This window comes from Balaenoptera ricei, chromosome 14, assembly GCF_028023285.1.
Source record: "Balaenoptera ricei isolate mBalRic1 chromosome 14, mBalRic1.hap2, whole genome shotgun sequence".
Taxonomy (NCBI): domain Eukaryota; kingdom Metazoa; phylum Chordata; class Mammalia; order Artiodactyla; family Balaenopteridae; genus Balaenoptera; species Balaenoptera ricei.
In genome coordinates this window covers 90,041,029-90,111,122 of record NC_082652.1, presented here as the reverse complement: position 1 = coordinate 90,111,122, position 70,094 = coordinate 90,041,029, and the positions used below count along the sequence as shown (strand labels likewise).

The 70,094-nt window shown below is 49.3% G+C and overlaps 3 protein-coding genes and 1 long non-coding RNA gene across 10 annotated transcripts in view; 1 reads left to right on the top strand and 3 right to left on the bottom strand.

The window, feature by feature from the left end:
* The window catches only part of ZNF407 (zinc finger protein 407), a 417,005-nt gene extending 406,999 nt beyond the window's left edge, over window positions 1-10,006 (bottom strand). For both annotated transcript variants that reach the window (XR_009497175.1, XM_059893843.1), the window contains exon 1: window positions 9,923-10,006. The gene's annotated coding sequence lies outside the window, so the exon portion shown is untranslated. The remainder of the gene's footprint in view (window positions 1-9,922) is intronic.
* On the top strand, window positions 9,656-12,057 carry LOC132347405 (uncharacterized). Its single transcript, XR_009497176.1, has 2 exons — window positions 9,656-9,713; window positions 10,195-12,057. It is a non-coding gene; the product is annotated as an uncharacterized LOC132347405 (long non-coding RNA).
* Window positions 12,058-15,784: 3,727 nt separating this feature from the next.
* CNDP1 (carnosine dipeptidase 1) lies at window positions 15,785-43,718 on the bottom strand. 2 transcript variants are annotated; one of them, XM_059893903.1, is made up of 12 exons: window positions 43,594-43,718; window positions 38,277-38,406; window positions 35,557-35,706; window positions 34,828-34,990; window positions 34,051-34,139; window positions 30,421-30,621; window positions 27,959-28,043; window positions 23,612-23,772; window positions 22,042-22,206; window positions 20,453-20,594; window positions 17,207-17,354; window positions 15,785-17,019 (listed from the first exon to the last, which is right to left on the bottom strand). In XM_059893903.1, the coding sequence occupies exons 1-12, from the start codon at window positions 43,653-43,655 to the stop codon at window positions 16,953-16,955; spliced, it is 1,563 nt and encodes a 520-aa protein (XP_059749886.1). In that variant the 5' UTR covers window positions 43,656-43,718; the 3' UTR covers window positions 15,785-16,952. The 2 variants fall into 2 exon arrangements, with proteins under 2 accessions (XP_059749886.1, XP_059749887.1); XM_059893904.1 differs by lacking the exon at window positions 43,594-43,718 and adding an exon at window positions 42,224-42,433.
* A 10,445-nt stretch (window positions 43,719-54,163) lies between these two features.
* Window positions 54,164-70,094, bottom strand: part of CNDP2 (carnosine dipeptidase 2) — a 17,274-nt gene continuing 1,343 nt past the window's right edge. For 4 of the 5 annotated variants that reach the window (XM_059894131.1, XM_059894127.1, XM_059894128.1 and 1 more), the window contains exons 2-12: window positions 68,565-68,655; window positions 67,347-67,490; window positions 63,785-63,947; window positions 61,585-61,673; window positions 59,900-60,100; window positions 59,561-59,645; window positions 58,669-58,829; window positions 56,661-56,825; window positions 55,549-55,690; window positions 55,189-55,336; window positions 54,164-54,799 (exon numbers count right to left, since the gene is read on the bottom strand). In XM_059894131.1, the coding sequence (XP_059750114.1) occupies window positions 54,730-54,799; window positions 55,189-55,336; window positions 55,549-55,690; window positions 56,661-56,825; window positions 58,669-58,829; window positions 59,561-59,645; window positions 59,900-60,100; window positions 61,585-61,673; window positions 63,785-63,947; window positions 67,347-67,490; window positions 68,565-68,624 (1,428 nt within the window). In that variant the 5' untranslated portion in view covers window positions 68,625-68,655 and the 3' untranslated portion in view covers window positions 54,164-54,729. Of the gene's footprint in view, window positions 54,800-55,188; window positions 55,337-55,548; window positions 55,691-56,660; window positions 56,826-58,668; window positions 58,830-59,560; window positions 59,646-59,899; window positions 60,101-61,584; window positions 61,674-63,784; window positions 63,948-67,346; window positions 67,491-68,564; window positions 68,656-69,895 lie in introns of all 5 variants that reach the window. The other variant, XM_059894130.1, reaches the window with a different exon arrangement.

Genomic DNA, 70,094 nt, shown 5'->3' with positions numbered 1-70,094 from the left:
GGAATCCCGGCTCTTTCCAACCTGATGCTCTGACTCAGAGCTTCCTCATTCTCTGCAACCAGCTGACAGAACACGGCAGCAAGCATGAAAGAGGCAGGGCATTTGCTTCTTTAAAAGCCTTGGCTCAAAAGTGGCACCTACCACTTCCACTCATTCCTGCTTCGCTGCAAGGAAATCTGAAAAATGTCACCTAGAGTTGTGCAACCGTCCCTTGTGGAAGGGAAGAACTGATTTAGGTGGACAGCTAGCCATCTCTGCCACACACCAATCCAAAAATTATCACACTACTTGTCAGTCTACCATTAATGAAGGCTTTTAATCTTTATAAGACTTACCAAGACCTGTTTTGAGAAATGCAACTGCCCCTGGAAGAGCATACTAAGAGCTACCACTTCCACATTTGTAAAACAAGGGAATTATAGACAATATCAGTCATTTGACAAATTTAGCTAATCATCAAAACATGAATCCCTTGGACCTACACGTGGACAGATTCCGATTAAGAAAGTCTGGGGTGGGGACAAAAGCCTGTAGTTCTAAAGAGCTCCCTGTTTGATTCTGATGAGCCAGATTTGGGACGCACTGGATAAAAGTCCCTCCTAACCTCAAAAAGAACCAATATATACTTAACATACATTTACCAGACAGAGGTGAGGTGCAGAGGAGGAGAGGGAAAAAAGGGGGAGGAAGAAAGGTGAATCAGGAAGGAGAAAAATGTACTGCACTAAACAGGGCCATCACACCAGATTCCGAACTCATTTGCCTATATAACAACTGGCCACACAACAGTATTCTGAGTGTGACTTTCAGCAAACACTGTCTCAATCTACCACCCTGAAACTCTAGGGTTTTAAACACTACCCCTACAGGAAACCAGATTATGGACCCTGAAGATTCTTAATGAAAATCGTTTGATCTCATTTTCTGAAAGACTATAATTTCTACTACCACTTTGTGAATGATCTAAATTTTCTAGGCTATTTTTAAACATACATTACACCTTAGTTTAAATTCTAACAGTTTTATAATTTTATGCACTCGTATAACTGTGATTCCCCATTCTATAATAATTGATCCAATAATTATATATCAAATTTTGATCCCTAATTCACAATAATTCACAAATGAATTGTACCCTTGGAAAGAAGTGGTTTGTTGCTTGTTCTAGGTTTAAAACACAAAGTTTCCATTACATTTAGTAACTGACAAGCAAGCTAGGCTTTGGTTACATTGGATGATGTAACCTGGTACTACTCCAACTGTGTTAAGCAATATCTTTTCCCAAGGAGGCTTCTTATTACCTTACTTGTTTTTATTTAAAACTATTTTATTTTTTAATAAAAAGTTAAAAGTACAGCATATAAGAGAAAACAAAAGTATGAACATCAAACACATTGAAAAACACTGAGAACTAAGACTGAGATTATCTAGCTTTAGCAAAATACAGCTGAAACTAGAAGAGCTGAAGTACCTAAAACCCATTTGAAGAAGCCTACTTTCTACATTTGCCCATCAGGGATCTGCGACAAGCACTATATGTGTCTGAAATGCAGACATCCTGCTATGGAAGGACTCTCACAGGCTGTCAGCCTCTTAGTGAGGGGCTGGCTCTGTTAGAAAGTATGACATTACATAATTACAAGTGCTTGACAGTTCTGCTTTAGACAAATTTAGCACTCCGAATATCAAACAAAAATAGTACAACTATTTGGTTCCATAGGACGTGTAACTTGACTTAGGGCTTCTATAACCATCTTTTTATTTTTCCTATACTTGCTCATTTCAAAGAGCGACTGTCATACCACGATGGCTTAAAAAGGTTTACGGCATAAGTAATGTTTATTTAAAAATAGTCCTCGTAATATGGGATACATATGATACTCCAAAAAATTTTATCAAAGGCTAGGAAAAAAAAAAATAGGCAAAATAGGCAAAGGTAGATTTCCCAAAAGTGACTTTTTTAGCAGCCTAAGCAAAGAAGTATGATTTCCTAAATCCTATGGCACGATATTACCACTTCCTAATGAACTGGAAGATGCAATCCTCAGAACTAACAACAAAATACAATTACTTTTTCTGCTTTCTAGACTTGCCATTTACTAGAATAATAAAGTCATGTACACTGGTTTAAAAACAAACCTAGCAAAATCAAGTAACTTGGAAAATGGGGGTGAATACACCCTTCACCAGTCCTGCTCTCTACTCCCATTCCTACTTGGACTTTGCCTTTTTTTCTGTAACTCACAACACTCTGGGACACAACTCTGCTTTGTCTACGACTGTCTGCCTCTGACCTTCTCTGACAGAGTCAGAGACTTCCTCCACCTCTTCCCCCTGTGTGCCCACAGGACCTCCCCACCTCTGTGACACGGGGCGGTAGTGACCTGACCCCCCCACCCCGGGTTCACTGGGTGGCTCCATCCTCAGCTAATGAGTGTGCGTGCAGAGTGAGCGCCCAGCAAGCGTTCACACTCCTCGCCCTCGAAACCAGTCTCCTCCCTGGTACCTCTACTCCGGAGAGCACTGTCACACCACAGTCCAACAAGAATGTATCTTGACCACCGTCACCCCCAACATTATTTTTTTCATACAAACTGAATAGTCCCTGTGTAGATGGACACTGCAAAAAAGAAAGTTTGTTTTTAAAATATTTGGTAGATATAAAAATAATTTTAATGTGTACAAAGATATTAAGCATAATATAACAAAAACCTGAGTACAGATCACAGTTTAAGAAAATTAAATTCTTGTCTTTGAAGTCCCTCTTGGTGTGCCTATCACCTTCCCTCTTGTTACACAGCTACCCACTAACTTGTATTTTCTGTTTATAATTTACCTATTTTCTTTACTACTTTGCCATACCTGTATTCCTAACAATACGCAATTGTTTTGCATGTTTCTAAACTTAAAAAAGAAAAAGCGAAAAATACTAGATGCATTCTTCTGCAAGTAGCTTTTTTTCCCTCAAGTTAATGTTCCTGATACTTATCCTTGGTGATGCATGTGCCTGAAGTCCATTGGGTTTCACAATTGCACAGTACTTCACTACAGGAATATAGTACAATTTATTCATTCTCCTGTGATGGGCGTGGCTTCCAAGGTTTGTCTTTTACAAACAGTGCAAGGGTGAGCATTCCTGTACATGTCTCCAGTCATTCATGGACCCGAGTTTCTCTGGGGCAGTGGTGTGCCCATTTTAGCATGCATCAAATCACCTGGAGGGCTTGCTAAAACAGAAAGCTGGCCCATCCCCAAGGTTTCTGATTCAGTAGGTCTAGGGTGGGGCCCCAAAATGTGCGTTTCTAACAACTTCCCAGGAGATGATGGGAACACAACGCAGAAGCAACACTCTAGGATAAAGACATAGGAGTAGAATTACTGGGTCAAAGGGTACACGCCTCTTTAACTTTACTAGTTAATTCCAAAGTTATTGTACCAATGTACACTCCCTCTTAGCATTCACTAGAATGCTTCCTACCCTCCTGAACAGCAGATATTGTCAGATTTTTACACTGTTGCCAAATTAGCATGTATGAAACTATATACCATGTTGGTCCTAATTTGCAGTTCTCTAATTACTGATGAAGTTGAGAATCTCTGCATTCAGGTTTCCTCTTCTGTGAAATGCCTATTCAGGTCCTTTGCCCATTTGCCTATTGTTCTTATAGATTTGCAGCTGTTCACCTTTCTGGACACTAAACTTTTATCAGTAATATGTACTAAAAGATCTATTCTCACTTGTGACTTGTCTGTTCACTTTCTTGATGGTTTCTTTTAATAAACAAAAGTTGTCAATATCAAGGTTGTCAAACACATCAATCCTTTCTTTTATGGTTTGCACCTTCTATAATTTAAGAACCTTTTCCCTCTAACAGAGTAATACAACTATTGCCCTACATTGTCTTCTAAAAGTTTCATAGTTTTGCCTTCTACATATAAGCCTTTAATTGACCTGTAGTTGATTTTGGTGAATGATGTGAATTAGAAACATATCCCACTGCTAAGAAGTTTCCTGTTTGGTAAGGGCCACAGATACAGCCAACAATAACTATACACAATAAGTGCCCCAAGTGAGATATTGGTTAGATGTTAATCACTGTTTTGTTGAGGTTTATTCTGCTCTCTCATTGAGGAAAACAAAAAACTGGAAATTTTCAACATGAAAACTTGGAAAGTTTTAGCAAATTAGTCAGAATATGATCCCCACTCACCACACTCCAAGAAGCATCTTTAAAAAATACCAAAAAAATGTTGGATTATTCTTAAAAAAAAAAAAAAAAGCATTGGGGAAAGTGTGGGAAAATGTGCATTCTCAATAGTACTGGTTAGGATATAAATCTATACAACCTTTCAAGAGGGTAATTTTACAATTTATATATCAGAAACCTTAAAATGTGTATCTTCTTTGAGCTATCAGTGACTCTTTACAGAATTTACCTTAAAGAAATAACCAGACAAAATATGTGTTTAAGGATATGCACCAAGGAACTCTTTACACGAGAAAAAACTGGGAACAACCTAATATCCAGCAATGAGGTACCAGTTAAAGATGAAGCCGCCATGGCACATCCATAGACTGGCATACTGTGCAGATTACAGAGCTGTACTGACAGGGGGAAATGGTCACAGTATTCCAGTAGCTTATAAAAACACTTAACAAGATGCACATACAACATTCATTTACTCATAAATATTTATTGAGTGCCTCTATGTGCTAGGTACCAAGCAAGTTCCTGAGTAAACAGAAAGAGGGATCTGTTCCCTGCCTCCAGGGAGCTTACAGGCACTGAGAGGAGACAAACCAGGTATGTATCCTCCAACTGACTCAGGTTACGATATTAAAGGCACACGCATTTCGGAAATAGAGATAATTTATATGTGTAATATAGCCAGCAATTCCATTAGCAAGGAAAGCACATGCCCCAGCTCCATGGGCTGGCAAGTGGGTAAGCAGTGGGATACCAGGAGCAACTGCCTCGTGATGAACTGAAGTGCATCCATCTTCTAAATGCTCCAGGGAGAATTCTTAAGAAATGCAGCACAATTATGGAAAGTCGTGCACTGGAAGACACATGTGAGACAGGTCACAGAACCAAAGCAAAACAATCGGACAAACAGCTTCCACTGTTGCCAATTCAAGACGAATACTGCCCGAGATCAAGTACAAGTTCTTGAGCAAATAACTGTTCTTCCAGCAGTGAAACCTCTACCCTTTCCAGCTATGTTTGAGTCCAACAAATAGTACTGAAGCCTCCCAAGATAAGAAGTATTCCACAGTTAGGGTCAGGTTCAAAGGATTCTGATATTAGATATTCACTTATTTTAAACTTTTGCACCAAAATCAGGCAAATTAGGAGGGTCATTAATTACAAAGAGAAAATGTTTAATCTTAGAGCACAGAAAGATGTCAGACACCACCTCAACCAAGAGGTCAAAGTTAATATTCACCACTGATAAAATATATCTACATCACGTGCATTCCAATACGATGCACTGAGGGCAAACTTCACCGCTGTGGTATTCTTGCCAAAAATGCCTAACCCTCAATTTAATCCTGAAAGAACACGACGCAAATTCAAACCCACTAACGTTCTACAACATAACTGACAAGTACTCCTCAGAAGTATCAAGGTCATGGAATATAAACCTAAAAGGAACTGTCACAGATTGGAAGAGACTACAGAGGCATGATAACTAAATGCAATGTGGGATACTGGGTTGGATGCTGAACCAGAAAAAGGACATCAGTGCTGAAACTCAAATCAAGTCTTTAGATTAATTGTATCAACTGCCCGGTTTTGGTAACTGCACTACAGTTACATAACGTGTTAACAAAGAGACCTGGTTAGAAGATATATAGAACTCTCTGGACTATTTTTGAAATTTTTTTGTAATTCCACAATTATTTCAAAGTAAAAAGTTTTTAAAAATCATTTAAGATGCAAGATAAAAAGGTATGGGGATCGCTCATTAACTCTAACATAAAAATATGCTAGCTACCTCCTCCAATAACTATGCTTTAAAAAAATCCCAATAATTGCAACTAAGGCGTAAACTGGAATAAATGGCAATTATTCAAGAAAAGCCCATGACTGGGATCATCTAGAGAGCAGAGTAACTTTCCAGGTAAACGACCTACCTTACTTTCCCCCTTACTCTTTTTTAATTTAATTCAGCTTACATTTCTTCAACATCTATTACAGGCATGTAATCTGTGCTTGGGCCCGACAAGATTTTGATATGTAAGAAAAGAACATTTTAGTACACAAAACAACACAGAAAAGCATAGAAAAACAAAGCTGGAAGTAACTTTTACTCCCATACAACCTAGCAATCAACCTGGACACCCTTTTCAGTGTGAATGTTGGTAAGACTGGGGGCTCTCACAGCTCATGTGTAGCCCCTTCAGTAGTAAGTGGCTCTGACCACTAGAATTGTCTCCAAAAATTACCCTTGAATATGCCAAAATGACTCTGAGAAATACTCCATTTCCAGTCCTTATTTTTCATCTAATCATATGTTGTTTATGCGTTACTGTTTGTGATACAAAACTTAAAAACTTGATTCTCTGAGTACCAGGGAGAAGGTGAGGCGGGTAAAACCTGCGGAGGTTTACTTACTCTCCTCTTATGAGAGATCAAAGGCAACATCACGTGAGGCCAGGGCTCCCGAAGTGTGGCCTCAGATGCCGCAGCTTCAACATCACCCAGGCACCTGTCAGAAGTGCAACTTCCCAGGCCCAGCACAGACCTGCTGAATCGGAGCCCCTGGGTGATGCCCGCATCTGTGTTTTCACAAGCCCCCCAGTGACTCTGATGCACCTTAAATTTGAGAACTACTGATGCTTCCAAGAGCAGAAAGACTAGCCTATAAATCAGGGTCCTGATTCTAATCCTTGTTCTGCCACTAATTTCTGAGACATGTTTGTCACTTAGCTTCTGGGGGGCTCAGCCTCCTCATCAGACAATGAGAGAATGAAAATAGATCACTGCCACGGTCCTTATGCCCTCTAAAATGGGACAACTCTATGAGGCCTAAAAGTGAAAAGAGAACCACAGCATTTCACATATTTCTCTTTCATCCAAATGAAACAATTAAAATTTCTCCCTTTCATCAACTGGTCTCTGAATCATATTTCTTATTATTTTAAATAAAACTGCGTTAACTTTGCTTTAGTGAAAGCCATATAAACTCTAATTTTACAGTTTCCTATTTAGTTCTGTATCAAGTCTATTTTGGAGGAATTCCACATAATAACAAAACTTCCAAGAAACCTACGCTACAGACTGAATTATAATTCCCGCCCCCAGCCCCCAGCCCAAATTCGTATGTTGAAGCCCTACTCCCCAATGTGCCAGTATTTAGAGACGGGGCCTCTGGAAGGTAGGTTTACCTGAGATCATGAGGGTGAGGCCCCCAAGATGGGATCAGTGTCCTCACAAGAGGAAGAGAGACCAGAGTTCTCTCGCTCTCTGCCATGTGACAACAGAGCAAGAAGGTGGCTATCCGCAAGCCAGGAAGATTCCCTCAGCAGGAATCGGCACCTCGATCTGGGACTTCTCAACCTCCAGAACTGTGATAAATAAATGTTTGTTGTTTCAGCTACCCAGGCTATGGTATTTTGTTATAGCAGCAAGAGCTGACTAAGACACTCACGTGTCCCCTCTGGTGTGGGGATCTAACACGCCAAGTTACAGTGCAGAACTGTGCTCCGTGACCTCTCATAACGACTGTGATCGAACCACAGGAAGTATTCACAAGCAAGAAAATCAAAGAATTTTAAAATGTATAGATCTAGATATTTCCATTACTACACAGTTTTCATTTATCCTCCTGTTCATGGATTTATAAACTGGGATGCTTCTCGCAACCTGTGATACCTGTGAAACAAATCTCTTCTTAGAGGGGCTGTGAGAGAGGGAGGTGAATCAAACAGAAGAGTGTTTTATAAAAGAGAGTTCTCCTCTAATAAAACAAACCTAATTAGAATGAATGTTGGGGAAAATGTTCCATCAATCAAGTGAATACCCATTAACCCTTAAGATCTCCACTCAAATATATCCTGCAAGCTCTCACCACTCCTACCCCAGCAGTGATCATTTCCTCCGTGCTCCCGTATCTCCATTTCAGCACTTGGCAAAAGGCTTTACATTTGTTTATGTATCTGTCTCCGCCAACGGACCCTGAAATCATCTAGGGCAATATGTTACTCTCTCCTGCACTAAAATGGTGTCTGGCATGAAGCAGGAACCAGTGATTATTAAGTGGAGCCACTTTGCTTTGTTAAACACCAGTGGAACTCTGTCCTATCTTGCAGCTTTTGTGTAAATCTGAAATTATTCCAAAATCACAGGTTTTTTTTTTTTAAAGGCACCAATAGCAACTGCGCTATCAGCAATCATCACAACTGTCTTACACATCATTTAAGAAGACATTAGCTACTACAGAGCCTTGCCTTGGCAGGTTTTGTTTGTTTGTTTATTTGTTTATTTGGCTGCGCCGGGTCTTCGTTGCGGCACTAGGGATCATTCGTTGCGGCATGCCGCCTTCTTAGTTGCGGCTTGCCAGCTTCTTAGTTGCAGCATGCATGCGGGATCTAGTTCCCGGACCACGGATCGAACCCGGGGTCCCCTGCATTGGGAGCGCAGAGTCTTACCCACTGGACCACCAGGGAAGTCCCCGCCTTAGTGTTTTCCAGACTTGACACTAGGAGTTAGTAATTTCACATGTAGCAAACTTGAAGAAGAATGAATAACAAACATTTGAGATTTGAATCCGAACGTTAACTTTGGTCAAGTTATTTAATCTGGGTCTCAGTTGGTGGAAAGGGGTTAATTCCTGCTCTACAAGACTGCTGTGCTAAATAAAGTATACAGAGTATATATCAAATGAGCTCTCCTAATGATGTTCTAGTCAACAGATAATCAGCGCCCTTCCCTGTACGGTGTTCCAGCTGGACTAACACCTCACCGCAGAACAGGTGCACACTGTAATTAGTTCCACGGGCACGAGCTGTAACGTTATATACCTCAGTCACCATTAGGGCTATGGTTACCTATAAAAAAAGAAATCCTACTCGTGTGTCCCTGGATGCCAGCCCTGCCAAGATATCCCACTCCAGAATTCTCCCTTGAAAATAAGCTATTCCCACCTCGACGCAGCCGACAGGGGTCAGCCGCTCCTGCCACCCGCCTCCACCAGACTGGTCCCCAGAAAGTGGACAAGCACACACAGGACGTGCCCGCTAGCTGGGAAGAGGAGTACCCGCTGCTCCAAAAAGTGGTGTGCGGCAGCCTGGGGTCTCCGTCCAGGGCGGAGCGGCTGAACCCGAGCGGCCAGGACCCACCCTTCCGGTCGTACCGCTCTCGGGCACCAGCGCTCCAGACCGCTGCCCGCCCGCCCGCCCGCCGGCCTGGCGTCCTTAACGGAAGCCGACGCTGGTGGCAGCGGCGCGGCTCCGGGAGACCGGGAGGGGGCGAGGGGGCGCGCGGGCAGGCGGGCAGCCGGAGGAAACCGACACGCGGCAGCTCGGCGTGTGCGTTTCACTCGGGGGAAGCCCGGCGGTAAGAAGCGCCCGACGGGCAGGGGCGCGCGGGATCGCCGCCTCCGCCCTGACAGCCAGGCCCGTGTGAGCCGGGCCGCGGGGCGAGCAGCGGCTGGCGGCGCGGAGTCCGGGCGGCCGCGAGGCCGCGCGGGCGGCGGGCGTGTGTCGGGTGAGTCTGGGCGGCGTCGGGAGGGACCGGCGAGCGGGGAGGGGCGGAGGCGGGGGGAAGGGGGGAGGAGGAAGAGCGAAGGGCCCTGGCGGGGCTCCCGGCGCCCAGCCGCCCGGGCCCGGGCCCTCAAGCCACCGCCCCCAGACCCCGCGCTGACGCTGGACGGTCCCCGCCTCCAAACCCCCCGCCCCGGCCAGAGAATAACTTACCTGTTTGCCGACGGAATCGCTCCTGCTCGCCCCTCTGACTGACTCCTCCGGCTCACCGTCTTCCCTCTGGGAGGAAGGGGAGGGACTTCCTGTCTCTAAGCTGAGCGACTTCCGGCAGTCCTCAGGACGACTCCTTCGTGGACTGCGCGCCGGACACCATGACCAAAAAGCAGGATCCTGGAACTGGATTAGTAAAACCCACATCGAGTTCCCTTGTTCTGTCCCGACTGGCCGGGGCACCTATGTGCCTCTTGTTTTCTTTTGTCTGTCAGCTCTCGCCGGAAGTTGCTAGGAGATGGAACCGGAAGTCCCGCCCCTCTCCAAAGAGAGGAAAACGGAAAGCCGAAGAAGTCAATCTAAAGAAGGGGAGACGCGTCCGGCTGGAAGGCTGGCGGTGTCTGAGGCGGAGGGCCGAGTGGGGTTTGCGGAGAGTCCCCAAGCGGATTCCTCCGGACAGTCCGCCCCTTCCGTGCCCCATGCCTCCTCACCCTACCCCGTCCCCCGCCCGCCCGCCGTAGAGGACCCCGAGGGCGGCGCGGGAGCGCAGAGGGCGGCGCGGGGCGAGCGGCCGCTGCCCTGGGCCTTCCGGGGCCCGAACGGTGCCCGGCGCTTCTAGGCGCCCGTCTACGGGGACCCGCTTTCTCTGCTGGGCCAGGCGCGTGCGCAACCCCAGATGTTGAGGACAGTCTGTCGGTGGACTCCAAGAAAGGATCCTCGGAGTCACGGGCCGCAGGGAGCCACGAGCCGAGTTCCGATACTAAAAGGGAGGCAGAGCAGCCGAGTGTGGTGGTCGGCCAGTTTGGCAATAAAAGCCGAAAACGCCCTGGGTGTTTAAAAAGCCCCCGCCGGACCGTTTTTATAACGGTAGCGACGCAGCGCAAGAATTGTTAGGAAGAAAGTAAGGCACGACCGAGGCGTGGTCGTCCCCGCCGCCGCCTGCCCCTCTTGGCGGGAGCATCCGCGGACCTGAAGCTTACAGCCCTTCTCCGGAAACTCGAGATCCAGGAAGGAAGACCGCGGCTTGCAAAGTGCTCTGACGGACACCTATATAGAGATGAGCGGCGACATCCCACTTGCGATCAGCTTGAGACACCGCTTGCTCAGCAGTTTTGACTTTATCTTGTAGGTATAGGGAAAGCTCTTAAACAATTGGATTTGTATAATTTTAGGTAAACGGAGTTTTTAAAGGATGGTCCTTTAATAATGATGGTAGGCTTTCTAAACCAAACCCACCTCTCAAGGCCAGTTCCAGCTCAACGCTATTTAAGTCAATATACAGGTGATAATCACGTTTTATATACTGGTTTACAGAGTACTTTTCGTAGACATTATCTGGTCGAATTTTTACTGTAATCCACATGAATTCTCATGTCCGTCACCCACAACAGGAAGTTGTAACTTAGAAGAGTCAAATAACTGTTCCAAGATCACACAGCTAGTAAAGGTGGAACTCACTTTCCAAACTCCAGAGTCAACCTTTTCCAGTCCACCGGGCATCTTTTAATGAACAGCTAGTTCAAGAGTGTTAGTCTTGGATGAGAAGGTGATGAATTTCTCAACACTTAAGAGTAGCTAGCACCGTATTCCATGTTGAAGAGGCATTCTGTTGATTTGTAGGAGATTGATCTTGCTACCTTTCTTACCCTGGGAACTGAGTTAACATTTCATCTTCCTTCTTTGAGCAGCGAAATAAAATCTGAGTTTATTTTTCAGTTCCCCATCGTGCAGTATTTTACTGAGACAGGACCTTTGCATCATACAGTGACCTTAAGGAAGTCAACCTGACTTACTCGTGTATAAAATTAGTCATTTAGGGTAAAGTTCCTGCCTTTCGTCATTCTGTTAATATAAATAGAAGCGGTTCTAAATTTTCTGAGCCACAGTAATAGTGTCTAATACTGTTACTCTCATTAAAACATTTAAAAGACTGTGTCCCATTAGATAATACTAACAGCGGTGATAGCTGTGGTTTATTAAGCACCTACTACGTGTCATGCAATGCTCAAGAGAATCCAAGAATATAGGAAAAATTTGTTTTTCTGTGTCTCTAGGAAAATTTATATATAATATGTATATCCTTTATATATATACAGATTTTATATAAAATAAAGCTCCTTTGGAGCTTCTTTAAGACACGTTTGCCAAAGATGATGTCTTTCCATTGCTTCTGGCCTCCATTTTTTCCTGATGAGCAGAGGTCATTCAGATGTTTTTCTCCCTTTTATGTTTCCCTATATGTAATTTGTCACTTCTCTCAGGCTACTTGCAAAATTTTCTCTGATTTTTGGCTTTCAGCAATCTGATTGTGATGTGCCTAGGCATGATTTTCTTCATATTTATTCTATTTGGGGTTTTCTGAACTTTGAACACCTGTAAATTTATGTATTTCACCAAGTTTGGAGAATTTGGGACCATTATTTCTCCAAATACTATTACTTTTCACCATTCTCTCTTTTTCTTTTGAATTTCAATTAAATATATATTACACCTCTTGATATTATACATAACTCACTGAGGCTCTGTCCTTTTTTGTTTTGGTTTCATTCTTTTTTTTCTCTCAGACCTTCAGATTGCATTTTTATTGATCTGTTCTCTGTGTTCCCTGATTCTTTCTTCTGTCATCTCCAATCATCTGTTAAAAGAAGCTAGTGATATTTTTGTTCTTAATTCAGATATTGTATCTTTTAGTTCTAAAATTTCTATTTTGTTCTGTCTTACCATTTCTATTTCTCTGCTGAGATTCCCTATTGGTTCACTTACTAAAGGCATATTTTGCACTGTGTCTTTGAGCAAAGTTATAATAGCTGCTTTGACATATTGTCTGCTAATTCCAGCATATGAATCATCTTGGGGTTAATCTTCATTAATTTGCTCTTTTCTCTTGATTGTGAGTCATGTTTCCCTTTTTCCTAAATGCCCAGTAATTTTGGTTGTATCCTAGATATTTCAGTAATATAATGTAGAGACTCTGAATTCACTTCTGTTCTTCTGAAGAGGTTGGTTGTTGTCGTTATGACAGGCAGTTGTTCTGGCTGTACTCCTACTCCTTAACTTTGTCTCTCCTGTCATGGTAGCAGCTGAAGTCACATTCAGTTCCCTCAGCCTTAGCCGAGAGGCTTTCGTCCGCCTCACACAGGCATGGTTCAGAGGTCATCCAGAGACCTAGGCAGAGCATGCAGAATGTGCTGCTTCCCCTCTGTGGCTGTCCTTTCCTAAACCTCTTCCCCTCACTCTGTACTGATGTAGGAGCCCTGAAGTCTGCCTTCCAGTTTTTCAAGTGGGGTTTTAAATAAAATTTAGATAGCTGCCTTCATTTGACTATAATTATTTAAAATTTGAAAAGGAAGCATTGGTCATTTTTGGTGACTAACCATTCTTAATGACTAATTTACTTTTAACGGTGTCATTTAAAGTTCTTATTTCCTTTAAGTTAACGATTTCTGCCACTACATTCACATGCCTACCTTTGATAACAACAAAAGTATTCTAGGAACCCTTAACCACCCACGCTAGAATTTTAAATCTGAGTTCTCTTTGAATGCTGTTTTGGTGAATTTCAATGTGGGAGGTGAGATGATGTAAAACTTCATATTTTCTATTATAGTCAAAGGCATAATTTTTCTGACATCTTTTTTCATTCTCAATAAGAAATTACACTAGAATAAGTTTTTAAATAAAATTTTTCCACGTAGTGACAATTTTTTTTTCTTCAATCTACCTAGTCGAAGAAAGCTCAGAAGCATTTATTTACTTATCATAACTGTTAAGAAATTATAGTCATTAATCCGTTCTCTTCCACATCATGCTGGAAAGAAAAAACACATTGCTTCAGAAAATCTGTATTTCTGGTTTTGTACTTCATCGACTGATTGAGCCTTTGGACAGCTGAACAAAGAACACCCCCAAGCCAGCCTCGGCCTCCCAGAGCTTGCTTCCCAAAGAGGAAAGTTGTTTTGTTATAGTAAAGAGGGAGATTATCTTTCTTACCAGTTAAGTGGCCTGCAATATAGAATGCAGATGTTACAGAGCTGGTCAGTGGAAGAACAGAATGATATGTGCAGGTATTAGGTCTTGGTTTAAGTTTGCTGCTTGTCATGAACAGCAGTGGTATTACAGATAGATAATATAATTATGCTAGATTTAACCATAGGTACATTACCACTGAAACAAATATTTTATTTCATCTTACATAATCAAGTCCGCAACTCATTATTTAACTGTTTATCTATTGCATGTTCAGTTAGTATTCAAACTTGAATTGAAACATAAAATTTAAAAATAATAGCTAGATGGCATTGAATACATATATAGCAGTAGATATTTAAAATAGTATAGTATTTAAAAATCATTTGGACCCATCATAAAATGGTATTTGTTTGGGGGCTTGTTTTTTAAGTGAGACTAACTTATCAGTAGAAGTGAGAAGCCGAATACAACTGCATTATTCGTGAGCTTCCTTCTTATTCCGCGTCTAAGAAACTTATTGAGCACATATTATGGGCCAGGCGCTATGCCCAGCACCACCTCGCCTCAGCTCAGCTGGCTGTCAACCTGCAGGAGCCGCAGATCGGTGTTACCCAGTCTTCTCGCTGCTCAAGAGAAATCATTTGGGTGAGACCTGCTGATTTTGAGATGCTGGCATCCAGTTGAGAAGTGCTTAGAACAACGTGCAGGCCACGTGACACGCACTGAAGGCAGCCGTATGGGGCTCACGGGCTGCTGGTTTGTGGCCCCTGTGCAGACAGCACGTGCTGCCTGGGAGGATACACAGGCGCTGTTATCAGTCAATGGCACCTCAGTATGACTTGTTTCATGTGCTTTTTCCCAGTACTAGCTGCTCCCAAGACAGTTTCAACTAGGAACGATGTGTGGCAAAGAGCATAAGGATAGAAGTCCTGGCCAGGGAAAGCCCAAAAATGCAGCTGCGGAACCAAGAGGAGGATTTTAGCGTGCAATGTTGAGCACCTACTGTGTGCAGCGCACTTCACTGGACCCCTGAAGTACAGAGATGAGTTGGAAATGGAAGACAGAGATTGGAGATAGAGAAAATTTAAAAATTTTACCTGGCCTCCTGGCCAATAACCGGGTAGATTTCTATCGCGTGTGTGTGTGTGTGTAACTGCCCTGAAAATACTTCCCTTCTGACTCCAGATCACAGCAGAACCCAGGTAAGCACCTGGCTTGGGGCTGGGTAGAAAAGCCTGACGGACCTGGGAGAGCTGGGGACACTCATCGTGACCCCTAGAGGCAGAAAACCATGGCTCTGCACCCAGACATTCCAAGGTTGGGATCTCCTAGACTCAGTGACCTCAGCCTTTGTCCTGCCTTTCTTGCCTGGTGGTAGCTGAATAATTAACCAGACGTTGCAGGTCTCAGAGATTCAGCAGGAACGTATATCAGTGAATGAGTAATCTTATAATTTAGCTGCTTGGTAAAACTGATGTTACATTGCTCAGAAGTGGTTACAATACATTTTAACCAGCCTTGTTAATTGACTAATGTGAACGCCCTTTTAAAAATATAAATGGGGATCATAAACTTACTGTATATTTAGTTCTTGAGAAGTCTGCCAAATACACCAGTTAGGTCCCACAAAATCCAAAATGTCAAAAGATTCTATGTAATCTGGCAAGCACAAACGAAGCTTAATAGCAAAAAAATAACAAATTCCTGCCCATACTCAACAGACAGCATTTAAATGTTCTCCAGCATCAGAGGAAAAGTGGCTAAAGCCTCAGGTGGGTCCCATTTCTGTGACGCGGTTCAGGACAAGCCGAATTACTGGCCCTCTGGTCCAGCCATTTTAGATGAGGTGCAGCAAGTTTTAAAACTGACATTTCAAGAACCCATGAAGCAATGGAATGTGTTATGCTTGTTTTTTATTTAGAATCCTAAGAGAAACATTTTTAACAAACCTTTAAATTCTTCTCCATTAATGTGATTTAAATAATGAATTTATAAAGATTAAATCAGTTTGTTTAAATATACTCAACTGTAGAAAAATTGCATTTTTTTGTTTGTTTACACTGTCAAATCCAATCAAGCCAAACAAGATGTTTAACTAAATTGATTAATGAACGCAGCATTAGCTGATGGCTTTAAATTTAGAATGTGTTACTGATGTCAGGGTTGATTAGCTCTCTATCTAAAACCATGCTATTAAAAGCTTTGAGCAATTTATTAGATGTAGTCACCGAGTACAATTCCAGCAGGGTGAGAGGAGTTCTATCAGGATTAATTCTGCAGTGGCGAACTGACATGTGCACAGATGTTGGAGAGCGAGCAGGCCTTTACTGACGGCGCAGGAAGAAAGAAGAGGCTGCAGGAGGGGCGGTTGGTTGGCATCAATTGCAGCAAAGGTAAAGAGGCTTGGAACTTAAAAAGTACTCATTTTCGCACAAGGAATCCCAGATGGCATAAGGATATGAATAGTGATCATTTCCATTTCAACACTTTTGAAGAAGCAGGAAAAATAAATGAAGGGGAAGCAAGAGGTTAATGCGGTATCATGCTTTAGTAACTCCTCTAAAAATGAGCCCACAGGGAAATTACAGCAGGCAGTGCTGGAGAGCAACACGTTTGTCAATCAGATAAACGGCACAAGTGGTAAAAGCAAGGGTGATGTAGGATGGACAGTCACCGGCTGGGATGACAGTGTGTCAAGCACTTAGAGGCCTAGAACGCAAACTGCAGTGATCACGCCAATCAAATTGCAAGCGGAGACTCTCATCAGAGACTTGTCCTCATCCTGAAGGGTACCGTGAGTCCAGGCCTGGGGCAGCCGCAGCAGGACTCGGGGAAATCAGGTTGTTGAAGATGGCTGTGGCTTTAGAAAGGTGTGCACGGTGACACAAAACCACGTCCGATGTCTGCGCCTTGGAAATATTTTATTACTGGTCCAAATGTCCAAGGGAAAACATTATTTTGGGGACCAAATTCTTCTGGATGGTTAGATTTTGTTCCTGCCCAGGGTTGTGTGAAAGGGGATCTGTCAGTAGGTCAGACCTAGGCTGGAAGGTTTCTACCATGATTAATGCAGCTTAGCCATCTCCAGGAAAAAGGCAGCAAATAATTTGGATCCCTCTATGTAATTCCACCTAACAAAAGAAACAGAGAGAGACACTGTTATTCCCATTCAGATGACAGAGGGTAAGTAGTCTACAGTTTAAACAGGAAGACGTGATGACAGAAATGGCATCTGAAGTGTGCAGCCTGTGTGGAGGTTCCCGGTGTGAGGACCCAGGCCTGTGCAGGGAGGGGTGCGCGCCCACAGGACACACTAACCTGTTCATTTTCTCATTCTGAGAATGCTCTCCATCGTCAACAGCGCCCAGCGGAAGCATCATCACACTCTTCTGGATGGCATCCTGGAATATTTTGGCAATGGGTATGGTTGATCCATCTCGGATCATGTCTGGCTCTGTCCCAAACACTGAAACACAGGAAAAGAAGGCATTTGAATAAAATAATGACAAGACTATCCCCAGTAATCTCCTCAAATGTAGTGTTTGCTTTGTCTTTTTCTTCTTTTTTTTAAATCATTTAATTTGATACTTGGGTTCGGTAAGCTTCTTGATTTCACATAATTTATATTCTAAAATCATCAATAGAGTCAAGAAGAAAACTGTGGTTGCCTTTTTTACAATTATCTACTTTTAAACTTTTTAAATTTATTTTGGTCATGCAGCATGTGGGATCTTAGTTCCCCAACCAGGGATCGAACCTGCGGCCCCTGCAGTGGAAGTACAGAGTCTTAACCACTGGACCGCCAGGGAAGCACAATTATCTACTTTTTAAAAATATTTTTAAATTTGTATTTTGAACTAATTTTATACTTACAGAAAAGTTGCAAAAACAGTACAGAGTTCCCATATATCCTTTACTTTCCCTAATGTTAACATATAACTATTGTACAATTATCAAGAATAGGAAATTAACATTGGAATAATATTAAGTAGACTCAGACCTGATTGGAATTTTACCACTTTTTCCCTTTTTCTATACCAGGATTGAATCCAGAATCCCACACTGCATTTTGTCATTGCTTCTAAGTCTCTTCTAGTCTGTGACAGGTTCTCAGCCTCTCTTTGACTTTCATGAACTTGACCCTCTTGTAGAGTACTGATCAGTTGTTTTGTAAAATGTCTCTCAGTTTCGGTTTGTCTGATGCTTTCTCATGATTGGAAGAAGTCATGCATTTTTGGCAGGAGCACCACAGGATGGTATACCCACTTGTACGGTTGCTTCATGAATTAAATATTGCGAAGGTGGGACAATTTGGTTTTTTTGTTTGTAACCAATATACAAATGAATAGCTGTACTCAACTGTCACCTGAATGTCTCAGCGTTTGTGCTCAACTTTCAAGGTATCCCAAGAAATAGTTTTAACGGATATCCTAGGGTCTGGAAAGAGATGAGTTCAAACCTTCTAGGCTAGAGGACAAGTTGCTGGTGACGGAGCAGGAATGAAAAATGAAACAGTCGCAAGAGAGAGCGTGCCCGACCTTCTTTATCCACAGAGCAAGGCGTGAATGAGAATAAAGATGATGGACTTTGTTAGTAGAACTGGTCCAGCACACAAACAGGCCCAAAGGTGCCCATGCTTTCCTGCAAGAGTACGTCAGGCCTTGACATTTCAACCACACGCCTCTCTTCAGTGGCATTACATTTATCTTCCTAACCCTTCTTCCTCTTTTCATCACTCCAAAATTGGCAAAATGCTGTTACAGTTGGGACAGTGGGAATGATTATGCAGAGAAGCACGCCTCTAAGTCTTGGACTTGTCCTGCGATTATTAATGTCTGTGTCCCTGTAGTGATAATCCGGACAGGGAGTGAGGGCTCCAAGGAGGTCTGCACCCCCAGTTCCAGCTCCAGCATCTCTGGGGGTGTGGCCCAGGGCCCAGCTGTAACAGAGTGCATAGTCTATCTAAACACTTGCCAGTGTCTGCCCGCCTAACGTTTGGAGAGACCCCAAAACTCCCCCTGCTTTTAGGAGAGCTCCCCACTTTTCAACTGTTGGCAGTGTCCCATTCCTGCTGCAAAAAAGACTGGCTGTTCCTTCTCCCCAGGCAGCCAGAAGCCCAGGCCTGTGTCCCTGCTCCCCAGCCAGGTATCCTGTCCAGGACTTTGAAATACGTGAAGTCAAAACAGGCACCGCTGAGGAAATTACAAATAAAGCTATTCCCTGCCTCTGGAGAAGCAGAGTGTGAAAAGACCGCTGGTTTTAGAGTCAGATAGGCTGGAATTGAGTTTCTCGTGTGTTCTGTAATTTTATACAAGGAGCTCATATCCAGGAAGCTTCTTCAGCGGAAAGCTCACATGGCCTGCCGTGGGGCTGTCTGCACCAGCCACGCAGTCCAGCATGGGCTTGGGAAGAACAGGACCACACACAGTAATTAAAGACCCAAACCCATGCCAAGATAGGTCCATGGTTAAAAACTCTCAGGGGAGACTCTGTGTTCACCGAAAACCCAAGCAAGGACGGTCAAGCTTACACACACACACCCCGTCCAGGGTGAGCGTGGCTCTTGGAGCGAGGCCTTTATGTAGTGGGTCTCGTTTTCTGCTTCACGCTGACCCGAGACCATTAAAACCCACGCCCCCTTGTGACCAGGAAGAACAAGTTCCCACAGGGCGGCCCCGTGTCAGCTTGCTCAGTCCACTAAATTTTAGCTCCTTCTTCATTTTTAATCCCAGAAGATTTCCTTTACTTTCATGCAAGTTCAGCTGTGCTTTTAAAAGCATGTTTTCAAATGTTGGTCATCATTTCCAGGAGTACTGGAGGTTTTCAAGTCCATCATTTTGCTCCAAATTCAAATCTCCTGGTGTAAGCTTAAACCCTGGCTTTGCCACTAATAGCTGGGTGCCCTTCAGCAAATTACTTAATCTCCTCAAGCCTTAACCCGTAAACTGGGGAAATGCTGCTGGGAAGAGTCATGAGTGAGAGCGCTGTGCACGTAATGCAGCCCGTATAAAAAGGAGAGTCGGTACTGAAGTTTCAAACTCATCTGCCGTATCCACTGCTCCACCAGGCACCACCCCCTCTGTAATCTGGAGACTGTCGCACAGAGTGGAGGAAGTCAGAAAGAGAGAAACACACACCGCGTGCTAACACATATACATGGAATCTGAAAAAAAAAATGGTTCTGAAGAACCTAGGGGCAGGACAGGAATAAAGACGCAGACATAGAGAATGGACTTGAGGACATGGGGAGGGGGAAGGGTAAGCTGGGACGAAGTGAGAGAGTGGCATGGACATATATACACTACCAAATGTAAAATAGATAGCTAGTGGGAAGCAGGCGCATAGCACAGGGAGATCAGCTCCGTGCTTTGTGACCACCTAGAGGGGTGGGATAGGGAGGGTGGGAAGGAGGCGCAAGAGGGAGGGGATATGGGGATATATGTATATGTATAGCTGATTCACTTTGTTATACGGCAGCAACTAACACACCATTGTAAAGCAATTATACTCCAATAAAGATGTTAAAAAAAATTTTTTAAATAAAAAAAATATCTGAAGTCCAACCTGTTTTGATGGCTCTTTTTGCCGCAAGATACTGATTATCTGTAGTATTTGCAATCCACGGGTGTAGTCCTAGCGTCATAGATACAGTCATCTGGTTGGAGCTATTTCTTTTGGAGAATATATAGTCAAGATGCTGCTTCACCTAAAAGGAACATTTTCAGGTGGAAGAGAAAATTTCAAGTTATTCTCTCATACCATGAACATACAGTCGTCTTTCATCAAGAAACTGATGAAATCTCAACCCAACAAATTCAAGTATTTTGGTTTTACCTTAGTTCTTCTGGAGGGGTGGCGTGGAGTGAGCAGGGTCTCCAGGACTGGGAGCTTCGCCAGTGGGAGGAACACTAGCTCTCACGCGCCTTCCGTCCCCAGACCCTCCAATCCCAGCTCTGACCTCCCCCCCCCATCCTCACCAGGGTGTCTGACTGTTAACGTTTGGTTATTATGAATTTTGGTAATTATGAAACACAATACAAGTACAACTTCTCCATCTGACGATTGATCACTCTTTTTGGAGTTACCAGTACCTTAATGACTCTTATGAGGAATACCATGCATTTGGAACTTTCTGAGAAGTGGGAGCCAGTTCCAAGCTAAGCTGTGAAGGACCCTTGTCATCAGCGCCCTTCTCTTCCTTGGCTCTGTTCCATCCGCTACTAGGGAAATCCTCCGAGAACAACTCCATACTCTAAAATAGTCCTTCCAGGGAATTCCCTGGCAGTCCAGCGGTTGGGACTCCTCCCTCTCACTGCCAAGGGCCCAGTTTCAATCCCTGGTCGGGGAACTAGGATCCCACAGGCCGTGTGGTGTGGCAAAAAGAAAAGAAAAAAAAAATCCTTCCAATGTTTGCTTCAACCAATATTAATGGACACCTGTCAAGTGGCAGGAACTGTTCTGGGTGCTGGGGTCACAGCTGTGAGCAAGACCAGGACGGTCCGGCCCTCGTGGAATTTGTATGTTGTAGACAGAGGGACAAAAAGGGAGGGAGGGAGGAAGGATGGAGAGTCTTTTAGGATGTAATCAGCACTGAGGAGACAGTGAAAGGGACAGTGGGGTAGATGGGGGTGGGATGAGGTGCTTCCTGAGCTTATCTGTTCAGAGTCTACTTTCTGTTAAACTTGAGGTGAACCGATGACTGGTGGGTAACTGAGACACGCACTCCCTCCAGACAACGAACGTTTTCATTAAAAGGGCTGCTCTCAGAGTGTAGATTTCAGACATCACAGACAAACTGATGACTGCAGCTTGAGATTTCCCAGCTCAGCCCAGCCGTAGGCAGTTAGCTTCTCCATCTGGGAGTAAAACCAATCTTGCCTTCATAGCTACCATTTAATTTTTAAAAATTTCCCATCACTCCAACTCCAAACGGTTACTTATCTGACTACTATAATTGCGTATAATTGAGCAAAGAGATTTTTACCGAACAAAAATTTATCAGTTTCTTGACATTTGTTCCAGTCCCTTTTGTATTGGAAAAAAGAAAAAAAAATGATACTTCAACGCGAACAGCTGAACTGCCCGCTAAACTGTGATGTGCGGCGCTCAGAATGGCACTGCCACTGGGCGGGAGAACAACGCACGCTGGTTACCTGCTTCTCCACCACAGACATGTTCATGTGAGGGACTAGACGGATTGAAAATTTTCCTATCACTCGGCCAGGGATGACTGTCTTGGCTCCAGGCTCATGAAACGCGCCCTCAATCCCATGAATAGAAAGAGATGGGTATCTCCACAGGTGCATTAGAAGTTCCTCCTAAAGTAAAATAAAATCATTTTACTATATAGAGGAGTGTTTAGTTAAAACCCAGTTGAATTATATCGCTTGTATCACCAATTTCTGTACATCTGTGACACCATTCATGACGAGTTAGTGACCACCGTACTTAGATATGTCTGCACTAATAGTACAGGTGGACTTTTCCCTCAGGACCTGAGACCCTCTGCTGCCTTCAGCTGCCCTAGCTGCTTCCACTGACAAGAGCCCCTCACCACGCCAGCTCTGAAGTTTGCAGTTAATAGATGGCAAAGGGGCCCTTTCCAAAACTGGGGTTCAATTGTAAATTTCTATCCCGTCATTGCCGTGACGGCAATTTATATGCTAAATGCATTTTATTTTCCAGAAGGTTTCAAAGAAATCTACAGACATTTGAGTCAGTGGCCACCAGAGAGCTAGTCTGAGGCAAGAGACATACTTCATAATAGTAAACTCCCCACTTGTATTCGGCATTTTTCCCTCTCCTGGAGCGTCTGCCCAGGAGCCAGCCAGAGCTACCAAACACCACAGCAGGCAAGGGTTTTGTTTGTTTGTTTGGTTTGGTTTTTGTTGTTGTTGTTGTTATTTTAAGGAGGAGGAGAAGTAGAAGCGAAAAGAACGAAATCTAAATTTACCAGTAGCCAAAGCTTTGGGCTCTGGGTTTACTTACTACACTCAAACAGCAACGTAGCAATTTACACATTAGCCCGTAAAGCTCTTGGTTTTGTCTTTTAAAAAATGAATAATTATACTCATCCTCATCAGTTCACTCAGTCCCATGTAATTAATTTTTTTTTTTTTTTTTTTTTTTTTTTTCATCTTGATCTTTTGTTAGCACTTTTATGAGTTCATCAGTTTTTCATTAGAGTTCTGAAAATGCTTATTCATTCAGTATAATTTTTGTGACTTTCTGTCTGAATTTAAAAAAAAAAAAAAAATTCCACAAGGACTCAGAGGCAAAGAATATACAAATCAATTTTCACTGCAAAGTAAAGGAGCTGTTACAGTGGAAAAAAAAAAAAAAAAAAAGGAATAATTAGGGGTCTTGGAGCTGAAATGATCTCAGACTATTCTCAACCTTTAAACAAATAGGAAGCCCAGCTCACTGGCTGAGGGCTGGCGTGAGGTTGAGCCCCATAAGCCAGTTTGGAAATGCACGGCTGTGAAGTGAATCACTGCCCTGTGGTTAGGCGCCTGAGGCCAGTGCCAGACGGACCCCAAGAAAAGGACCAGTTGATCTAGACCACGAGCACCACGAGGTTTCGTGAAGGGAAACCTGCCCCTGATTAGCATGTGCTCTCAGCTCTGAGATGTGCGGAACAGCAGCACGTAGCAAACTAGGAACTGGGGAAAATAGGGGTTTTCATCGCTCCTCTTCCAGGTTACCCGTCAACGTGTGACCTACCTTGGTGTCAAACAGAAACTTCTTAACCTGGCTGCTCTTCCGGTACTCCTCGAGGTCCAGATTGATGGCTTCGTATGTTCTCTTCTCCTCCTCTGTAACAGGAGCCACGTGGTCATAGATTCCAGGGATCAGAATTCGGCCAGAAGAGTCCACCAGGCTGCCTATGAGAGACACACAGGAGACAAAGGCAGGTGGAAGCTACGGGTGCGTGGGGTCCTGGCCCTGGAGCAGAGCCTCAGGGACCCTCCTGGGGCTGCAGCGGGCCTGCGACCGGCCCTGGGCCCTACAGCAGAGCCACTTGTCAGTAGCTCACGTCCCAGATGTGACGGTGGGAGGAAGGAGCCGGTCACCAGGAAGACTCGGCCTGCGTCAGACCCGTTTTAATGTCCACCTCGTCGACAGAGGGATGGAAACACACGGCTCTGCAGTCAGTTACATTTGGAGTGACTTACCTGTGTTACATGCAAGTTCTCAGCTACACTCTTACGTCATAAACAAGGTTCCTTTTTTAGTTTTATCTTATCCTGAGTTAAAAAGTAATGTGTTCATTAGAAAAAAATTTTTAATATATATGTATGTGAATATACGTACAAACCTGAGAAACTGAACGTCATCGTTCCTTCTCAACCTCTCTCTCCTACACACACCACAATAATATAATAAATACTCATCTTTAATCAAAAACGTAACAGCCTTGAGGTCTAGTCTACGAGCTACACATCATAACCATGAAAGCTTTCATAGTGGCGAAGCAGATACACTGCTATGTTATTTGTGAAAAAGTTTGGGGATTAACAGCAATGAGTGAAAAATCGTCAATGAGCATCTATAAAAGAAGCAGATGCTGAGATTGGGTAAACACGGCTTGCTGTCTTGAGAAAGGACTTACAGTAAAGGCCCAATGCAACCAGAAAGTAGACTAAAAATAAAATGACGGAAATGTCTCCAAGGCAGCTAAATTCATCTTTAGTCCAGATGGGGCCTTTTATTCAAGTGAAGGCACTTCATAAAAATATGTGCCACATGCTTCATGTGATTATAACCTGACAGTGTCAGAAAATTACTGTGAAGCACTGTATTTTCAAATCTTTCTGTTAAAGTCGACAACCGCAAAGCACGGGGCGGAGGGCCCTGTGAGACCCAGGGTGTCACACCTGGCTGTGCGACACCTGCCGTGTTCTGGACGCCACATGAACGCAGGGCACCCACCCGCACTGAAGACCCCGCCTTCCAGCACGAGGGCACGAAGACCCCGCCTTCCAGCACGAGGGCACGTCTCTGACCACACGGGGCTGAATAACAAGCGTGACCCCATGAGTGGACGGCAGGTGCTTTGGCCTGTGTAGACAGAACTAAAGAAAAAGTAAACATCCCACCAAAATCCGCAGGGTGGCAGTCGTGTGGAATGTAAGGGGCTTCCCGGCGCTTTGAGCCGATCACGGACGGCGAAGCCCTGAGGCGTGAGGACGTCAAGGCAGCAAAGCACGAGGAGAAGCTTCCCCGCGTGGTTCTCAGCCTCAGCCCCCTCGGCCCCCCTCCAGCTCCCCCAGCACTTCTCCGAGCCTTCTAAGTAATAAGATGAACATGACCCTGTGGGAAGCAGACAGGGACCCTCTTCACGGGGTGTAACACACACAGAACAGCAGGATGACACCGCCGACACCCAACTCGACGCATAACGTCAATCAGCGGACCTGCTGGAAGAACGTCTTAGGATGTACGTGATCATTTCTGGTTCGTTCATCTGCTTCACCAAATGCTCCATAGCTCGTAAGGTAAAAACCGCAACGCAACTACCATTAAAGAATAAATATTCATTATAAAGAACAAATTAAAGACTATATTATATAATATACATTCATTATAAACTCCGAACAAAACTCTAACCGCACTCCGGGGACAGTACTTGCAGGTGCTGTGTGCGTATTGGCCTCCCTGCGGGTCCTGAGTTATGAATTGCCCTCATTTAGCCCAATAAAGTGTATCATATATCAAATACATGATACAAACTCATTAGGAAACTTCAAGTCAAAAACTAAGTTGGGCACCAGATGACCGGGACTGGCTGTCCCTGAGTCACAGGTCACCCTGTCACCCTCACGAAAGCAAAACGTAAAAGCCCCGCCAGTGACACATCACTGAGTCTTCCCTTTAGTACGCACCCCTAAGCTTCTGCTGCCGGGCTCATCTGCAAGGACAGAGCCGCAGAGGTGAATGGGAGCAGATCCTGCTCCTAATCCAGCCGGAAAGACACAGGTGAAGAGTCAGCTGTGGGCCCACGTGGGCAGACGAGCCCTGAGCCAGCCGAGGCTCGGTGGTGAGAACAGAGGTGTGTGTTTGAAACGTCAAGGTGAACAACAGGAGAGACCTGAGCTCCTCCAGCAGCCGGGACGCTCAGTGTCCGTGTTAGGGTGCCGATTTCACTGGTGTTGCCAGACATCACCCCGTAACGGGGGCAGGGGTGATTCAAACAGACGTCCTAAGCAAATGAGCCTGTGATCTGAGCAGCTCACTCTCGCCAGCAGAACTGCCCCAGGGCCCAGCCCTCGAAGTGGCTTTAAATCGCTGTTTTCTCAGGATGGAGGCAGCCTTCCCAGCGTGGGCTGGAGGAGTGATTATTTGATTTGTTTCAAAAATCAAAGAAAGCGAAACCATGTGCTTTTCATTCTGCGCATGAGCCCGATCTGACTTTTCCTAGCAGAGCAATATGCGCTTGCGGGGCTAAATGGGATTCTATGCCTGGGTGAAACCATCAGTGTACCAGGATGCTGTGTGGCAATCACGCTCAGGGGGGAATCGAGATGCAGTCCCAAAGAAGTGGTGACGCCGTTCCCAGGGAGGAGAAAATGAGTCCCGGTAAACTAGAGATTATTTCATCTCTCTCCCCACCCCCGGCAAAAGAATGTTAACTTGCATGCTATCTGAATTCTTTGGAAACAATTTAAACACTTTAAAGAAAAATGGCTTGTTGTTTTCTGTCTAAAAGTGTCAAGCATGGAAAATATTGTCCAAGAGTTGTATTTTAGGAAAACTAGAAGGCCATAAAGAATAGACAGATGATAGATGATAAATCAAATAGGTAGATGACAGATAAATAGATGATGGAGAGGATAGATAGATGGATGGATGGATGGATGGATGGATAGAGAGATAGATAGGTAGATAGATAGACAGATGGGTTTAGTTAGACAATGAAGGAGCAGAAAGCTCTAGAATAAAGGTGATACTGAAGACCCAGAGGCAACCTCCCAACAGGTCGCCCCGTAGGCCGGTGGTTCCCTGTCAGAGGCTGCCGAGGCCACGGGGCTTCGGGAGGGCGTGGCTAAGGCAGAGCTGCATCAATATGGAAAAAAGAGAGATTTTTCCTAATTGATCCCCAAAGAGGGAGTGCTTTTTGGCAGTTTGCCCAAAAGGGGCATGTTGTAAAATTTGCATAAAGTCGCCCTTGGGACATCACACCTGGCTGTGGGACACAGCTAATCAGCGGACCTGCTGGAAGAACATCTTAGGATGTACGTGATCATTTCTGGTTTGTTTATCTGCTTCACCAAATGCTCCATGGCTCATAAGGTAAAAACCGTAATGCAACTACCGTTAAAGAACAAATATTCTTTGTTCTTTAACGGTGAGAAAGATCCAGGTATTGCGAGGTCTGAGGCTTATGTAACCTGAAAACCTCTTTTTTAAAAAGAACCAAATTGTGACTATGAACGCGCAGTGTCCCTGCCAGGACTATGCAAGCGAGGCCCTGGAGATGAAGCCTCCTTCCATTCCGGGATCCACCCGGAAGCTGGGCTGTCCGAATGTAGGCAAGAGCTCCAGGTGAGTCAGGTGGGCAAGCTGGCTCTCTGGAAACACACACACACACACACACACACACACACACACACACACACACAGACTCCCGTCTGCATCCACCAGGCCCACCACCTGAGGAGGTCACGGGCAGGGGCAACAAGCAAACTCACTGGCATCACTGAGCCACGTGGGACCGCGGGGACTCACAGGAAGGAAGCCAAGAGGCGTGGGTAGATTGGGCACCAACTCTGGATGCTTCTCCAGAAAGGTCTCTCTGCCACTACCCTCAAGTACAGCCAGATGTGTCACAACACCCGGTGAAAGGAAAGGTGGCGGACTGAGGAAGGGTGTCAGTCCATGAAGAGAAACAACGTGGACGTAACAAGCCTAAGAAACGTTTAGCCAAGGGGGAAGCTAAGACCTTGGTCTTCCTCCGCTCCGCCCTTATTCAGGGCTGGCCTGGAAACAGAGGGGGAGACAGCCGAGTCCAACAGAACTACGTTAGCAGACTCCTTGATGCTTAAAAAGTGAAACGGAAGAAGACATTACCAAGAAGAGCGACCAGATCCGCCATAGGTTCGTTAAGGATCCCACCAAAGGTCCCCGAGTGGAAATCCTGATCTCTGCACTTCACCTGCAAGACAGGGAACGGGAAGGCAGCTGCTTTCCACCGCGGCTGCTCAGAGACACCTTTCACCGGGCGGCCGACCCGCCCCGGGTGGCCCTCAGGGCTCAGGGGTCCGCTGACGTTGTCACCGCCGTGCTTCTGTCACACGATGTGGAGCGTCTGCCCCCCACGTCTTCAGGTCCCACTGATTTCCCCGAAACCGACCTCAGCCCCGACCTTGCCACCAACAGCGCCGAATCCCAGACCACCAGCCCCTCCCTCGGCCTAACGACTGACGTGTAACACAGCTGCCTTCCTCTTGGTTTCACGCCATCTCTTGCTCAGCGCTCCTTCCAGAAAAATTCTCCAAGAAACTTTCTTCTCCTTGTTCTTTTCCTGCCTGCAGGACCATTCTACTTACGTCTCCTCTGATAACTTCTTTTCTGTCTTTTCGCCCGCCAGCTTAATCCTCTACACACAGAGCTTCAAGGCCCACGGGACTTCCTTTACAACCTCCAGACTCTCAACGCTCCTTCCCTAGGTCTGACCTTTGACCTACTCACGAGACCTAAAGCTTCTAGTCGCCTATGGTACATAACACTTTGGTGCGCTCCCAGCTTCTGAACTTGAGGAGGTCTAGAAGGGAACATCTTCTACAATTACTTCCTCCTAGCTTGCCGTTTCCAAAACAAGGAGAGATGCCAGTCCTATAAATCTATCCCCTTAAAATGATGTTGGGGACTTCCCTGGTGGTCCAGTGGTTAAGACTTCGCCTTCCAGGGCAGGGGGTGCAGGTTCGATCCCTGGTCGGGGAGCTAAGATCCCACATGCCTCGTGGCCAAGAAACCAAAACATAAAACAGAAGCAAAATTGTAACAAATTCAACAAAGACTCTAAAAACGGTCCCCATCAAAAAAAATCTTTGAAGAAAAATGATCTTGGATTTCTCCCAGGCACACTACGTCCAATCAGTTCCCAAGTTCTAATGAGTCTGGGTTTTTTAATTCTCTTTGACCCATTCCCTCTCACCTTTCCTGCCCAGCTGGCCCTTCTCTGCCTCTAGTGCCATCTTTAAAGCCCTGCCCGGTGAATCTTCCATTCAGTCACCGTAGCTTAAGACCTCTATCTCATCAGGCAGTGATGCTAACGAAGCCCTGTGCGGTTGCAGAGCCCCACCTCTGAAACCTTTGCCGCTTTATCCCACCTCTGCTCACAGCTTCCCTCCTCCTGGCCCCCTCGTCACAAGCCTGCCCTCCCCCGTTCTTGGCCACAGCAAGAAGTCCAGTCCCTTGACCCATCCGAGACCTCCCCACCCCTCGTCCTGCTGTCCTTCTTTTCTCCCCACTCAACCTGAATGCCTCTGCGCATCCGCTCAGCCTCTCCGTGGGCGATGTCTTGACTGACTTCGCCTCCTTCTCCATCACACCATCGGGCACAGCCTAAGCCCTGGATCAACCCTGCCCACTGGGGAGTCTCCACCACTGGCTCCTGAGCACGGCTGCAAACGATATCCCACTGCTCGGACAGGGGACTAGACACCCTAACCTGCCCGCCAGCCACTTCTTCGTGCCCACCTGTTCCGCACAGAGACCACTTCCAGCACATGTCTCTGCAGAGAAACTTCCTTCTGACTCAGCAGTAGAAAGAGGCCAACGACAGCGAGATGTTCCCCGGCCTTCACGCCTCGGGCCCTGCCCTGCTTCTGCAGCTGCCCGGGACCCCCGCGGGAGAGCGGAAGCCCTTGCCGGGCTCAGGACCGCACCCGCCCTCCGGCTCTCCTACACACCCCTCCCCTTTGGGGCTTCCCGCTGCTCTCCGAGGGAGGACTTTCTGCTTCTAACGTGCAGGTTCCATCACAGCTCGTCCGCATTGATAGAAAAGGAGCAGCAAGCAGACCACGTGTCAGGGCGGAACTCGAGGTCGCTTTTAGTGATCACAGCGACCCTGGGAGGATTACTGTGCTCACTTCGGAGGTAAGGCTCCGAGATTAAGGTGCGCTCAAGGCTGTTGGCCGGATGAGCCAGACCTCGGGTGCCGGCCCTGTCAGTGCTGGCACCCCTTCTCTTTCTGTCCAAGACGTGGTGGGCAGAGCAGGTAACGCCCGCTCACAGCATCCCCAGAACCCGATCAGGCGGTCAGTCTCCTTACCCCAGTGCCCCCATGCCTGCCTCCAAATTTCACAGCTGGAGTTCCTAAAACATGGTGAGTCACAAACCCCTCTGAATCTTCTCTCCAGAAAAACGTACACAGCACATGCGTTCACGGCTGGGGGCTTCATGAACTCCCCCAGTCCCAAGACCCCGTGATCCCCGGGGCCATGCCCCCGGGGCGGTGTCTGCTCTCCTTCCTCCCCTCTGGGACCCCAGCACGGATCCACCTCCAGGCGGCTGCCGTCGGCAAGTACCTCCACCATGAAGTAGCTGTTGCCTCGCGTCCCATACGTGAGCGCGGGCGTCCTCCGGCTGATCCACAGATTGTCTGAAATCACGATGTAGTCTACGCTTGAGAAGAACCCGGCCTTCTCTTTCTGGACAAGTTCCTCCAGGGCAGGAGAACCAGCCTCCTCCATCCCCTCGATGACAAATTTGACGTTCACGGGCAGATCCTGAATGAACAGTGGAGCAAACCACGCTGTCAAAAAAAGTGGACACCTTTTTGCCCTTTCACCTTTTAAAATCCAGATTTGTTTGCATGTAACTTAAACACACTGAATTATTATATACATTCCCCAACGCTCTGTTTATAACGAAGGAGTTTTAACTCAGGTTGTGACAGAGAATTCAAGGTAATGGCCAGGGAGCCATCAACCTAATACTGATGACAGAGGATCTGGGCGGGGCATCCCTAAAGAAAAGGCTGCGTCCACCATATGGGGTTCCACTGGGCCCCTGCAGAGAAGCCCGTTCCTCCTTCCCCCCAGAAGGAATTTTTCCGGAAAGGTTACTCAGTTACAAATCTCTTTTCTGTCCTCATAATTCTGAGCATGATAAATGAGAACTCTTTCCTTTGAAAGGCTGTCTAATGTTTAAGCCTCAGGATAATTTTCATTTCAAGTATCTGTTATTTTTCAGCTACGAGTTCAATCTGCCTTTTAACTTATTCAAAGGCTTTGATCTTGCAGCAAAACGGACCTTGAGTTTTTCTCTAATATTAGGACATGGAATAGCGCCTTTACAATTCTTACAATGTGCCTTTACCCCATTTGGTTTTGATCTCTTTGTATCTGTATAATTTATAACTTCATATCTTTGAGAGCCGTGTGGAGAAGAGAGGTCGATGGCTTTTCCTAGAGCATAAGGCACGTGCGGGGGGGGTGGGGGGGTGGGGGGGGTGGGGGGGGGTGGTTGGGGAGGGTGGTGAAAAGTTATTCTATGCGGACAAGGCAGTGCAGACACACTCATTAGCTCTAATGAGTGGGATTGCCCAGCCCCAGATTAACAAAAGCAGGACGGGTGGAGGATTATGTATTAGAAAATGTGACCTTCAGTCATTCAGCTGCTTAAGGGCATTTGGGGATGACAAGTTTTTCAATGCATTCCTTGAATACACTTCTATGTGTCTTAGGAAGTTAAGCTAAAGTTCTGAAATCTTAATGTTTGAAAGCGCTTTATTAACGTTTAACTAGAAAACAATTCCCAAGAAGTAGCTGGAAAGCCTAAGAATTTTCTGGCAAAATGTGATTAATAAAATACAAGTCAATAGCTATTAAGTGTTGGAGGAGGACGTGGGGCTGGCAGCCAAGCCTGGGCTTTGGTCTCTGCTCTGTCCCTTGACACCCAGGGACCCAGGACCAGCCATTTCACCTCTCAGCAGCCCACTTCTCTGTTAATACTTGCTCTGCCTCTTGGTAAGATGATGCAGTGAGGTGATGTACGTTTAAGTGCTCTGTAAGCAAGACAGAAAGAGGGGATGGAGGGCAGAAGGGAACGAGGAAGGAAGAAACCAGAGCTCATAAAGGGCCTAGTACTCGCAGGCTCCAGGGAACCTTTCCGTATTCACTGAATCCACTCGACAAGCCTGGAGACAGATATGATCATTCCTAGATCACGGATGAGGAGAGTGAGCCTCAGGGAGATCAGCTGGTTTTTCTAAGGGCAGTGGGGATTCCTTAGGTTTTGTTTGCGATTATATGTTTCAGAGTTGAAATTTAAAAAGCAAAGCAGATTTTGACCTTTATCTAGGACCTGTCTTATAAATATTGCTTTCCTCTTCTTAAGAAAGAAGGACAGAAAACGAGAGAGAAAGGTGGGACGTGGGGAGGGAGGGGGAGAGACAGAGAGGAAGGACGGAAGGAAGGAAGGAAGGGAGGGAGGGAGGGAGGGAGGGAGGAAGGAAGAAAGAAAAGAGAGAGAGAGCGAGAAACCAAGGGCTTATTTAGGGGAGTGCCATGAACAAGAGGACAACCTTGCAGTGGTCAGCAGGGCCCAGCCAGAAAAACGTCCTGATTCACTAAGCCTGTCTTCCTCAATGAGATAAAGCAGTCAAGTCAGAGCAGTTAAACCCTCTCTTCCGCTTATGTCTCAGGAGACAACAGACTCATGAGAGAAGCCCCTGGGGTCTGATGAAATCACCTCCGGGAAAGAAAGAACACAACGTCAGGATCTGCTCGAAGGACAGGATTTGGGAGAAGCAGCATCAGGGACCTAAACCTCGGGCAACAGCTGGGCCGCTCCACTTGTCTTGTGGACAAGTGGACACGCTGCCCGGAGGTGGACCCCCCCAGTCCTCCCCAGACAGGCACATCCCAGCCCGACCTCGCACCCCTCTGTCTCGGAAGGAGTGTGCTGCTCCCAGAGCCTGTTTGGGGACGGGGTGGGGATGGTTGGCAGGGGTTTGCCCTGTGACTGCCGACATGTCCCTTTCTGTCCATGAACCCAACAAAGGGGCCCCACTTCCTCTTAAATTTCCAGTGTTCCGAAGTGCTTAATTCAATTCAGCCACACAAGTAAGATGAGGGAAAGGTAGCAAGGCTGCACATTTTTAAGGTGACCCCACAAACTCCTTCTGCACCCCCAGGTTGCAGAGCCCATACTCTGTGGAGCCCAGACTGGAATGGGCTGGGTCTCATCCTTGGGCCTGGTCTCCCTGGCACAGGCTCAAGCTCACCAACTAGCGGAGCCATTTCTGTATGAAAGGGATGGAATCACACCATCAAATCCACCCAGTGTTAGAGGGCCGGCGCCCATATCAACACCCTCACTTTTACAGAACAGAATCTGAAGCCCAGAGAGGTTAAGTCTCCCACCCATGGCCACATAGCTAGATTGGATCCTGTTTGGAGTGTAAGCACGCTCACTACCAGAAGAGAAAAGAGCAGTGCGAGATGAAACCATCCTCGTGAGCACAGCAAACAACACAGTTTTAGTTGGTGGTCTGAGAGAGTAGCCCTCCCCTCAAAGCTGCACCCCACTATAACCCCTCCTTGGACGGATTAAAACCACTTCCCACAAGAATGCAAAGAACTCAAGGATTCAGACAGAACGTCACCCCCAGAGATCGCTATCCTGACAATCTGCAAAGCACCTAATATATTTCTTAAAGCGTATGTCTGTCTCTATTAACAAAACCATACTTTGTGATAAGAAGGACGGGTTGCAGATAAAAAAGACAAGCTGAGTAAGTTGAAGATAAAAAAGACAAGTCCCAGCAGATGGTGATGTAGCCATGTTGTGTCTCATTGTTGCATGTCAACAGCACGGGATCAAGGTATCACCCTGCCCCGGACCAGCTGGGTGGCTTTGAGTATGTTCCCTTCCTTTCCCAAGCCTCTCTTTCTTTATCTGTAAAATGCGTGTGATTGTAACACATTCCTCTGCAGATTGCTGGGAAGAGTAAAGGACACCATGCAGCTCAAAGCCAGCTGCCTCCATCACCATCATCACCATCACCACCATCACCACCATCACCATCATCATCACCATCATCATCATCATCACCATCATCACCATCACCATCACCATCATCACCATCACCATCATCATCATCATCACCATCACCATCATCATCCTCGCTCCCAAGCACAGCCGGCACCTACCTCGTCCAGGGCTCTGAATGTGCTCACAGCGTTGATCCACGCTAAAACAGGGCCTTTGTTGTCTGTCGTTCCTCGGCCGTACAGTTTTCCTTTAAAAATGGTGAAGAATTTTCAGAAAAGCATGGACACCTCTGCCAAGTTGAGTGAGCCAAAACTAAAGGTAGTTTTACGGGTAATTGTTCTAATGGTGCTTTCTATTTTTCTAGGCAGACGTCTTGGTCTGAAATCACAAAGTATTGTTTCTTATGTACAAATAGTATGCTAGCCAGCAAACATAAGCTAATTTGAAATATACAGATCCCTTTGGCCTTAACAGTAATTAGCTATTTTATCCAAGTTCATGGAAGAAGACCCGCGGGTTTGTTGCAGAATGTCAGGTAATATAGCCTCTCATTCTGAGATTTTACAATTAGCAGGACAATGAAAACGGGCGTATGTGTGTCTCCATTAACCTTTCTTTTTCTTGTCTTTATAAAACATAATTACATTTGGTGTTTTTTAAAAAGAAAATATGTGACCTACACAACTATTTTCCTCAAAACCCAAGAACTCTCCTCGTGGGGACTTAATTTGCCCAGGGGCACAAAGGTTCATGGTTTCTTTCACAACTGAAAGAAAATCAGCCTCATTGGACCAACCGGTGGACCATGAGGGCAGCGTTCTCTGCACTCCTAACGACAGGTAAGGCCTGGAGCCCGGGGCAGTCACATCTCGAATTCTTAAGCCCTATGAGCCGTCCTTCACCCACAGAAGAGCCCAGCACGAGGTGTCACTGACCGTCCACCTCCGTCAGCGTGTGAGGGTCCGTGACCCACCCGTCCTCCTGTCTGGCAGGCTGCACGTCTAAGTGGCCGTAGAAGCACACGGTGGGCTTCTTGGGATCATCCCCCAGTTCGGCCAGGATGATGGGAGGTATCGGGAGGCTCTGACCATCAGGCAGCTGCAGACGGAAAACGGATAACTTTTTTCGAAAAAAAGCCGTTTGGTTCTTCCAGAAAATTCAAAGACATGGATGGCGTTAGGAGTCTGTTACTAGCTCCAATCAGGTGGACACAGTCCTGGAAACAGACTATTCAGACTCGTCAGTGCTAAAGCAGGCGACACCGGGAGGGTAGATTAAAGATCCATCTACTCCCGAGGGGCAGTAATAAGCCTTGATTCTGATGAGGGATTGGGTCCTTCGAGAAAGAGGCACTTGAACTTAAGGGAAAGGGCCATCTGGGAGAAACGTGAAGCACGTGAAGGACACGAACAGCACAGGTGGGGGCCTTCGCGCGCCCCCTCCACCTTCCCCCCGTCCCCCCCGGTCCCGCCAGGACGAGAGGTCGATGCTGCAGCCTCCGGTGGGATGAGGTGGCGATCTTCGCCCTTACTGGGAGTCGCGGTGCTGCTTCTGAGCACCGGGGCAAGCAAAGCCCGTCCTGCCGCCACGAAGGGAAGCCTGGCTGCTGCCCAGGGCGGCGGCAGCTCGGAGGCGGGGGGGGGGGGGGGGGGGGATGGCAGCACCTGCTGAAGACCCGCGTCCGCCGAGTCCACGCGGGCTCCCAGGAGCCGGAGCCGCTCTGCAGCCAGGCCCATCATTCTGAGCAGCTCTCGTCGGAGGCGCAGCACGGGCTGAACCGAGTCGCTCTCGACCGCCACCCACTCCTTCAGCGTCTGGGGGGAAAGGCGACAGGTGGTCAGCACGCGGCTCATCCGCGTCCACTCTTGGGGGCGCACCTCGCCGGGTCCCCGGCGCCCTCATCTGACCTGGAGACCGAGCTGGCAGACACACGACACTCACAGCAAGTGGCAGACAGCGGGAGGTGTGATCAGGAGCCCAGAGGCCAGCGACGTCTGGTCAACGCAGGGCGGGACGGTTGGCGGAAGGCCGCCTCTGAAGCCTGGCCGGCCCCGCGGCGCCACCAGGCTCATACAGAAGGCGCGGGTCCCCGCCCCCCTCGTGGCCTCTAAGAACTGAGAGCAGTCACCCCTCGAGGGCTCGGCTTCCCACAAACGTCCCTCGCAGGTCACTCTGATCCACCCCACGGTGGCCTCAGCTAGGCTGCAGGAGCCCCCGTGACCATCCCGTGCATTTCAGTTCTGAGGTCCCCCCGCTGCACCTGCAGCATCTGGGAGGGGGTGTATCCCCGGGTCTGAACTCAGGGCTGCTCAGGCAGACATCCTGAGTCCCTGGTCCTGGTTCTGCACACTGCAGGTGGGGGACTTCGAGGACACCCCTGAAGCTCTCTTAGCCTCGGCTTTCTCCGCGGCCGGGGGGCGTGAGGCTCCCTCGCGGCGGGTTACGGTGGATGTAATGCTGTGGGACAGTGACACGTACACATTTCGGTCTTTCTCCCCGGTTCCCGGCCAGCGCTCCCAAAACTTTTACAATTTCCTAAGCGGTAAGGTACTAGGAGCATCTCTTGTTCTAATATTTGGTCTTCGACGCCGGGTCCTGACACAGAGCTCCTAATGCCCTTGGGATTTCCCGGGTGAAAAGGAGCGCACTTTTGTTCTAGCGAGGAACTCTGGAGGCTCCTGGGCGTGCGGGCCGGTCCCCAGAAAGACCGAGCCGCGATCAGACGTTCAGAGCCTCCAGCCCCAGCTCCCCACCTCGGGGGAAGGACGACGGGCTGGAGATGGAGCTAAGAATAGCTGATGCCTACGTGACGAAGCCCCCATAAACATCCCTGAGGCTCAGGGTTCAGAGAACTTCCGGGCTGGGAAGGGGCGCCCCGCAACCCACAGGACAGAAGCTCCCACCCCGGGCAAACGTGTGGAAGCGTGTCCCTGAGTTCTGCGAGCTCTTCTAGCAAACGATGAGCCGGAGGCGGGGCCACCAGAGGCCCTGATCTATAGCCGAGTCAGGCAGAGTGTGGGCAACCTGGGGACCCACCACCAGCTACTGGCGTCTGAGGTCGGCATTGGGGTAGGGGCGACACTACCTCCAGGAAGACAGTGTCAGAGGTGAGCCACGTCGCAGGACACCGGGGGGGCCCACAGACAACTGGAGACCTGCTTGTTGTGCAGGAAACCCACACTCTGGGGACAGAAGAGGAAACACGTCTTTCTAGGTGAGGACGGAGTGAGAACGTGTCCACCGGAGGCCCAGGCCGCAGCCTCACCCCGCGGGTGCTCCGTAACCGCTGCTGATTCTCAGCGTTAGGAGCGATCCTTCCTATTCCGGGGTCTGCACCTGAGCTGCTTACACTGGGACAGCCGCAGTGTTTATTAGAAACCATACCTGTGATTTTGGACTCTACTTCCTAACTTATTTTAGTTTGATTTCTATCCTGGTTGTAGCACTTCTATTTTTATTGTAAAGAAATGTGTTTGATCTGAAGGAATATTGTGTTTTACATTTTTAAACTGGAACTTATAGGGCGGACGCCGCCACGTTAGCGCTAAACGTAACGCACCGGGAGTATCCGAGGACGCCGCACAGAGCAGCGTTCGGGCTGAAAGGCCCACGTTGGCGCGTGCTCCCACCGCACGCCTCTTCTCTCCCCGCTGTGAGCTCCAGCCTGCGCTGCGAGCCCCAGTCAGGTCTCAACATCCCAACAGGCACTTACAGCAAGTCAACACGCCCACACGAGGAAGGCTTCCATGAAGGTCAAGCCTAGGCACCGCAGCCTGGGCACTGAGCTTTGTGCTTTAGTATGAATCATGGGGGATTCACGTCTGTTTGCACAGTAATATTCCTGACTTGGGTTGGTTGACCCAGTAAATGTACACTGAACACACATCGTGTGCCAGACATGGTGTCGGGGGCTCGGGGTCCAGGGTGGCCTCAGGGAGTTCCCGGGCGGTGGAGGCGGGCCAGGCGTGCCGGGGGCACAGGAGAGCCAGCAGGAGGAGGGGGACGTGCCAGGGGGTGACGGAACGGGGAGGATGCATTTCAGCTAGTTCTGCAGGTGGAGAGGGTCTCTGAAGGGGAGGATGGGCCACCTGATGACGGTCCAGAGTAAAGGTGAGCTCAACGGAGCTCGGCGGTCATTGCTAAACAGCCATCCCTAGATCAAACGTGCTGGGAATGCCCTTTTTGGAAGGAATGGCTGGAAGGGATCTCTTACCTGAATCTAACCAACATTTATTATTCTAAGTCAATGAGGAGTCACAGGCATTTTAAATGGAGTTGTCAGGCAAAAAAAAAAAAAAAAAAATCCACATCTCCCAGCAAATAACCATTCTCCCAGATTCCCAAAGGGCACATCCAAGCATTTTGTGTGTGCCGTGTCTCTCACCTGTACAAATTCATCCTGATGGAGATCGATGTATTGGAAGACCTTCTCTAGCAGCCCAGTGGGCGGGGAGGACGGTGAGAACATGCCTCCGTCCAGCAGCAGCAGGAAAGCAAGGAAGGAGAGATGGTGCCTGTGAGCATGTGACAGGGGGGATATTTTAAAATAAGGACCAGGTTTTGGACTTTCCACCTTTCAAATACTTCAAGAAAGTTAATGTTATCCAACACAGCTGATTCCAGTCTTTTGAACTAAAATAACACAAGGTAGTAGAATGGGAAATATATTTTTTGCTATATCTTCACCCAAACTCTTCATTTGCAATGCTAAAGAATTTTAATAAGATAGAAACCAAGTTAACAAGCTTGTATTTAAGCAATGCTGTTGTTCGGTTTTTTCCTATGATACAATCTTTCCTATGGGTTCACTTCCTATAAAGCTATGTCGGCTCCCTAGATCCCAGGTGTTAAGGGTAATATTTATAAGAGAGAAAAATGTGAGATAATTAAAAACAAAAAACAAACAAAAAGAACAGCAACAAGACTTCTTTGTGTGATTAACCACTTTATGTAATATTAGAAAAGTAAGGAAAGACTAAAATCCTGTGCAGTGTTGTAGGGTTTCTTTCCATCAGCTCCTGAGGTTAGAATACTTTGAGAAGAAACTTACAAGCCACACTGTGATAAATAACATTGCAGGACAGGCGATCATGTGGACACTGTTGGCCACAGTCTCTGCCTGGGAGCCCCTGGTCCACGGCTTTCTCCTCTTTCCCTCCCACCAATCTGGCCTCTCTGCTTCCATCCCTGACGGGTCCCTTCCTTCCTTTGCCCAAGACCCCACTTCCTCCCTCCTCCCTCTCCCTGTGATCCCTTCCTAGTCTCTTCTGGACTCCCACAGCAGGCTCCAGGCTGGGTGCAGAGCAGAAAAACTGGGTCCAGAGCAGAAAAACTGGGTCCAGAAGACAGTAGGACTTCCAGGTTGCAGACTAAACTAATTATCTTCTTCCAAACCAACTCTTCCTTCTGGATTGGCTCTGTTCATTTTTGAAATAGACTTTAGTTTTTAGAGACATCTTAGGTTCAGGCTGCTTCTTCCCTTGGCCTCCAGTTCCAGGCACCAACAGAGCCAAGGTGAGGACTTGGGTCTAGAATATCAAGAACTACTACAACTCAATAATAAAAGACAAATTCACCCAATTAAAAACGGGCAAAAGATTTGAATAGACATTTCTCCAGAGAAAACATACAAATCCCAACAAGCACATGAAGAGATGCTCAACATCGTTAGCACCAGGGAAACGCAAATCTAACCGCGACGCGACAACAGTTCACACCACTCAGGATGGTTACAATCAAAATGACAACGAGAGCTGGTGAGGACGTGGAGGGACTGGAACCCTCGCGCACTGTTGCTGGGGATGTAAAATGGTGCGGCTGCTTTGGAGACAGCCTGGCAGGTCCTCGGACGATTAAACGCAGCGTATCTTACGGCCCAGCAATCCCACTCCGAGGTGTGTGCCCAAGAGAAATGATAGCATACGTCCACACAACAACTTGTGCTTGTACGTTTACAGCAGCATTATTTGTAATAGCCAAAGCTGGAGACGATCCAAATGACTAGGAATGAACGACTGAATGAACAAAATGTGGTACAGACGCACAATGGAATATTACTCAGCCATAAAAAGAACTGAAGTATTGACACGTGCTACAGTACAAAAGAACCTGAACACATGTTAAGTGAAAGAAACCAGAAACAAAAGACTACAAATTGGATCAGTCCAATTATGTGAAATGTCCAGAATAGGTAAATCCTAAGAAACAAAAGTAGGTTGGTGGTTGCTTAGGGCTGGGAGGGTTGGGGGAAAGTGGGCTATGACTGCTAATGAGTTGGGGATTCATTTTCAGTGATGAGAATGTGCTAAAGTTGATCGCGGCAGTCATGGTGCAATTCTGAATGCGCTAAAAACCACTGAATTGCAATGCACTCTGTAAGCGGGTGGATTGTAGGGAAAATGAATTGTATTGCAATACAGTAGTTATAAAAATAATAATAATAAATGTAAGCACTCATTCAACAAATATATTACTGCGTATGAGAAATGTCTATAAAGGAAGCTAAGGTGAGGGTGAAATCAGGGTCAAAGCGAGCCATGCTCCTCCGTGAGTGGACGAAGCACTTGGCCCAGCAGATGGCGCCAGTGAGCTGTGAAGCATCTCCCCCGTCCTCCTCCGCAGCTCCCAGTTCCCCTTCTGAGGGCAGCTAAGTCCCGTGGGCAGAGCCTAGAGCCAGGGGCTGCGAGGACCCAGGAGGAAAAGGCCCCTGCAGACCCACAGTGGCAGGACCATGAGGTTCGTGCAAGTGGAGGAGGAAATTTTTTGCAGCCGATCCATCTAAATTAATATTTGAACTGTTATTTTTATTCTTCATTCATTCAATTTGCATTAAAAAATTGTTTGGGGGCTTCCCTGGTGGTGCAGTGGTTAAGAATCCGCCTGCCAATGCAGAGGACATGGGTTCAAGCCCTGGTCCAGGAAGATCCCACATGCTGCGGAGCAACTAAGCCCGTGTGCCACAACTACTGAGCCTGCACTCTAGAGCCCGTGAGCCACAACTGCTGAGTCCGTGTGCCACAACTACTGAAGCCCACGCACCTAGAGCCCATGCTCCGCAACAAGAGAAGCCACCGCAATGAGAAGCCCACGCACCACAACGAAGAGTGGCCCCCGCTCGCCGCAACTAGAGAAAGCCCGCGCGCAGCAGCGAAGACCCAGTACAGCCAAAATAAATAAAATTAATTAATTAGAAAAATTATTTGGTGCTCCTCTCCAATGAAATATGAAAGGAAAACGTGAAGAGGAAAGGAAGCCAAAGGAAAAGGATAGGAAGGAAAAACCTCGATTGAGAGGACCGAGAGTCCCTCCTGAGGACTGAGCTTCCATCAGGCTTGTTCCTGGAGACACGGTCCTGCCCACAGGGCCTGCACCACCGCACCCCTCAGCCCCAGAGCCTTCCCCCCGTCTCCCCTCTCCATTCGCCGTCAGGCCTGCAGAGACCGGCTGTGGGCGCTCATCCTGCTCTTAGGATCCCAGGTGGGACCCCTGGGCATCCTTCGGTCTCCTCCTGAGTCTCTTGTGTTCCTCACCTTTCTGTTTGTTTTCTTGGGTTACAGTCATGCTTGACCTGAACGAATCACCCAACAAAACCCTGGGGACTTAGAAAGAGTATTCCTGGCCTTGGCCTTCGCAGGAAGGAGCAGTTGCTGGAGAAGGAAAGGTGAGGGCGAGGGTCAGGGAGCAGAGACGGAAGCCCAGGTCTTAGCGTCCTCCTGGGGGCCCGGCGGCCCAGCCTGGGCTGCAGGGCCTCGCAGAGGAAACCCCTTTGCCCCAGAGGCTCCTGTTAATTCCAGCTGGTTGTTCTCACACTGGGAACCGAAGTCCCACGTGCCCCTGTGCTGAGTATTTACATTTAAATGTAAGGACTTCCTGACTTCTCAAAGTCAGGCCACACCTCTGCGGTGTGACCATCCCCCACCCCGTCCTTCCCCTAATCCAAAGAGCTTCACTTCCTCAAAGCCTCGCCTCCCACTGGACGCAGGCCTCAGTGGCCACTCTGCTCTCTCCCAGCCCCAGCCAACAACTGGAGACAGTTAGAGGAGCTGTGTACCTAGCTGACAGTGGCCTTGAGATCCCATGGGCTGCCTCAACCGATGACACTTCTCTATCTCCTGCCACGAAAACAGCAGGCATCTCCGAAGGAGTCTGGGTGGTGGTTAGTTTCTGATGTTGAACAGAATAAAGAATAGAAAATGAAAGCGCTCTCACGGCACACAGCCTGGGCCAAGGGTGTCTCCCCGGGTACACACAATGGCCCATCAGCCAAGCCCTTGTCCGCCCGTGAGAAACTCTAGTGCCGGCGTCAACCTGGATGCCAAGAATTCTACTTACCGAGTCCCTTAGCGTCTGGTGTGACTTTTACAGAGGTCGCTCTGCTGGTGTCTGCTTTGATGCACTTTATAACGCAGGAAAAATGCTTTGTTAGCCTACTTTATCTCACCATGAGAGGATTAAAAGCAAAAGTTCCAAACCAAAACACAGGCTTTTCCGGCTTGTGTTCATTCCCCTGCCGGCTCTGAACGGAGCCCAGCGATTCCTGCTGAGGCTAACCAGTCCTGCAGGCTGGTGAGGGCGTGGCTTTCACACGGCAGCCTGGACTCACGCCAGGGCCAAGGAGGCAGTTTCAAGGAGCGGAACACCCCAGAAAGTCCCAAGAACTGCAGTGTGTCCACCATCCTCTCGTGCGGTCTGCCGGGCGAGTCTGACCCCCAGAGGAGGGGTCAGTGGCCGAGCCTCACTCCCAGACCCAGAGGTGACCCGCACGCCGCACACAGGCGGCTGGGATGCCAGCACAGGCTCCGCAGGGCCGCGGAGGGCAGAGGTCACCAGAAGCGGGGACCGAGGAGGCCCTGGGCGCCAGCCCGGGGCGCACGTGGAGCTGAGAACAGGCTCTGCCCCTCCCCATGGCCGACAGCCGGCTGCGGGCAGGGCGCACAGGCTGTGAAACAGGCACAAAGCACCACCACGTGCCGCCAGGAAGGGCCCGAGGTCGGTTCCCACAGCGGCCGGCCCTTCGAGGCCCGGGGCTCCGGAATGCTCCATCCGGGGCGGCAGGCGGCCAAAGACCGGCTCCTGACGGCAGGGGGCGCGTTTCTTCACCGCCTGGGGTCTTTGCCAGCGGGGAGCCGGCTGCCTGCACAGGCCGCGGGAAGGAGGAAGCTGGCCTGTCAGCGAGCGAGGCCACCTCTTCCGTCCGTGTTACCCTCCCCGTCTGGCCAGGGGCCTGGGCCTCTCCTGACATCAGCCTGAGGGACCGCCCGGGCTCACTGCCTCTGGAGCCTCTGTCTTCTGGAAACATCGGCAGCACAGAGGCAAATACGCGGAGCAAAGGAGGGCCGGAGCTCCCAGAGACCCCTGCTGCTTCTCCCCCAGACAGGCAGCCGCGTCCCCCAGGTCGGGACAGAGGGCAGGAAACGGTGAGGGCGCTGCCCCCACTTAGAGCTGGACGCTGAGCTCCTCAGAGGCGAGCCTGGGGCTCTGATCCCGCACCGGAGCCCACGGCGCCCGCCCCGAGAGGGGAGGGTGTCCCCCCCGGGCATCAGCGGTGCTGGGCCCGGCCTGGAGCCCAAACCTGGGGTGAGGCTGAGACCTCCAGAGCTCCTGGCTGAGGCTGCACCACAGCCGCTGCCCCCTTTTCCTTCTTCTAGATCTCGTTTGAGGCATTTTTGCATAAGAGTGTTAACAGAATAAATCTAAAATACCTGTAGGAGTGACCGAATGATCTCAGGGCACAAGAGGTGAACTCGGGGCGTTCCGGCGGCATAACGAGAGGGAGTAGGGGAACGGGATGGCGGGGCTGAGGTCAGTGGGACCCGAGAGGCAGGGAGACCCAGACTCAGAGCAGCAGGAGGGTGACCGGGGAGGCGCAGCGACGCCTCCGGGAGTCGGGAGAAGAGGACAGGGTGCTGGCAGGACAGGCCAAACGGAACTGTCACCAGAGAGCATGCCTGCTTTTTACCTAGATACGCCTTTAAATCTTATCTTCTAAAGCTGAAGTTCACAGCACAAACTTGTTTTGATTTCAAAACATGGGGCTTTATGACCTTCAACACTGGGAAGCAAGGTCCCAACGATAAAGGGAAGGAAGAATTCCAGGCTTGGCCTCCTCCTGAATCAGTGCCACAGGCTACTGTGCAGCTGGGGACGAAAGTTCAACACGTGAATAGTCAAGAACGAGGGCCATGTCAAGGACAGGGCAGGAACTTTTCAATCCCTGTGTACTACGCTCCTGTAGCTGCCAGAACCAAGTGCCACGGGCTGGGTGGCTTAGGACAACAGGAGTTCAAAAGCTCACGGTTCTGGAGTTAGAACTCAAGGTGCCAGCAGGGCCGCACCCCCTCCGAAGGCTCCAGGGGAGGGTCCCTCCTGCTCTTCCCTCGGGCGTGGCTGGCAATCCTCGTGTTCCTTGGCTCGTAGCGGCATCCCTGCCACCTGTGCCTCTGTCTTCACCTGCCCTTCTCCTGGGCATATCCCTGCCTCTTCTAAGAAGGACTAGGCAGTGGCTTTGGGGACCACCCCATCCAGTAGGACCTGATTTTAACTAATTACATCTGCAAAGGTCCTCCTTCCAAGTAAGGTCACATTCCGAGGTTCCAGGAGGACATGGATTTGGGGCCATTATCTGACCCAGTACACTCTGTTAGTCTCTTGTCACTAATATTCTCTTATTTGCTTATTTAATAATTATCATTTGACTCACTTGAACATAAGCTGCATGACAACTGGGACTTGGTCTTCCTATGTCCCAGGTCCCCAAGAGCCTAAGCTGTGCCTGTCACAGAACAAGACCAAGTCCAGCCAGTATTTACTGAATAATTACATGCATAGCCTTGAAGGACACCAAGAGTAGTTGATTTTCACTAATGTAACTAGTTCTACTTCAACACTGTGTAGAAAATGCAGAATCTGTCTACTAATAAAACTATTCCAGCTGTAAACCTGAATAAGGGAAAAAGTGCATGTCAAGTTTGGGCAGACTTTTCCCTCCTGGCAGACCCCCAAACACCCACATGTGCACCTCTGTTCACTGATCTGCCTGCCGGGAGTCCCCTCCAGCCTCCCAGCTCTCCATCAGCAAAGCCGTGCCAGCTGCTCCAGGCTCACGGGGACCCCCCTCTGCATCCCACGGAGCCCAGAGCCTGCACCTCGCCAAGTGCCGCTCCCCTTCCTCCCTGAGTGACTGCAGACTTGCTCTTGTTCCCTGATGCCCTCAACCTCACTGTGATGGGTCTGACTGACATATTTACACATCTTGCTCAATCATCACTGTCTGTTTTCAAACTGAAGACTCATTTCTGTCTTTTTTTATTCTGTAAAATGCCTAGTAATTCTCTAATATCACTGTTACCTGAAAACTGGGTTCACCTCTTGGTGGGTGTCGAGCCAAAGGACACAACCAAGACAGAGAGTGGGAGAAGGAAGGATTTATCACTTGCAGCGAGTAAGGAGAACATCAGGGATATTTCCCAAAGCAGTGTCCCCCCAAACAGCAAAATTGGGAAAGTTTTAAGCTAAGGGAATATGCATATTCATGAAGGGGCTTCAGCACAGAATTGGGGCAAAGGTCACCAGAGTCCAAGTTTTAGTTGACTGAGGTCACGAGGGTCAGAAAAGGTCAACATTATCACCCCTGAGGTTCCAGTTGGTCTCGGGGTTGAGCCTTCAGGCTAATCTTTATCACTGAAACGGAACTGGGAGTCTCTACAACTGATTTATTATCTTCACTCTTTTTACTTCTCTTGCCTGATAACAGTCATTTGTTCCCACCTCCTTTCGTTCCCTTAAGATCATTAATTACGGAGACCTGTTCAAGGGCAAGCATGGTGGCCAGGCTTAGATCCCAAAATGGCTTAGGCTAAAATGGCTTCTCTTCTGTCAAAAAGCTGCATCTGGTTCTTTTCCTCCGGGGACCCCCTACCCTATGTGCTCACATTACTTCTCCACCACTTCCTTTACTCTCTTTTCTAGGACTGCTACTACAGCTGGCTTTCAGTCTCTCATATGTCCTCCAGCTCTCTTCTCTTTTCCGTCTTTTTTTCCTTTTCTCTCTGCGCTCCACTTCCTGGGTGAATTCCTCAGTCCTGCTGTCCGGCTCATGCATTCTCTCTTCGGCTGTGGCCAGTTGCCATTAACATCCTCTACTGAGTTACTGCAGTGACTAGTTTCCATTTGCAGGGTTGCTAATTGGTTGTGTTTCCTATCCATCTGTTCTTGACTCATATGTGCCCACTTGTTTTATAATTTCTTATTCTTAGTCCTTCATTTATCTCTTGAAGATTTTAAACGTACTTTGTATCCATTTTGAAGCATGTTCTACTGTTTGCATTTCAGTGGCAGTAAATTCACTTCCCAGTTAATTTTGTGGATTATCTTTCTTATTGTTAGTGTTTCTAACATACTTCAGAAATTTAACCTGCGGGCTCAACTTGAACGACGACAATTGGTTTATTCTCCTTCTCTCTGCAATGGTTTGTGCCTAGAAATCTGGGGTTACCTCCCCCTGGTGCTGCAGGACGCCCAGCCCGGGGCCAGGTCCCAGGCTGGAGGCTTGGCACTCCCCATGTGCGATGGGGGCGGCACTGTGTCTTCAGCGCGGAGACCCACCCCACCCCTGGGTTCCGAGCAGCGGCGCTGGCTCTGGCTGCCCTCTGTGCCTGGGGGGCTTTTGGTCCCTGTGACCCTGCAGGCATCTCGTTCCCAGGTGCCATGGTCCGTTTGGACCCAGAGTCCAGCAAAGCCACAGCTTCAGCCCCTACTCACCACTGTGTGTTTTGTTTTATTTCTGTTCAGTAGGGATATTTATTCTGTTTTTGAGTCTATGTCTTTTTAATTAAAACATTTAAAGTACATGTAATTGCGCTGTTTGAAGAGGATGGCAGAGAGTAAGAGTGAACTCATACTGAATCTTGATCAGAAGACCCTACCACGAATTCATCTCTATAGCCTGGCCCTGTGCCAGCCTCAGTAAACAGTCTCAACATGAAGACCCATCAGAAACGCATCCCCTCTGGGGACAGGAACCCCTCGCATCCTGGTGTGTAGGAGTTACCTACTGTCCTGTGCACTGGGCTGGGACAGGGGTGTCCTTAGGCTTCAATTCCCTGGCTCCAGTGTTTCTCCATCTGCCCCAAGACAGTGAGACTAAACGTATAACAGCTTGTCTGGGCTCCACCACACGGACGATGTGCCCATATTTCCCTTCAGGCAGGAGCTCTGTGCTGGCTGTCCTGATGGGGTCAGAGGACCGAGGCTGGACTCACACCACCTCTTCTCTCTCCCACGACATCTCCAAGGGCCCGGCTCCCAGCACCAGTCAACAAACTCCTCCGCAGCAACCCAAGTGAGAATTAGGTTTTATAAAATACGTCTGCTCAAAAATAGGTTCCGAAATCTTTTTGGTAACTTAAACCTTTAATTTACATTAAGTTAAATGATGGGTGATCATTAAATATCCAGATCATTTCTAAATAAGATAAAACACTGACATTTCTAAACATAAGTTTAAATTTATATACTTTTGGCTTATTACCGAGAGACTAAAGGTATTTGAGTCTGTTAGTAAATATGTTCTTTCGCCACACTGAAAATAACCTGTACTATGAGGGAGCATATGCCCCTAGAAATTATGACATGATATGTATGTAAATTTGCTCACCTACTACAGAATGTTGTATGTGACAAACAGTTCACGATTGCCTACCTCCTAGTTTTCACTAGATGTTAATTACTAAGGGTTAAGAATTCTAGTCTTATATGTAAGTGAAACTACTAGAAATAAAAAGGGTAAAGAAAAAATCTCTATATACAAAGTATGCAAGGATGCAAAATGTGATTTTGGTAAAAAAAAAAAAAAAAAGTATAAGGTATGAAGATGTGTTTTCGTTAAGGGAAAAGGAGAATAATTTTGTCCTAGTGTAGAGGTTATTTAATGATTGTTTCATTTTTTTTAAGGAGAATAAAGGACAAAAAAATAAATAGGTATAAAAAGTTGGAGAAGAGAGAGTGAGAAAAAAAAAATCTTACGTTGTGTGGTCAAGCTGGCTAAAACTAAATGAATTTATTCTAAGATTTTTGTTTTTTTAAAAAAGATCTTTAATATCAACAGTGTGCCTATGTAAAACTAGAATTCAACATTCTTACTCTGTTAAAAGGACAAGGTTTTCTTGGATTATTGCAAAAGATTTTTCTTCACCTGTTGAATAATCTGCCTAGAAAACAAAGATTCTGCACTTATCAAAATAATTTCCTGTATTTCATGTTGTTTTAATCAGCTCTTTGATTACTTAAGAAAACTGAGTCTTCTCAATATTAAAAGAACTAAAGTCTTTTTATAACTATGCAACTTTCTGAACATGCCTTTGAAATCTTTTAAGTCACTTTAGTTAGAGATAACTAAAAAAAAAAAAAGAGATAAATAAGTATTGTTTCATGGTGACTTGTGATCACATTGAATCAAGTGTCTTAAACCTGTTGACATATTTGAGAACCTCCCAAAGTCAAATTTTAAATGAAATCTTTTTTGACCTAGAACCAACTTCGGGATTTTTCCAGAGGGCCCCCAGAAAATATCAAAGATTTGTTCTCTCTCCTTATAAAAACAGTGATATGAAACTAATTAGGCTTATTTGATATGTTAAGTTACATGGGAAGCATTGTCAAATAAAAGCGATGTTTAACAGGTTATATTTGTATGGGTGTATGCTACTAATATAAGTATTTCAAAATTGTGCAAAAATTCCTGGAAATTTGTCAGTGTCCTTACTGTCCAATTAATCATCATAATTCCAATTTTTATCTTAAAACGTTGTATGCCTTAGAAATAATCAAATTTCCTTGTCCACTGAGTCATTTTTTAAAATGAACTCTCACCATATCTTTAACCATGGCTATTTAAAGTCTTTTGTCATTCACAAAGAGTTATAGTTTTATTCTGATTCTTCTCTGAAAACATTTATAATCAGCTACAGGCAAGAAGCACCACGATGACATCACTTGAATTAACTTTGAGACCATGCCACTGGACTGAGCAAGGATTTCCAGAACTAATGGAAAAGCTGACGGATTCATAAAACTTGTAACCCAAGATTTAGCAAAACAAAAATCATTACATGGGACTGAATGAACTGATGAGAATGATTGCAATTTTTGTGACTTTTTGTTTGAAATATTGCTAGTTCTTTAATGTTTTGTTTCCAGGTTTAAGGAAAACGTTTTTTCTCTTAAGCTATCTGTAACTTATAGTAATCTGATAAATTGTATCTTTGTAAACAGAATTGAAACATTTATGTTTTTCTCCCTCATACCTCCAGTATTTATAAACTTTTACTGAGTGCTCTTATTTTCATGACACTGTAGTTCATATATATAAATATAAATATATATATATATATATATATATATATATATATATATATATATATATGCAAATGCATAAGTTAAATAAGAATCTTTTCTCTGTATGACAGGACTAAATTGAAAACATTGGTTTATTACCAGGGCCTTGGCTGAGATGCCATATTTGAGAATGATAGGCATAGAATCAGATGTGAACGGAAGTTTTAAGGAACTAAACTTGACTTTACTGAGCCAATAAAGCCTCCTGAAAAGACAGCCTGGTGCCTTGTTACAGAGTTCCTACTCTTACAGGTGAGTAAGACAGGTCACTTTCTGGCAGACCCAGGAATCTTTAGGTATACTGGAGGCCTCAAGAAGAAGGGAATTCACCCAAATCTTGGTTATTGCAGGTCAAGTCTGATGGTGACACCTGGCTTGGCTTCCTGGCCTTGAGAAGCTTTTACAAGTCTAATCTGAGATTCCTTTTGAAAGTTCCAGTAAAGTGGACTTAAGAGCTGATATGATCAAACACTACTCTTGCAGCACTTCTGCAAATAATCAGGCCAAGTGTAATGAGACTAGACTGTTTACCAATTAGTCCTGCTCTGATTATATTTGATAGGAATGGAGGTCACTGTCGAGAGAACATTATGTTACAATAAAAAACTATAGTACATCCATTATCAGATCTAAGCCCTATTCACTCTCTTTGAGGTTTTGTTATCTATTCGTAAACTGGACCCTGAATTCTGCCAGTTTCCTCCAATATCTGGCTACAACTCTTTAAACTAACATTTCCAATTTTCTCCTACCCTTCTAACTTGGAGTCACTAAGAACTAAAGCTGCCCTTTTCCTGAAGCCCTACAAACTGGAGCTGATATGAACTACAGAGAAATCAGCATGATGAATCACGTATGGACAACTTGCTTGACTGCTGCTGGGTGGGCCACTCGGAAAGTTCACCAGAATGCCCAACACCATCCCAGAGTCATTCAAACTACAAACCAGGAAATTTGCCAGAATTGCCCTCACTCCACCATCTAAAGATGCTTTGAGCCCAACAGCCAGAGGTTTTCTTGACCGACTGCCCTCTGGACTCAAAAACAGAATTTGTAGTTTGTTTTAATCATTAACCTTTATTTTTGTTTCCTTAGAAATGCTTCTTATTAAATAGGTCATTGTTTGCACCATAGAGAGCCCTAAATGAGATACAAGTAGATCAGTGGCTGCTTAGGGTTGGGGCAGGAATAGGGGAATAGGAAAGTAATCGCTAAGGAGTATAGGACTTCTTTTTGAGGTGATGAAAACATCCTAAAATGAACTGTGGTGATGGTCACATATATCTGTGAATATACTAAAAATTATTGAATTCCATGCTTTAAAAATGCAGATTCCTAGACCTCCACCTCAAAGCTGTTCACACTAATGTTCTGTGTGTGTGTGTGTGTGTGTGCGGGGCGGGGGGGCGCAGCAGGAAGCAGAGCAGGGTTCAGAGTTCAGTGAGAAAGGGCGGCGAACTGTACCTGGGTGTGTAGAGCTCTCCATATCACCCTGTAAGTGGTACTTGGACTGTTGCGTTCAGCAGTTAGAAGTTGTGCTCCGTGGTTTTGATAAGAATGTTGCTTTCCGTGGGAAGAAAAGACGAGTATGGAGAAGTGTGCTGTTGAACGTCTAGTTCACCCCACCTGCCTGGGCCTTGCGTCAGCACCCCGGACCCCAGCATTCACTGAGGGGAACTGCCTTCCAGGCACTGTATAAGATGCTTGAAAATAATGCCATTTAATTATTTGTTGGAACGTACAGCCACCCAAAGCGTGCCGATAAACTACTTCCAAATGCCGCGTCGCTCAGGCTGCGAAAGGGAGCACCTGAGAACGTGTCTGAGCGCAGGTGGGGACCCGCTCCGTGACCTGCCTCACCGGCGTGTACACGCACCGTCAGGCAAGCGGAAGGCTAGCGCTCTGCTCCCCCAGACTCTGAGCGCTGGAGGGTCTACTCACCATCCTTCCTGCTTTGGGATCCACTGGGCGGCAGTTCTGCGGTCTCAGCAATTCCCCCGGACCTCGAAGGAAAGTGGAAGAGGAGGTCTCACCAAGGCCCTCAGCTGGTCACATTAAACATCCCCCCACGAAGGGCCTGTCTGCGCCCTCCCCACTCCCCCAGAGGGAAGACAAGGCTGGAATAGTGGACCTATTCACATTCGGAAAACAAAGCTGCTTCAGAGACATGCGTTCAACTCGCCAGCAGAGGGAGAGACAATGCATCTCGCATGCACAGACATGGGATGAGGCAGCGGCCTGGAAGTCATCTGATGTTACTGAAGGCCATCGAGGCCAGCCCAGGCCGTGGATGACAGCCCAGGGGCTTTGCCTGGCGTGTGTGGAGGGTGTCACCTTTGGCAGGGAGCAGGCGCACGTGCCCAAGGCTGGCAGACCTGAGGGAGGCCACGTGAACACACGCTGTTACCTTTGGCAGGTGACACCTCGGCCCTGTGCTGTCACTGTGACCCTAGAACGCGTCAGCATGACAGGCTGGGCATCAGTCTGCTCCGGCTGCCACAGTGAAGGGCGGCAGAACGGGTGGCTTAAACAACAGAAATCTATTCTCCCCTAGTTCTGGGCCGGGAAGTCCAAGATCAAGACGTTGGCAGGGTTGGTTCCTCCCTAAGGGCAGGGGGATCTCTGCCTGGCCTCTCGCAGCTTCCAGGGGCTGCAGGCGATTGTCCATGTTCCCTGTCTTGCAAACGCATGGCCCAGCCTCTGCCTTCGCCCTCACGTGGCCCTCTCCCTGGGTACATTCCCGTCCACACGTCCCCCTTCATAAGGACACCAGTCATACTGGACTAGGGCCCGCCCACATGACCTCTGCAAAGACCCCGTCTCCAAATCCGGTCCCACTCTGAGGTACTGGGGGTTAGGATTTTAATACGGATTTTGAGGGGATGCAATTCAACCACTAACAGGCTGTGAGTCTCCAAAGCACTTAGAGAGACCTTTCAAATCACCCCAGGCCTGGGAGTCAGAGTTATCCCTGGGCGGGGTTAGTCCCTGGTCTCTCCCACATGAACAGCTGGGGCCACAGGACCAAATCCATCCAACGTCTGGGTCCTGGTCCACACTGTTCCCTCCTGGGTGGGTTTGACCTGGACTGTCTGCTGTCCTGAGGAACTTCAGCTCCTACTAAATGACTGTTCCTTTCAAGCTGTGCATTGAAGCAGCCTCTCCTGCAAGGCCATTTCAGGGAACACACGTCAAAGGAGTTCTGCAAACAGTACCTTCACACAGCAGTCCGCTTCAGGGCCATTCCCTTACGACGTGGGGGAATGGGTTCTACTAAATACAGCAGATTTATGATGCCCAACGTCGACCTGAAAGGAACAGACTGCACTCGGCTCCACTGTGAGCCCGAGACGGCCCATAGTCACATTTTGATGTGAAAAGGTGCGAAGGAAAAGGCGGGCAGGCTGGGAACACCGTCCTGACCCCCACTCAGCTGCTCCCTAGAGCCCCAGAGGCCGATGCAGATGTTAAAATTCTCTCTGAAAAGCGGATGACAAAGTGCTCCTGGAGTCCTTCCTCTTTCTAATGCTAGATACTCATTTTTTTCTCTGCTTTCCTTGGGACAAAGGTCTCGGTATAACCACGGGGCAACAGAGGCACATAAAGGTTGACTCCCCAGGATGTCTTTCCTCTCCTGCAGCGATAGAAATGTCATCTATGCATGATTCCTGCCTCTTGTGCAGTTAGGAGTGGCTGTGTGACTACCTGAGAAAGATGCAAACTCTGGATGGTGCCCAGAAGCGAGGAAGCCTGTCTTCCCCCATCCCTCCTTCCCACAGGCTGGGGCTGCGGGCCGGAGCAGAGGCCACGACCTTGACGTTGAAGCCGGGGAGCCCCGCCTGCCCGAGAAAACTGTCATCACCTTGAAGACTGTGTCGTCGTGGTCACAGCGGCCTCACTAACCCATGTGGTTTAAGGATCCTGACACGTCTACCACCCTTTCCTGATGCCGTGGCCAAAAAGCAAGAGCAAAAGGAACTTCGACTTTCCCGTGGTCGCGCGGAGACGCTCAGCTTTCCTTCGGGCCGGGACTCCTCTCGGCTCCCTCTCTTCTGGGTCAAGAATGCAGCCCAGTAAGTTCTCTTTTTCTAAATAAGACCAGGCAGGGGATTCTTGTTAGCAGTCAGCTTCCTGCCGTGGAGTAACACCATTCAGGGCAAGTTTGGGATTTCACGATTGGGGAACGCCTCTCCTCCCACAGAACAGTGGGATGAATGCATTTCACGAGCCCTGAGTAAAGCTTCTTCCCCTAACTGGAAACTGAAGTGCACAGAGCCCGAGCAGGTAGCTCCAAGGACTCGGGCCCCGCAGGGTGCAGGGTGCCTGGTACCAGACTGTTCTCCCGGGTGAGCCTCCCCGAGGACCAGCAGGATGAGTGGTGAGGGTGGAGACAAGGAGGCTGCAGCTCCCGACGCCGCGAGGACGCTGTGGAGGTGACGCCAGGGGCAAGGAGGGGGACCCGGGCAGTGAAGGAGAGATCCAGGGGTGGAAAGCGTGGCTCCACTCCGTCCCGTTAGGTGTCAGGTGTGACAGGGCCCAGTAACCAGCACCCCCGTCCCCCATCCCAGTCCCGGCCTACGAGTCAGGGGGGGTCAGCAAAGGAGACAAAACACGGACTTCACTCATGATCAACAAGGGCCCGGTTCCTTCGGGGGAGTTTAGTGTGGCCTCCTCCGTCGGCTGGGCCGGGGGACTGTGCTGTTTAAACCGGTCGGATGGGCTCTCCTGCGGCTCGGCAGCACCGGGAGCGGGGACAGGAGAGGACGAGCGAGACGGGCACCGGCGTCCTGAGCCCGGCCCCAGCCCCGCCAGCCCGCTCCGCGTACCTCACCGCGCGCGGGCACACGGCTGCGCAGAGAAAGGCGCACAGGCGGCAGCTCCTCCAGAAGCTCAGCTTTTTTTATTTAGCAACTCAGGTTGAGATCAAATAACCCTCCCAGTAGGCTGAGGTTTTGAGGGATCGTAATAAACAGAAGATGTGGAACACCAGTAACAGTTAAGGTCTTGAGAAAAGGACAGAATGTGCCCAAGACAGCAAAGGACAGAAAGGATGGCCCTCGAGGCACCAGGTGCCCGCGACTCAATGTTCCAAGTGTGTGTGACCCTGACTCTGGGGGCAGAGGTGGGACCAGGAAGCACCAAGGCCTCTCTTTAGCCCAGTGGACATCGACCAGAACTTTCTACAGAAGAACTTGTGCTTTTAGGCCTTGGCTATTTTCTGGAGACACCACTGAGAATTCAGCTGTCACCCAGGGTCGTTTACAAGCCCCCAGGGCTGAACATTTATCGCTGCCGGGATAGGTTAACTCCATCCTGAGACAGGTGGGTGGTCTCGCGTCCACTCCTGGAGGCCTGGAGAATCTGACGAGAGGGAAAGGAGAGAGACGGGCTTCCGCGTTCCCGAGCGACGGGAAGAGCGCAAGGTGATGGGAGGAGGGCGGTGCTCAGTTCTTCAGCTGGGACACTTCGTACAGGTATGCAGCCAGCATCTTGGTGCCTTCAATGTAGTTGTGCCTGACAGGGAGGAACAGTCATCACGCTGGCTGGTGTCCCGAAGGCCGGGCACAAATACTGCGTTCCTTCCGGAAGCGGACATCCCACCGGCCTGGCGTGCTGGCCCTGAGCGCTGCTTGCCTTGGTTCTCAAGTCCAGTCCGCCTGCCCCACCAGGGACCAGCCCTGGTCCTGGTCTAACGGAACGCGTGGCTCTCAGCCGGTACTTAGCGTGAAGGGCCTTACCCGGACCACAGCTCCTCCCTGTCCGGATGCGAGGTCTCCACCTTGTGTCCTAACACCCAGGGCTCTGTGCTCTCCCCCTGCCCTCCAAGCAGGGCCTTTCTTTGCCTCAGTCCCTGATTGGCCCACCCCAGTCACCCCAAGACGGCCCCTCTTTTCTGTCCTCACCTGTTGAGCTTTTCATTCTGGGAGTGGGCTCCGTCATCTGCTGACCCCACGGGCAACAGCATGACATTCTTCCCTGTGGCCTCCTGAAATGTCAAAGTCACAGGAATACTGCCGCCTTCCCTGGTCAAGTCCGGCTCAACACCAAAAACTGAGGGAGAATGGAATAAAAGACACTGAGCTTTAGGGCTGCGAGGCCAGGGATCCGCCACAGATCTACTGGCCCGCAACCCCAAGTCCAGATCAGCAGCCCTGCTCTCAGGGTTGGAGGTGGCACAGCCCAGCCCGCACAGAGACAGAGCCGACACAGTCACACGCCCACGATCCGCCAGCGCCTATCCGCCCCCAAAGAGGACGTCTGACCTGTCTTCAGGGCTCTTCTCCCAGCCAAGTAATGAGGGTGGTTGAAGTCGGATACCCAGGGCTTCCCGCCGTGGCTCAGGTACACCTTGAACTTGTTGGGACTGTGCAGTTCAGCAAACTTCTTGGTCAAGTAGCTCGTAACCTGAAGCACAGGCAGGAGAGACAGTGTCTTACAAGCCTGGCCTCTGACCTAGTGCTGGGGATCTACTCCACAACAGTCTCTGGGGGTGAGTCCACAGTCGTCTACAACGGGTCTATAAGGGGTCTACAGTGAGTCTATGGGTCTACAATGAGTCTCATCTGCTGCTGCTAAACACTGATCTGCATAACTACGATAACAGAAAAAGGGATTTTATCATGAAACAAACTTCAGTTATTTAAGGTAAAAGGTAATGTTTTAATTTCAAGCAATTCACCCTTTACGTAGATATTCCCATATGATGTTAATATTTAAATCCCATATGATGGTAACACTTAAATCAAGTTTAAAGAAAACGCCCCTTGACTTGCTTTACAAAAACGATTACGGCTAATGCAAAAACAGAGCCAGGTGCTGACCCAGGGTCACCTCGTGATGAGAACATCTCAGTCCTAGGCTTGGAGAGCGGCCCTCAGTTTCCCCTCCCAACAGGGAAGGTCTTGACTCCGTCTCTCCACGAAACCCCCCGGGGGGAGGACGAGCGACTGCTCTCCCGCAAGCCTGGCTGACTCTCAGGCACCAGACGCTGCCCCACTCTGGACCCTCCCCCTCTGGAAGCTGCCCCCCAGTCCTGGACGCTTCCCCCTCTGCTGCTCACCAGGGACCAAAGGCCCGCGGACTCCCACCATAACACAGGCAGCCCGAAGTCAGCAACTGCCTTGAGCCTCGGGACGAGGTCAGAGATGAGATTTCAGCACGCCTCAGCAGTGACAGAGGCCACTCGCACGGGATGCCCTTTTACGGGACCTTGATCCCTGATTAGCTCTGAACTGCTTGTTCCAGCAGCCGCTGAGCTGGCGAGAGCCGAGGACAGGGCTGTGCAGGCAGAGGCGCGCCCTCCCGCTGCCCAGAGCCCCGCTGACAGGCCCCGGGTGGGCAGCACGCCCCGCCCACGCCCCAGCACCCCACGTGCCTGCTCGGTGACCACCTCAGGAGTCATGTCTGGCACGAGCCTGATGGAGAACTTGCCGATCACTTTGTGGGGAATCACGGTCTTGACCCCCGACCCAGAGAAGGCACCTTCGATCCCGTGGAGGGAGAGGGACGGGTACCGCCACCTGTGCATCAGGATGTCTTTCTGCAGAAAAACGACAAAGTGGGTCGGAAACGGCACCGCCTGCTCACGGAGGAGCCCGGCCGGCCTGGGGTCCACACACCGTCAGGAAGGCAGGAGCGACCCGGCAGGGCCGGTAGATGAGCCGGCCCCAAAGGCGCTCCGGCAGCCGCTACAACAGCCCCCCAAGGGGGCTCTGCGCGCCCAGGACGGCCGCAAGCGTGTCCTCTCCGCGCCTCCCAGTGAGTCCGCACCGCCCGGGTCAACAAAACTGACCACACAGGAGCCACGGTGTTCTGGCCAGCCCCACCCATATGAGGGCTGTTGCAGAGCCAGGGGCACCAGGAAGGGGAGGGAGGCATGACCCCGGCCATCCTAGGTCCTGGGCTTACAGGACACCGAGTGTGGGGCGAGCTCCCCGAGGAGGGGAAGCCAGGCCGTGCATCACGTCCTAGGCCGGTGCCCACGGACAAGCCCGGCAGCCTCTGCTGCGGGGATGGGCACAAGGCAGCCCCCCGTCTCGCGAGCGTCTACTTGACACGGCCGCCTCTCATGCCCCTCTCGTCCCAGCGGTGGCACGCGACGTATCAGGAGAGGACACGCTGCCGCCCGAACCCCTGGGCTTCCTCGGCGACTCAGCACGTAACTCTGGACGTGTTTGTGAACCAAAGAGCCCAGTGACGGCCGGAAGGAGCAGACACGGCCCTTAAGCAGACACCTCACGTAAAGGCAAATGTTACCGGAAGGCAGCGGGGCAGGAGGAAATACAAATGTGTCCAGAGCCCAACCTTCCCCAGACTCATTTCTCCCCTGGGACTAGTCTCTCTTGGTCACGGCGTCAGGACCCAACTGACTGCCGCCCGCGAGGACCCTGTCTCGGCTCCGCCTGTGAATCCTTACCCCGCTCGGTCCTCTCCGATGCGTCCTGAGCCTGAGGGGTCCCCGGCCCCGCCTCCCCGCCCCCCAGCGCCCCCCGCAGCCTCACGGCCCCCCAGCCCCAGCGCCTCAGCTCCTATCCCGCCACACCCCCTGCCCGCAGTCTGTCCCCAGCGAGGGCTCATCAGCGCGTCCCTCTACTCAACACCAGTCACACCGCCGTCTTCCAGGACAGTGCACGACCTCCTCGGCAGATCAGAGGCCTTTCTGTCAGGCACCTTCCCTCCGAACCCCGGGCCTCACTGGCCGCCCACGAGCGGGACAGCTGAGGCCTGCTCTGGCGCTCAGCCCCGCCTGTCTCCTGCAGGCCCGGTGGCACTCCCGTCTAAGGACGCCTCCCCCTCCCCCCAGGCGCCAGACCACCCCACGGTGGCCTCCGCACACCCCCTAAGCTTCTCTGCCCGTCTGTCACCTGGAGAGGTGACACTCAAGGGCCAAGCCCGGTTGCGCTCCTCCTGCATCCCCAGGGCCTGCCGCTGCGGTTCAACTAAAGCTTAGTTAACCACGTGAACTTATAGTCACACCTTAGAAACCAGGAACTAAGCTAATTAAGAGAAAGGTCACAACACGATTTTCTCCTGACAGTTAAGTAAATGTTTTGTGCAAATGGTTTCCACCTTAGCATCCAGCTCCGTCAGGAATGGCTTAAATCATCTCTGGCCCGGTGGTAAAGTGACTTCCCCACATGTGCAAATGAGGAAAAGCCCCTGCCTCTCTGCAGACGTCCCCCAGCTCCCGAGCTCTCCACAGTCGACATGTGACACGTTAAAGAGCTCCCAGCTCCCAGCCTGGCGCGTGGTGCCTTCCGGCGCCTGCACCGTCTGGCTGCTCCCGTGCCCGGGGTACGCCCGAGTCCATCCAGCCCTCAGCCTCCGGCCCGGGGACCCTGCAAGCCCGGCGGGGGGCAGGCCTCGCGGCGCCCGGGCAGCACCTTGCAGCCGTGCAGCAGGGTCTGTGTCCCCACATCCCGGGTGTACTCCTCCAGGTCGAAGTCGATCTTGTCGTAGAGCTCCAGCTCGTCGTCCGTCACGGAGGCCACCGCCTCGCTGATGCCCGGGATGAGGATCTTCCCCGTGCGGTCCATCAGGCAGCCTGGAGGAGTGGGGAGGGTGAGCGCTCAGCGTGCGTGCGCTCCGTAAGGCGTTCTGTTACCGTAACAACCCAGGGAGGAGAGCGGGGGCACCTGCCGTGTAACACACGGAAGGCAGGAGAGCCGTCCACGGTCACGGAGCAGGATACACACGGAGCAAACGGGCTCCCGCAGGCCCGCCCTGAAAACCACTCCTCTGTCCAACATGTCCTGTTTAAGGCACGTCCCACGAGAAACTACCTGCTCCCACGCTGAGGGGGGAAAACCGAGTGGGGCAGGGTAGACTCCAGTCCCAGAAAAGTCAGCTCTGTGCACGGCCGCCGCCGCCCGCCACGGAAGGAAACAGGACTGAGCACACGGCGGGCCGAGGCCGTGCGCCAGGGGGACACCAGGCAAGGGAGCCGTGGCCTCGCTCTCACAGGGCTGAGCGCGCAGGAGACTGCTGCGGCCAGTCACAGTGTCAACTAGACCGAGGTTGACGCCCTCCAGGGACGTAACACACAACGGCGTCCAGAGGAAGGACGGCCGTGACAGGGCAGGCGGGGTGCCCGAGTCGGGCCGCGGAGACGACATGGGGGGGAGGGGAGGCAGAAATGAAGCACGGGGGTCTTTTAAAGGGACCAGTCAGTGGCGGGGGGTGGGAGGGAGGGACAGAAGGCATGAAGCAGCCTGGAAGCAGTGCCCGCACCAACCCCCCGCCCGACTGCCACGCGGTGACGGAGGCCACGCTCACCCATCAGCACGATGAGGTCGGTCATGGCCTCGTGCACCGAGCCGCCGTACACGCCGGAGTGCAGGTCTCTGCTGCTGCATTCCACCTGCAGACACATGGCCACCCTGCTTGGCTGCTCACGGGAGCCCGTTCTTACCGCGCGACAGTAAAGTGAGCAAAGAACGTTCACACGACCATTTTCGAAATCAAAATCTGCTCCCTCAACAAGCAAAGCAAGGTGCTTCCTAAATGCCAGAACTCTGGCAACAATCAAAAAATCCTCTTGGAAACGCCAACCACAGGAGAACGCATGGGCACCCAGAGCCCTCCCAGCTGCTCCCCGCACGACTCGGCACAGACCTCAATGAAGAAGTAGCAGATGCCCCGGAGCCCGTAGGTGATGCAGGGCTTGTTCTTCCCCAGCCAGTAGTTGTCAGAGATGCAGACGTAGTCCACATCCTTAAAGAACACGTCCTTCTGGGCAAAGATCAGCGCATCCAGGCCTTCGGAGCCAGACTCCTCCATGCCCTCCAGACAGAAGCGGACGTTGACGGGGACTTCCTGGGCAGGAGGCCGGTGAAGGAAGGCACTCAGAGCTCACGGGCTTAGAAGCAACAGCCAGGAAGCCACCCAATGTTGGGAAGTCACGAATTTCAAATAAGTGACTTCCTCCAGACCGACCACTGGGCGGGCTGTGTGTGGCCCACAGAGACCCTCAGTCCCCAGGCGCTGGGCCACCAGGGGACAAGCGTGGCTTCGGCCGGTCACCCTTAGAAGGACTCCTTCCAAGGAGCTCCCAGCCCGACCACATGTGCCACTCATCGGGGTCTCTGCGCTCGCCCAGCGCGAATCAGCGTCTCCAGCAAAGCTGAGCCGCCCTCTCTAAAACAAAGGCCACGACACAGACAGCCAGAGCCTTCATCTGCGTGGCCACCAGCAGTGCACGCCAGAGCGAGAGCGCGCTTCCCCCAGTTCAGAAGGCGCTCCACGCACTGCAAGCCCTTCTCCTCCAGAGCTGACAGTGACCCTAAGATGCCACGTGGCTCCTGCTCGGTGGGCTTCCAGGTCTCCCCAAGGCTGTGCTGTGAGGCACGTGGCCCTTCCACAGGAGACAACGTGAAGCCACACCTGAGCGAGGCGGTGCCAAAGGCCATGGAAGGCTGGGCCCGTACGGACTCACGTCTGCGGGGTCCTAGCTCAGAGCTGCCCCCAGACAGCGCTGCTCACCACACGCAGCACCCCTCTGCCACTCCAGTGGAACAGGGGTGAGGGGAGGTGCGCTGAGCGGCTCTGCCCTGCACACGGCCACCCCTCCGCTCGGCCACCCGCTGATCCCAGGGGCCCTGGAGGAGAGGGGCCTTCCCAGCCCGAGCCCAGCTCCCTCAAACCCTTTTCAGATCTACCACCCCATGTCCTGACAAAAATGCTTGTCATATCATTCTTATCGCAACACAAGATAAAAGCAAGATGCAGAAACTGCCTATATGTTATGATCACAATCAGATTAAAAAGAATTCTTGAAAAGATTGGTAAGTAACAAAATATTAAGTCTCTGAGGCCTGGATTCTAGGCACCTCTTTTTTCTCTCTACTTTTCTGTATTTTACAAACTTTCAACAAGGAGCAGATGTTTCAGTTAAGGAAATATATTTTTAAAAATCAAATTTAGTTTTAGGAGGATAAAAACCACACAGAGAAAGTGAGGGTCTGTCGGCTAGCACAGGGCCCGGGTCACGCCCTGGCAAGCGCCCACTTCCCAGGCGCGGTCAGAGCCCGGAACTCTCACCTGCCTGGGTCCCTGCTGAGTCACCAACAGGGTGACCTTGGGACGACTGTAAAACCACTGCACCTTCAATGTCTCCCCAAGCTGGAAAACAGCCTATAAACTGGAAGATGACCCAGCTGCGCTGGTGCAGTTTGGGGGGGAAGCCTGCTGTCTCCCGGCCCGTGCTCTTTGATCTTTAGGGGCTGTTCTGGGAACAGAAAGTCCCACTCCGCATCCCCAGGTGGAGCAGGGGAATCGGGCCCTAGATGTGGGCGGCGTACCTGACACGTTTTCTGGAAGGCTTCCAGGGCGTTCATCCAGCCGGCCACTGGCCCCTTATCATCGGTGGCTCCTCTCCCATACAGTTTGCCTAGAACAGCAATCAGCAAGTTCATCAGGTGACGGTCGCAGCGCACAGCAAGGAGCACCTCTCGGTGAACATCTGACGACATCCCAGCGCGACCCCACGCAGCCATCCTAAGCCTCTTCTTCGTGTCAGAAGCCCCATTTCCATTCTATCAGGAGCCCCGAGTCTCCACCCAACATGATCGTTAGGATCTTCCAGAGAACTCGCCCGATCTAAGAGCAAGCCGTGGGAGTGCGGCCAAGGTCCCCACCGTCTCAGGGCACGCGCTGCAAACCCAGCTCCGCGGGACCACTGCCACTTGGCTAGTGTGTTAAAATCTAGTCCACAGCCAGCCGGCAGCAGCTCCCTCCAGGGGAGGGAGAGCTGGCTGGATGCAGGTGCACCGACCAAGGAGAACCACAGCCTCACCCGCACCACAGCCCAATCTGACGAGGAACAGAACTGACGTCCGTCACGTACCCCTCTAGGTTATCACTAAAGGCAGGAAGCTGCCCCTCCCCAGTGTAACCGGCCACCTCCCCGCTGCACAGCCACCTCTGGGACCCCCGTACAAAGGTGGGTGTCTGGGCTGGGCACTGGCCATCTTGAAGGACACCAGGGAGACAAGCCCAGACCCCCCCTCCCGGACCAGATGCAGCGTAAGGCCCGAGGGAGGCCAGAACCCCGGGCGCCATGTGCTCAGGGGGCCCCTCCCGGCCTCAGTCTGTCCCGGTCGGTCCTCTGTCCTCCTCACCCTTAGCCCATTTTCAACGTTCGGCAGGTCAACCTGACCCACCCCAAAGCGGCGTGGGGCTTAAAGCCATCACTGCCTTGGGGATTTCTTTTTTAAACTAAATCTGCTTTTCACAAAAGCTAAAGAGCTCTTCTAAGACGCATCCTCGTCCCTGTGGCAAACACTGACCAAGCGACCCCAGGGAGCCGGGGCTGTGCGGGCCGGGGTGGAGAGAGGCCGAGAGCGCCCACCCCCGGCCCGGCACGCCAGCAGGCATGTGTGGGCAGCTTCTCCGGGCTACGGGGGCGCTCCAGGTTCTTCCGTCCTGCGTGTCTGTGTGTCTGTCTGGGGGTGGGCTGTCAGGGGGGGGCTGAGCAGTAGGTGACCAGGGCTGGCGCAGAAAGAGGCGCAATGAGGGGAGAGAAGATGGGGCCCACCGGGTCCCCCAAGAGGCACCGCTGTGGGGCAGGGCGGGAGGCGGTGCAGGACCCGCCTCCACAGGCCAGGGGAGGGCCTTGCAAGGGGGAAGAGAAGGGGCGGGACGAGGACAACCTCCGGGGGGTTCTGGTGCAGGGGTGGGGAGGAGGGGCGCCGCTGGGAGAGGGGAGAGGGGACGAGAGGAAGGGCGGGGGCCCAGGCTCTGGACTGAGGACACGTTAGCAAGCGCACCCTGAGGACCGCTGTGCGCAGCAATGGCGTGACTGTCCCTGAGCCGGGGAAGCTCCAACAGAAACTCAGCGTGTCCCGCAAGAAAGGCTTTACTTAAAGACGGTCTGCACTCGGCCCAAGGGGACGAGGCACAAATGAAGGGGCTGCTCCACGTGGCGAAAGGCTGCGTCCAGTGTGGAAATGTGAAGGTTCAGTGACGAAGGCAGGCGGAGCCTTTACCCGGGGCGGGTTGGAGGGCAGCAAGAAGCGGGGCCAGTGCGGGGGGAGGTGAAGAGGTGCGCAAGGTGCCCGCGGGGCCCAGCCCGGGAGCCCTCGATGGCTTCACTGAGCCGTCACTGCCATCCTCCCCAGGGCAGCAGGCATCGGGGAAAGGCCAAGGCTTCCCTAAACCCTGACGGGAGCTGCTAAAATGCGCCACGGAAGCAGTTACAAATCGGACCAGATTTGGATCCCAGGTTTTGGGATGCTGCACCACCTCAATTCAGATCGGGCTTCCTGGGAAAGTGTCAGCAGGAGAGGGAAGCCCAGCAGGCCCAAGGCCCCAGAGACCTGGTTCCAACAAAGAAAGGAAGGCTTTCGGAGGTTTCAAGGATGGATGCACACGCGTGAGGCTTCCAGAACCCAATTTCTAGATCATGTACAAACAGCCAGCTCTGGAAAGACAACCCAGAGGCCACGGGTGCACCTCCTAAGCAAATGCCACAAGTCCTCGTCCTTGGGGAAGCGTCCCTACCGTCTCGCTCCACCAAGGTGAAGGGCTCGCTGTCCCAGCCGTCCTCCAGGGCTGCCGGCTGCACGTCCAGATGTCCATAAATGCACACCGTTTTCTTCTGCGGGTCGGAGCCCAGTGTGCCGAGTAAAATGGGCGGAAGTGGTATCTCCGAGCCATCAGGGAGCTGGGGGAGGAGAGGAGGCCATGGAGGACAGGCTTTGTTTAAAGAGGGTGGTGTTTACAGAAGATGTTATCAACATGCCCTGGACAATCTTACGTGTTCTCATCAACCACTTCTATTGCAGAGTTCAAGATCATACTGTTCAACCGAGTCATTAATTAACAAGAATATACTTTCCCGTAATCCGGAGCACAGAGACTGGACTACGGCCATCCCACCCTGAACGTGCCCCATCTCATCAGAGCACAGAGAGTGAACTATGTTTACTAACTGCAGGTGGCTTGGTAAATTTTTAAAGGTTGATTTTTGAAAAAAACTTTTATGTAACAAAACATATTACAAAGGCTGAGTTTGGGATGCAGCTTAGTTCATTATTTTCTAAAATAATATATAAAATCTACGGTAATCTTAAAGCAGAAGATACATTTTGAAGTTTTTTATGTAAATTACAGTCATGCACAGAAAGGGCCGTAGACCAGGGTATGATGAACTGTAATTTGCAGGAGGCCACACTGCATGAAGCCGCAGTAGCTGGGACTCCTCCTGAGCCTTCTCCCAGAGGCCGTATCAGCCTCCCAGTCCCCTACGAGCGGGGGACAGATATTAATCACAGGATTCTCTCCTCATCTAGGGTAGAAATGCAGGTGTACGAAGGCAAGCCAGTGCCAAGCCCCACATCAAACTCAGGTCCCTTCCAACATTCACATCAGCTCAGCGTCTGCACCTTCCATGGTAAACCATGGCCCACGAAGGCCCTGCAAAATATCCGGCACCCCATCCTCCTCGCCCCGTTCCTGCAGTCTAAGAGGACAACCCGAGGTCCTTACAAAGTGCCACCAATGGCAGGGAGGGTGAAAGGAGCACGTGCTGAGTTTCAACTGCAGGAGCGAGGAAGAGTCACAGAGGAGCCATCACACACCTGGGTGTCAGGCTAGTTACTAGAAAACGCTCTGAAAACATACGTAACTAAACAGAACACACAAACCAAACTGATAATGAAGCTATGGTAACGATTTACAATTAAGAGGTAAAATGAGCAGCAGCTAAAACCGACAAGCAAATCGGGACAAGGGATGGGCCGGTAAAAGTGTCCTTCTCCACACTCCCGGGGGCACTGAGCACCTCTACATCTCCGCGCCCATCAGGGAACGTTCCAGGCCGCCGAGTTCTCTCAGGATACGGGATCTGTCCTTCCAGTACACCCTACTCATAAATGCCAATTTAACTGCTGCTGACCCTGCAGCTGCCCACGCGCAATCCTGGACTCCACCTCGCCACCCACCCACGCGAGCTGCCCTGGGGCTGTGTCCTCGCGAGGACGGCCTGTAGCCACCAGGGCAAAGAACCGTTCTCGAAACCAAACGCCCTGACCTGGTCACACAAGACACGGGGTGCTGCGGTCCCAGCTGGCCCTTTGCTTGCCTCATAGGAAAGTGATTTTTAAAAACAGATTTTCTCTAAATAAATCTCTGCTCCAGGTAGCTCCTCTGAAACACTTTAGCATTTTCTAAGAAGCCACTTGGGCCCATAGATATTCATGCCACAAACTGCAAATCTCTCTCTGGGTTTCCCCACTTACTCAGATGTCACAGGACAAGGCCTGGGCGAGAGACACAGTGATGTGTTCACAGGGAGAACACGCTGTCCTCTACCAGCATCTGTCTGGGCACAAGTCTGTGTCAAGGGGTCCTCACGTCTCCCTCCTTTCCACCCATTCTAACGGCCACCACACGAGTCCAGCTCCCGACCCCTGACCCACTGCACCGGCGCCGGGGGCTCTCCCGTCACTGCTCTGCTCAGGAGCCACGACTGCCCCATTGGCTGAGCTCCTCTGTCTGGCGCTCGGGCCCTCAGGGACAGGGCCCGCCACCGACCGGGGCAGCGCTGGGCTGCAGGCAGGCCGGACGGGACGGCTCCTGCACCAACCCTGGCAGGGAGGCCCCAAGCGCCCCAGATCAGCCCTCCCACCGTCACGTCGGCCCCTGAACCTTGCCCAGCAGGGACCGGGCTCCCAACATCTGTCCTCTGTGAGGCTGAAAGTACCCCGGCTTCTGCGCGTACAAGTGCTGACAGCCACCCCACGCCCGCCCCAAGGCACCACCACCGCCAGGAAAGGGCAACACCACTGCCAGATGAACTGATGGGCAGAGGGGACCACATGTGCTACGGCTGCGCCCCACGAGGACCTCGGCAGAGCTTCTCTAACAGTGATGAAAGCTGCCAACTCCTTCCCTGATAAAAGTAGGCATCATGGAACTCAAATAGTGTGGCAGTCATTTAGTCTTTCGTGGAAGGCCCTTTCTGAAGAACCGCACTGTAACATCCGTGTTAAACAGAATAGATCCATCTATTTTAACAAAACAACTCTTAAAAATTATTTGTCACCTAGATTTTTTTTTTAATATATTAGGAAAAAAGGAAGAGGAAGAAAGTCAAGTATACTCCTAACAGACACTAACTCAAAGAAACTTGGTTTAGCCTCTCATGAGTGGGCAAAGTGCCAGGAAGCTCTAATGTGCCTTAAGTAATCTTCAGTTAACTATTAAGTCTGTGGTCAGAAGAAATCTCACACAAACGACACTGGACTGGGAATCGGAAGGCCCAGATTTTAACCTCCTTTGCCATGGGCCTATTATTGGTTCCCAGGGAGACAGAGCCCACCTGGGCCTCTGGGTCCTTCCATTTATGAAAAGAGCTGAATGTCCATATCTGAAATCCCAGGATATGGTTTCAACGGACACATAAATCATCAGGCAAGAGAACCAAGATAAACCAAACCCAGTTATCCCTGCAACATAAAAGAGCGTTACAAACTTCGAAAATGCATGCCATGAAACATGTAATTAACACGGGACTGAAATCATCTGAAAGGAAAATAGTGGAATAATGCACCAAAAAGTGAGATTGTTCATTCAAGTTAGAATCTGTCAGAATCCTGCATTAAAATGCAACTGAGCCCCAAGTCCCACACATAAAGTAGCCCTTTTCCAGGAACCAAGTCATGAAAAGTGCTGTTTCTACCAACTGGGGACACAGTGGGTGTGAGTGGGAGTCTCCATTAGTTTTGCATCTGATTGGCAAAGAGCAACTTCCTGGTCTGAAGGCTGACTGACTGCTGGGAAGGAATGCCAGCTCGCCTCAGAATGGCCATTATGTTAACTTCTGCTTAGATAACACTCAACAGTTCTCCTTCCTGGAGAACAGTGATGAGTATCACAAATCTCTGTCTAATCCAGCTCAAGAAATCACACAGTTTAGCATCCAAATCAGGCCTTCTTTGTTTGTTTGAAAGACCAGCAGGTTATCTGAAGCAAAGACATGTAAGAACTAGCCGAGGCCTATCAACTCCTCAGTAAACCTGCTCGTTGTGGCTCTGCAGCGCGGAGAGTGCCGGCCGCATACCTTCTGGTTCCCAATGTCCACCAGCTCCACGGAGCCCCCCAGCTGCTTGATGTCGGCAGCGGCGACCTCCATCATCCTCCTGATCTCGCCTCTTTTCTCGGGCCACGCAGACACGCTCTGGATGGCCACCCATTCCGCAAGTTTCTGTTTGTGGATAATAAGCAGAAGGGATTCTGAAAAGGTGCTCCTTGAGGAAGGAAGGTACTCACAAGGGTGCCACTGTCCGGCCCACAGAGGTCACTTGCTACCTGCGGCCACTCCATTTGGAACGTGCTGCCCAGACGCAGAAGAAGAGCTCCGTGGCATCTGCTTTTTGCTTAAGATATAAAGGGACTGCCTGTACTGACCCTACACCAAGAACTATACAGCATGACAGGAAAATCGTTAACCGTAAAGCATGACGTGAGTGTAACATGTACAAAGTTCCATAAACACGTTTACATCTGCATCTGACAAAATTACAACTGAAAGATACAGAAAATACCCAATATTTTCAGAGTCCAAGTTGGCTTATTTACCATCCTGACGATGGCCAAGTTCTCGAAAATAGAAGTTTTAGAATGAGCACTCTAAAGATTTCACCTGAAACATGTCTACCAAGGGCGATCTTAACGTATGATTCTTTAGGTTAACATCAAGAAACAGATTAATACATAACATTACCATATCATTTAAAACATGCTAAATGTAAAATAGTTCTTTTTATCTACCACAAGAATAAACAAAAATCTTCAGTTAGCTTTGCCATTTCTAGAAACAGGTATTAAGAGTTTCTGTCAAAAGCCAACTTACATACTGTAATGAGAAAGCAGAGGAAAAGACCTCTAGACAATACACATTTTCAGTTACTTTTTTTTTGTGGTGACAACGCTTAAGATCTACTCAAGTACACGATGCAGTTTTGCTGACTATAATCACCCCGCAGTGCACTGGATTCCCCAGAACTTACCCGCCTTGTAACTGAGGTTTGTGCCCTCTGGCCAACACCTCCCCAGTTCCCCACCCCCCGACCACCACCGTTCGACTCTCAACTTCTCTGAGCGCAACTTTTTCAGATTCCACATGTGAGATCACACTAGCGCTGGTCTTTCTCCATCTAGACAGTATCTGTAACACTTGATTAGAACAGCATAATTCATATTAGCTTCTTGAAAGTTTCTCTGGGTACCATGCAATTAAACTGAACTTGAATGTTTACTAGAATAAACATTCCCTTACCTTAACGTAGCGATCCTGATTCTCATCAACGTACTTAAACAGGGCAGTGAGGGCTGACATCTTTCAACCAGACCGCAGACCTTGGAGATTCCTGGAAGGAAGAAGAATCTGTCAGTGCTGCCTCGAGACAGGGTCCAACTGATCAACAGGCCTGGAGGCACCTGTGCAGGATCATAAACTGTACTCCACCCCCCGACCAGCACTGGATGCAGTCGTCACGAGGACTCCAGCAAGTGACCTCGGCAGATACAGTGGTTCTGGAAAGCAGTCAGAGGCTCAGGCTGATCTCCATTCTTTTTTCAGAAGGAAAAGGTACACAGAATTGTCTGTCAAAATGGAAGGTAAGCGAAGGAAGGGCCTGAGTTGAAGACAATCTGATATAAATTAAAAGCAGGTACTCCCCAGGAGCACTGACATACCGGCATTTTAAAACGTTTTTTAAAATTTAATTTTACTCTCTTAAAGCACACAACTTCCCCCTTACTATTACCACAGAGGAAATAATCACTCCAAGGCTTCCACCAAAAATGTCACATCTTGTCTCTATGCCACAAACCAACAACACAGCAAACAAAGCCCGAAGAAAGGATCGTAATTCAGTTTAAGGAAACTGACAACCTGGGCCCAGAAACAGCCAAGACAACGTATGAAACTCCACTAGGGCCCGATTAAGATTAAAGAAACTTCCAGCCTCCCAGGTGCATTTTCTAACATCCAGTTTCTGCTCTGTGAGACCCAACATGCCCTGCTCCACCTTACAAATACAGGGGAAAAGAAATCATGTGACTCATCATCTTTTTTCTTTGTTTGGCCGTGTCTCAAGGCATGCAGGATCCTACTGATAGTTCCTCAACTAGGGATTGAACCTGTGCCCACCGCAGTGGAAGCTCGGAGTGCCAACCACTGGACCACCAGGGAAGTCCCGACTCATCTTCTTTAAAAACTGGAATCAATATGAAGCACAGAAGATCCTGGAATTGGCACTTTCAAAATGGGTTCTCCCCCCTTCCTCCAACTGACAACTCAGATTCCATCACGTGGCAAGACTCAAACCTCAGCAGTGACAGGAAGTATTTCAGAACTGCAGCTGCAGAGTCACAAGACCCTACCACATCTCTGTAGTTACAGAGCAGGACGCCAGAAAAGCGCCTGCGTATGGACACACTGTAGTTAAAGAGCATCTTTTTCTTGGTATAGGATTCTGAAGTGACTTCTAAAGACAGGAGAGACTTTATCCACTGAGACATGAAGCCTGGCAACAGATCGAGGAAGTGCAGTGTGAGTTCAGTAAGGTCAATCCTCTTCCCACACCCAGAAAAGAGCATACAAACCTTCCAGCCAACTCAGAGGGTTTCAGCTGAGGCTCTGACCTCAAAGACAGGGATCCCTGAATGCAGAGGCACAGCATACAAGTCAAAGTTTTCAATCACAAAAGAAACCCTATTTAGCAGGACAATATGCTACATCAGGTACTTTTGAGCTTCTGGTCATTAAATGCCACAAATCCCACACTCACTGTAATATATTCTC

Coding starts and splice junctions, on each gene's coding strand:
- CNDP1 (XM_059893903.1), bottom strand. CDS start 43,655: ATGCCGCCGGAACGCCCCGAGTTCACCTCTTGTGCCCTGAGATCATTC. Junction 34,140..34,827: donor CACGCTGACGGAGGTGGACG/GTCAGTGACACC, acceptor CCATTTTTAAAG/GAAAACTGTACGGCCGAGGA. Junction 23,773..27,958: donor GGATCTGGTCGCTCTTCTTG/GTAATGTCTTCT, acceptor TGTCTCTCATAG/GCAGCCTGGTGGACTCTTCT.